This window comes from Amphiura filiformis, chromosome 20, assembly GCF_039555335.1.
Source record: "Amphiura filiformis chromosome 20, Afil_fr2py, whole genome shotgun sequence".
Classification (NCBI taxonomy): Eukaryota; Metazoa; Echinodermata; class Ophiuroidea; order Amphilepidida; family Amphiuridae; genus Amphiura; species Amphiura filiformis.
Window position 1 is genome coordinate 55,089,942 of NC_092647.1, and position 72,089 is coordinate 55,162,030.

Below are 72,089 nucleotides of genomic sequence, written 5' to 3' on the forward strand. Positions count from 1 at the left end.
ACCCATTATTACTGTACTATAGCAAATGCCATTCACGTCTCGAAAAGGAATAAAGCATTAGTATTTACCGTTTATATTGCAAACTTGTTTATGACCATTAAGGAAGAAAAATTACCTTTAAATTATTGGCTATAACAAAACCGAATTCCTTCGTATAACCCATAACTAGGGCATAGCATGGTGGATTAAATTCAATTCAAGAAAATATTAAAAATATGAAAATACAAACTATAGGACAATATACAATAGTAATAACATTATGGTGGTCCATACAAGCATGACAAGTAGGTCGGTTAATATTGTGACAGTGATCACATAATAATTAAGGGCCTGAATTCTCCGTCTCAGTTAGTTGTGCAACGTTTGTTTTAAGTACGGTTACGTAACCAGGCTCGTAGATAGGGATGGTCAGGGGGGTTCGTGCATCCCATATTAGGCATACCATTAAAAACAAGTATGTTTTTTCTGTAAAACCAGTGGAAATAAACCTTCTTTGAAGGAAAACTTCACAAAAGGTCTAAAAAGGTCTAAACGGCCAACTTGAAAGTTTTTGTTGTTTGGAAATTGAGCCCTTTTTTGAACACTGTGATTTTTTTTAAAAGGTCCACTTTTTATCCCCGCACTCCATGAAATAAATCCTGGCTAGCTACCGGCCTACAACCATCACACAATGCCATTATTTAGCATAAAAGATGCAACGAATCCCTTCAATCACAGATAGGTCCTCTGTGTTCCAATATCTGTGCTTTACTAATCCAGTCTGAGATAGTAACATGATATATAATGATGTTAAGGATTTGTGTTATTTAGATGATTCTGGTTCTGGAAGAAGTTCATTTGAATAGTGCAGTGCTCAATCAGTAACTCTTAAAAGATATAAACCATGATACTTATTTGATGATACATTTCTATATTCCATACTTCACTCGACCGTTTGGCGCGCGTACGCACAGCACACGTTCATTAAAAATAAATTGTTATCTATATATACACACACAAACCGCACAACGGCAATAATGTAGATGTATAAACATAATTATCATATTTTTATGCGCGAGAGTACACCCCACGTCCGGGTCCGGGCCCCACGTACACCTCACATAGTAGAGAGGTTGCGATTTCCAAACATACGTATCATACGCACGTACATATATCTACGGGCGAACTTACGTACGTTTGGAAATTCGTCGTAAAATGAAGATGTAACAGGATTTACTATCATAGCAATTGTTTCAAACAATTTTCACGTGATACCTCTAGATGTCAAAGAACATGGACCCGGATCGTAATTCTCGCTATTCGCAATAAGGGCGCCGCCAGCGGTTTGCGATGTAATCGTGATGTATCATGGGAAAATCGTGATGTATCATGGGAAAAGGTCGACATCAAGTCCGCGCAATACGAATATTACCATGCTATTACATAGGAACACGTGACAATATTTTTAGTTTGTCAATATAACGGTATTACACGCAAATTGATAGAGAAAAAATTAATTGTGCACATTTCAAATCACATTATTAAGTATTATTGAGTATCGATTCGCGTGTAGCACCTTTATTTTGACAAACTAAAAAAATATTGTCACGTGTTCATATGTAATAGCATGGTAATATTCGTATTGCGCGGACTTGGATGTCGACCTTTTCCCATGATACATCACGATTACATCGCAAACCGCTGGCGGCGCCCTTATTGCGAATAGCGAGAATTCTATAAACATTCATATCGTGCTGATCACTCGCACCTGTAAGATTAGTAATCTTTGAAAATAGTGGTATTGTATTCAATCTATGATTGCAGACATACACAGGTGATGAGTGCAACCTGCTTGTAGTGCAGGACGATACATTCAAATATTGTTTGAACCAATTGCTATGGTAGTTAATCATGTTACATCATCACTTCTACGGCGAATTACAACCTTTCCCTTACAAACACTTCTACAATCTATTCTTCTTGACTTACTATTTACATGTATGAGTTTCACATCCTATACTGGATGTGTCGTCAAGCCAACTGATCTTGTATAAAAATATGACACTTATAAACATGATAAATAATAATTATGTCTAGAAGAATAGATTGTATTTAAATATTATAGTTTTTACTCCCCGGATGAATTATGATAATCTATCTTAACAAATATAAAACAATCAGGTACTATTTTGGCAATGGCATACATTTTTAAAAGTAGAAAGCTTTGACAGGATAATACCAGTAATTTCCAAAATTTCCCCACATTTTTGACAGGTAACACAAGCAGCAAACAGTCTGCAATGAAGATGAGTAAGAGTTAATATTTCCCTAGAGAAGTCCTTTTCAAGGGGCTGAGCTTTCGGAACTCTAGCGAGTGCCATCTTCAGACCGACTATTGCGACTAATGATGGTTTTGCCGCACATGCTCAGCGACTGCTGATTTTTGTGTGTTGCCAGTATCAGCGTCTCGTTGGTGTTCACTACATGTAGTTCTCTTCTTTAAAAAAAAATGCGACATTGACTGGAACAATACCAAGATTTTGGACATGAACACCGAGCGGTCTAAAAGGAAGTTCGTGGAAGCTTTGCACATCCATTCTACTCCAGAAAATTTCAATAGGGACAAAGGAGTGAACAATCCTCCTGAATGGAATAGATTATTCAAAAGGACCTCTGACCAAGTTGATTAATTCCTGTTGTTCTCTACACACAGCGGAAAGTTCCCTTATTAAGTCATTGACACTTCCCGTCAATCATATTGACATCCCCGCTCTAAATATGGCACTCGCTAGAGTTCCGAAAGCTCAGCCCTCTGAAAAGGACTTCTCTATGGAAAGATTAAATCTTACTCATGTTTACCGACCTAGAGTACCAAGTAATTTCAAATAGTCTGCAATGAAGTTGAATGCGGTGACTTCTTATTAAAAAAAGTTCCAGTGATCCTATGGTTTGCCTGACATCACTGCTGGTACCGAATACATAGAGTCACGAAGTAAGATGCACAGATTTGTATATTATTTAATAGGTACTTTTAGTCTTTGCTCGTACATCTTATTGTAATAGTCTTGTACTTCACCCACACATTCTTGGACTCCTTGAGGCAGTTCGTTCTCGGGTACCTGTGTCTGATCAGTGTCCGATGCAAAACCTGTGCTTTCAAGCGCTCTACCGTATGTCTTCATCGCATTGTTCAACATGGCAAAACTTGGTGAACAATGCCATTTTGGATTAACCACGTCATATTGTTTCCATGACAACATTGACTTGTTGAACTTTACACCAATCGCCTTGCAGTATTTACGAAGCGCCGCCTCTGGATTTCGGCACAAATCATCAGCGTCGATAATGATAGGCTTCTTTCCAGTCGTTTTACGTAAGTGCTCGTATAAATCGTACAACTCTTTGTATGCGTAACCTTTTGAAAGCCCATACTTGACCGACACTTCTTCTGTATGATGGGGGTAACTGTTGACAACTTTGTGGTAGCTCATCAAAGCTTTGGCTGGCTGACGGATAATAAAAGTATGTTGGTATCCTTCTGGTATAGCATCATATCGCCCATCGATTGCAAATCCCATGTCCTTACAGAATATTAGATCTTTTCCTTGAAATTCCCCTTCCAGTTGTTTCTTTACCCAGCCATATTTATATTCTGGATCTTCCGGGGTTTGTAGTCCTTCCACTGTGGGGCAACGTTTTTCTGGACCGAAGAAATACGCAGATGAAAACGGCTCTAGAAATATCTCGGCGCTTTCCATTGTGTCAACACATTTCACGAATGCTGTCGACAGACTACGGGGTACGCCCCAAAGCATGACTCGTGTAGGGCCGTTGCCATTGGAGGTCTTCGAGGCTGTCTGTCCCATGATATCTGGTATTATTGCAAGTTTGTTCCGCCGAAATCTGTAAGACGGGCACTGGAAAAACAAAATACAAAACGTTAGGTTAGATATCAATCAAAATAAGCATGATAAGGGGAGCAGAGCAGTGAACTGGTTAAGGTCTTTGCTTTTGGTGCGAGCGATCCCTGATTCAAAATATTCACTCCTACATTTGGTAAACATTTGGAATTTGCAACTTTTTGCAACAAAGTTGCTTTTACAACGTGGCCCAGCGGCCAGAAGGAATGTTTGAATATTTGTCCCTTGCAAATTTCGGAAGGGACGGCTTCAAAACTTAACCACCGATCGACCGCCGGCACCTTGTGTCTGGTTACGTTGTTAAACCACCGGTTCTGTCAGAGCGGTGGCGGTTGATCTGCGGTTGTTGAAGCTATTCCATACGCAATAGGGCATATCTTATATTATTTTCATGTTTTTAAATCTCACAAAGTGATTTATTTGCCCTTGTCTAATGACATTTTTATCAATGACATATGAGATATTTGGCATGGCGATGGACACAAAGTACGTGTCTCATTTTAAAGAAGTAATGACATGGAATGTGGGCGTTAATAAAGAATAATGAAAAGCGTATCACAAAAAGGACAATAGGGAATTGTTGCAATATGATAATAATCCATCAATGACAACTAAGGGAAATTATACAATCATCAGTAAGCTGTGAAAATTGTAATTATTGGTTTTTAAAACGACTGTTCCATCAACATGTTCAAAATGCAAATTTGCATTTTATCGCCCACATGTTGTTCTGTAACTTCTGATCACGGTTACCCGGTACAGATCTTTCATAATATTATGTCAGTATAATCAGGATATTATACACCGTAAACAGAAATTTTCTTTTTCTTCTTAAAACAAGTCTAGGATCAGAGCAAGTCAACGAGGACTTTTACTTCTTTGTACAGCATTTGCGCAAGTTAAGAATTCAACTCAATGAAGCTTTTACTAAGTAAAACTGATCAAAGTTTCACGATTGAGATTTCGTTATGGAGTTTGGTAATAGGTCTTAAAAGGGCATTTCGTGATCCACAGCCTCATCCCCCCACTTTTCTCAAAAAAAGTTGACATTTTTATATCACTGGAAACCTCTGGCTATACATAATGTTTATGTACAAAATATTTCTTGCAGATTAATTCGTTTAGCAAAGATATCGTGAATTTGAATTTCGTTCTGGTGCACCAGAACGAAATTACAACGCATTGTCTATGGAGCAGTGTAATACACATAATCAGATAATCATGCATAACTCGCGAACGCAAAATCGGAATCAACTGAAATTTTGGGAATAGGTTTTTTCGTGGATATCTAATGAAAAATGACATAAATAGAGGATGCTAGGATCACGAAATACCCCTTTAAAACTATTCCGCTCGCTCTAGTCAAAGCTTGAATTTTACATTGAAATATTTCATTTTCTCAAACCTTAAATGTAGCACAGAGTGATTTTCTAGATATTTCATTCTGACTGCATTGATCAATCTAAATGTAGAATGAAAGTGGCCATTTTAACTCATTCTAGAGTGCGCTGTTGGATTGATACTAGTTAGAAAAAGGCAAATTTGACGCTTAATTGGCTCTTTATTTGAGTACAATATTAGACAATAGATTTTACTTCTGCATCCATGATTATTCTTTTTTTACGGACATTCCCTGGGGAATAAACGTCTTCGGGTACTAACTTACCACAATGCCCACTTAGAAGCATATTATATTATAAATAGAATACTTCGCCTGGACTACTTAATTATTACAAAATTAAATTAAAATAGGTTATCTCCTGACTATTGATAACAAAAGCACTTCGTCTCAATGGACATAACAGTACTTTTTAGAGGAGCCGACGTACAGGTTGATGAAATGAAAGTTGTCATTTTTGGTCTAAATCCAATGTAAGATAATAAACCGATACGAATGGCTTCTCTTGACGCTTCTGCTCAAAAGTTGATGCGACTAACGACTATTATACGCAAATGATCAATTTAACAACCATAATTACACAGTAAAATGAATCTAAACTTTCAGGTTAAATAGTTTCTTCTGACCAGACTGATGCACTCTTTATTATTTTCAAGTTGTAAATGACTTTAGTAATATCTATGGCGAGGTTAGGATGGTACGGGTTAATGAATAGTTTAACAGATAAGGCTATATATCATGTCACGCCACGGTGGCTTCATTCATACATAGTGCGACAAACTTGCTACCTCAATTGACTTACGGGTTAACTTGAACCGTTCTAAAATATACCATGCTTGCCTACATTTGTGTACAGTACATCAGGTGTACAGTGGTCTTGTGGATTATGCGTGTTACCTTTAATACAGCAATTTGCTGTAGAAGTCGTTATGTAACAGGATTAATTACCATAGCAATGGGTTTACACTATTTTTGTATTGCCCTGCACTATATAATCAATATATGAATACAATACCGCTCTTTTCAAAGATTACTAATCTTACAGGTGTGAGTGATTAGCATTTCTTTGACATCTATGTTTCAATGCATAGGTGCAGGGTAATCTATTCAAAAATAATATTGTATTCATCTATTGCTATGGTAATTAATCCTGTTGCATCATCACTTCGACGGTGAATAGTATTTCATGATAAATGACATGGAATGCTGGTTATTCCGTACTCTGGAATCCAAATTATTTATTTCCTTTAGAATGTATGGACACATACTCTGTGCATGTAAATACTCCATATATGTTGGCTAGCACAGTCAATGTTATTTTAACGTTTGCGTCAATTATTTTGCTTACTACAATATAATTTACCAGTGTTTCCTTTATTTCCTTAGCGTCTATGAATCAATAATTTTGGAAGGTGAACTGCAACGTTTTTTAATGTGGCTATTCCCATTATTTTCATATTTGTAACTGAGCTGAGAAATAGGTGACTTGTGTGGCATACTGGCTTAGTAAAATAATAATTTTACCACCAGTTGACAAAGATTGTAAACTCTATTTCTTCTTTGTTAAATTTCTTGACTCGATATAGCAGTTTAATAAAGCACAGTAATTTAAATATTCTACTATCATGACTATGAATTTACACAGTTGTTTTGTGCACAATGCCCACCCATGAAAGTTTATTGTTGCTTTACAGAAAAGGTATAAGGTATGTATTGTTGATACGAAAATTACAACAATTATGTCCTGCTAAGACAAACAATGCAACATCCTCAATTGTCTTTAAAACAACAACATTGGTTTTTATTCAGACGAAGTTTTCGCGGATGTTTAAATGGTCAACTACTGAACTGAAAATGGCGCGCGTGTGTGTTCAAAATTCTTGTCAAAATTTTATTCAAAAAGAAATTTACGTTCACACATGCACAGTCACCAGGAACAGCGTTGCAGGTGCAGGTACTAGCATTACGATTGGCGGTATTCTTTGAAGTGTGTCTTCTACAATACATTATTAATGCTTAAAGTAATTGTAATTGATTCAACAATTGCATTATGTTACATTGAATTATTTTCACAGCTTGATCAAAGCATATTTCCATTAATACATTAAAAACAAAATGGATGATAAATTCTTTCGGAACCTTCTTAGGAGTCCCTGCTGGTATAGCACTACACATCCATGACCCTATATAAAGATTATAGTGTCCAATAATAATTGTCAAATTATATTGTCACTGACATTTAAATGTGATCCAAGAGATGCTAAGACTCAAACAAAAAGAGTTTTTGGTTGCTCCCTAAAATCCGAAGATGATGTGCATTAACAGTGGTGTAATGATATCTAAGTTATGAAATGTCTGCTTAGTTAGTTGTGTAATGATGTCTAAGTTATGAAATGTCTAGTCTGCTTAGTTAACACGACAGGAATATCAATGGTAACAATATCACTGGTGATGGCAAAAAGATATCGACCTGCTGCCGGCTTCGTCTATTCAGCTATTACAGCCTGACACGCAGCCTTCCTTAATATAATGACCATGATGACGTCTACCATGTTGTCTACCTTGGAAAAATTGAATTCCTTAATAAATACTTCACAAATGTGACTTTTCTATAATTAGCAGATTGGATCGCAATTTTCCTGGTATATGCCTCAGACGTAAACACACCGTCACCATGTTTAATACGTACAGCCATTTAATTTATTCCAGAGGGAAACTCTGGTCACCTGACTAGTTTATTCTTTTGATTTGATTATATAATTGTGTATTTTGTAACTTGAAAGAAAACAACAACGTAGAGAAATAGTGCCTTAAGATAATTTCAGATTAACACTCTAAAAACATGTGTTTCCTTTATAACGATCGGTGCATTACAGAGCTGTAACGTCCTATCGGCGATTGAACCTTTTACTACTAGCCCGACAGAGTAAAACTTTCCTTACTGTCCTGCATTCACGGACATACTAATCATGGGCTTTTCCATTTAAAATCCACACTACCCCTGTGGAAGATTTAGCTTAAGTCCCCCACAGAGGGAGTATGAGTTTCAAACAGAATAGAAATTTGGGTAACTTCCATTTGAAATACTCACTCCAGGTGTGGAAGATATAGGTAAAGTCATAATACAGGGGGAGTGTGAGTTCCAAAATGATTAACCCTGACCAATTACATTTGAAAAATATTCCCCTTGTGGAAGATATTTCCAAAATCTTCCACAGGGGTAGTGTGGATTTAAACTGGAATAGCCCAATGTCTATCCTTGATAACTAATTTACACTTTCCAATACTTTTCAATATTATGTAAGTAAGTGATATTCTAATTAACCAAGTTATATATTATATAACTTGGTTAATTAGAATATCACATAGATATACATATAGATATATATACATACACTACCGGTACATTATATCTACGTGTAATTGCCATTATATTGCATTAGCGAAAAATGTAAAATTGCAAAATATTATCCATCAAATAACATTATATTATTTAATACCGATTCATAATTTATAATCTGATAAATTTGTATCATTTAAGCTGATCATTAAAGCTGATGTCAACGATCATCAACCAACCTGAACATCCTTTGTAAAGTATCATATTGATACTAATATAAATTAAAATAAATTAAGAAAAGAACAAAAGAGAACAATAATATATATCTGCTTACCGTATATCCGAGAAAGCAATAATATTATATCCTGGAGTATTTAATTTTCATGTAATACAAAGTTATTGGCAGGCAATGCTAACTAACACGTTATGACCTCAGTAGACTCCGTAGTCCGACCGTTCGAGATTCAAGCTATGTGACTACTAAATAATACAACCAAAAGGTTTCTATATTTCTTACCCTTCAGGTAGCACGATTTTTATGCTTCGATTCATTTGACACAAAAGGTACCAGAAAGACAAAAATATTTGGTGCCTGCGCATTTTCAGTATTTACTATCCTAATGGAATGCATAACAGTATTTTGATTTTATTAATATCTGTTGGTATAATTGATCACCTACTACACAATCGGTGTCAACAACACACTCATTCATTTTGTTAAAGCACGTCTTTCAACTTCAAACGCAATAATTAATATAATATTAGAAAGTCAATTAGACTCTTGTGCAGCATATAAAAGGCTATGAGTTCACCATTGCTATCTATTATCATTATTATATGCTTTATTTAAGGAACGTGCAAGTCTACCACATATGAATTGTGATTGAGATCAATCTCACTAATCAATGTGAAATCATCTGATCAAGTTTTACCTGAATGTTCCTTTCATACGGCCTCTTTTTTGTGCCTTGACAAACATACGAGTGGGTGTATATGAATAAGTCAAATCAACCCACGACTGTTAATTATCTACGAATACGTCAATATGACTTACTTTAATTAGCTTTGAAATGTAGCCAAATATTACGTTATTCTGTGAAAATTGCATGGTTTCACGTTACCTGTGAACATTGCTATAAATATCGAACAATTTTTACCAAAGTGTTAATCATGGACTAAAGCAAACAAAAGACACATTTTGTTAACCTATCAACAATTTAGATTTTGTATCAAACAGTTAATCTTTTTAAGATAGATCCAATATGTAAAAGTTATCAATGTCATTTGTAACAATTTAACAGCAACGAAACCATACAAATTTTCGTGATTGTCAACATTGTATACTCTCCATTTAGATGCTATTTTCAATTCAATTCAACTTTATTACCAAATGCATTACTACAAAGAAAGATTAAACTAAATGATCATTTTCTAATACCTTTCACTAATATATCACCTTCTACATACTTCTAAAGGTCCAGGATATGAAAATTAGCTAAGTAATACCATGAATACCACAAAGTGCGAAATAGTTTCAAATGATGAAGGTTTCCATTAATTTTTACAAATCACAAGGTGTTTTGACATATTGTTGCAGTAGTCTTTTTGTTTGACAAATTGTTGCAGATTATGAATAGTAGACAATAGATATGTTGACAAGGTTGGCCTTTTCAGAGGATTTATCTGGTCAATGTATTATTACCAAGTGTTGATAATCCAATGCTGGATAAAGGTATTTAGTCGTTTGACGCCAACTTATATAATTACATAGCTAGTATCGTTGCTAAGTCAGTTCATTGGTAAACAAAATTCTGCTTGCATAAATTGTATTTTCAAAAAGGCCATCATTAACAATCAGAAAATTGTGAAAATGATAAATATTTTGAAATATTTTTGCTTTGTGTTGCCTATATTTCACAACAGACAGATATGGCTGTTATGGCGGTCAAATACCTTCTACCATTGTCTACTAGGTGAGCGACTTTTAAATAATTTTTTGACCTAATTGTCCGGAGTGCATTCAAATAAATTCATATTGATAGTACTTATCATCTCAAATGACAGATTGTCCAATACCAAAATACCAGAGGAAAGTTCAGTGCAACCGTAAATACAATGAAGGTATTGTGGAAATCTTTAGATTTATATAACTTCAATGTCATAATCTGGGGACAATTTTAATCGATACTTGACACATTCCAATCATTATTTCTTCTGATGTTGATAGCTTTGATCATGATTTCACTTTTTGTTTTAGTCTTAAATACACGTGTAAATGTTTTTGATGCGTACCCACACTTAAGTTTGTTAATATTTAAGCGCTAATCAGCTTTAGACCAATTCGTAATACCGAAGTTATTTGTTGATGTGTATTTTGTTGTCAAAATAATTGGATTAGATAACCATATACATCATCTGCATGCAAACAAGATAAAAGAGGATTCTAAGCATGCTAAGTGAAACGTCGTTTACGTAACAATATGAATAATGGGACAAGAATCGAACCTTGGGGAACACCAGGACAAGATAGCTGAGATATTATAGTGATGTAAACAGGAATTATGAATTTGAAAGGAATGTAACTGTTTTGAATTTATACACACCCTGCAACGGAGTAAATCATTATTTCAGCACTCTACAATTCCTACATCTCAAACCAAGGAAACTTGAGATGAAAGTTTGAAATGAGCCCCGCGTTCAAAGGTATAATTATAATTTGTCAAATTTGGATAAAAAGCTTCAATCCATTTTGATCAACTTGCAACTCGCCAATTTAATAATTGATATATACATGTACAAAAGACGGGCACTTGTTTGTATGATTGGCTTGTGTAGTAGCACTAGTTTCACATCATGATGTGACATCAAAACCTTCATAAGAATTGCTCATTGTGCATGGATGCATTAATTGTTGTATTGTTTGTTGTTTGTTACATGTATAACATGACTTTAGAGATACATTTTTGCAGTTGAATGGTTTTAGAGGATAATAAAACGGAAATGCTAATAATTCAGGGATTTATTATTCTTTGATCCGTTTTATACTTTTGTAATTCATAGTGAATAATAATAAACATCTCAAAAAAAGTAGCTAACCCCCATAAATAATGGCCATTATTCAAAAAGGCGCTATTGTATTACAAATCTGTAAAATGCGTTGGAAGTAGAATTTATTTCTGCGCATTTTGACACCTCATTTGATACGATAGCCCAGAAAACAATAAAACACCGGTCAATTTAATGTAGTGAGGTCCAGATTTGAAAGTTGCACTACAAATTTTTACAATACAAAAACACTCAGATATCATTACACAGATTTCCTTCCATTACCAACTGAATACAAAATCAATACAATTTACTTTCAAATCTTGGGGTACATTGATTTAAATGTACGCCGTGACGTCAATATTTAGTCAATTGCTGCAAATGAGAAGTCAAAATGTGCAGAAATAAATTCTGCTTCCAACGCATTTTACAGAGTTGTAATAGAATCACCCGTTTTTGAATAATGGTCATTATTTAAGGGGTTAGTTACTTTTTTTGAGATGTTTATATTGCTTTAATGCAATTCGGATGATTTAATGAACAATGTTCGTAATCCGTCACTCATAGACATTATTATGAATGGGATTTTTAAAATACATTTGATTTGATGTTGATTGGTTTGTAATATGTAGTAAATTGCAGTAACTTTAATGCACACTGTAAAAAAAGTAAATAATATCATATTTAATTGCAATGTAGATAATTGTCATTGTCGTTATTTCCAGTATTATAATTATGTTTTGCAGTGTGTGTCGTAGAGATGTTTGAGATTCGTTTACGTTTGAACAAAATATATTTCGTATTTTGATCTAACCCGTATTGACGGGCTCTGAATGACGGTCAAAGTAAATAAGAGCACGACATAATACGACAAAAAAATCAGCTTATTCGCCAACTTTCCGTAACTTGTTCTGGTGACAAATACAAAATTAAGATTATACATGTAGTAACTAATAATCGTGAAAATAATAATTGTAATATTCATTTTGATATCGCAGATTTACGCCACAAATTACAACTTGATGAGAAACCACGTTACATTATGATTGTACTGGTTCACTGACTCACTTTGCTATAGGCTGTAAGTCATTTATATTCGCCTTCTAGGGGTTTCGACAAAAGACACTCAGAAGTTAATATTATCATTTCCAGGTATCTGATAGCTTCTGATTGTATTCTTCGTAGTCTTTTCACGTCACAGGACTTTGAGTCTTTATTTTGTTGGCGACGTTATTGGGACACGTTTAAGACACAGGCTATTTACCCATTAGCACTAGACACAGCAGGTCAATGTACGAACTCGTAATAGTGAACTCAAAGCTCAAATAATAATGATATTGTTCAATGTGTATGTAGGTATATTACATTGATTAGCTCCGTAAATTGTAGTAACCTATGGCATGTATAAAGTTCTTGTAAAAGAGCCGCCAGGTGCATTCGCATGTGATAATCTACGACCCATTATTCAAAATCGCGCACTGTGATATGTTAAAACGCGTCACGTGACAGATCTTACAGTGGCAATGAACAACCTCGCCGCGCGATGCAATGTAAGCGACGTATCACGTAACGTATTAACACATTCTACGCTAAGCATAACGTTAGTGGAATATTTCCGCTAATACCGCTGACACTTACGCTTTGCAAACGCGTACGCGCTCCACCTTGAAATAAACATTTGGGCATAAAAGTTTCCTATTTAAATCGCAATATTTTGTGGTAGAATAGAAAAGGGTGTGGTATTGCGACTCACCCATTATTTACTTGTTTACTGCCAAGGACACATTACTTGCATGCATTACCCTTTCATTCTTTAATTCTTAATTCTTCGACTTGACGATACTAGATGGCAATGTCCTTTGCATGATGGGATGGAAGGTGTAACGCGTGTAATTTCCAGTGCTTGGCAGAAAGAATGCGATGAAGATGAACAAAAATGGCCAGATGCGTTTACAATGCTCGGAGAATGGTTTAATTGGTTTCTGCAAAAAACGTAAATTTCTATGAGCCTTAACTTTGGTGATCGACATCCCGCGACCATGATTTATAGCCAGCTGTTTCGGGTAAATGGATGCAATGTTTACAACCAAGATCCTATAGATAGTACCATCATGATTACAGAATAATAAGGCGTTTGGTACTGACGACATTTGATGCAGCAATATAATAATTATTGTCAGTTACAATACAGATAATGCATGTTTTTATGTTTAAAATTTCCAGTGCGACCAAAATTAATAATGATCTCAATTGAGCAATCACCGTCTACAACAAAATTGAAACAATTTCAAGCAACAGATTTACCAGTTCCACCTGTGTTTTAGAAAATAGCAATGCTTCGATTGACAACGGTATTTTAGTAAATGTTAAATATAACATTAAATTAGCACATCTGACAAGTCTGATTGTGATCAGTTAATAACCTGTAATAAATAACATTGTTGTTGCACCTATTTGCAAAGACCTTTGTAGTCGGGTTTTGATTGGCTAATTGAATCACGTTATCATCACATCAACACCTCATTCGCCGAACAATCGGCGTAGCATAGCGTGCGTGACACAGACGTGACCTAGTTCTTTTTACACGATCGGTCGACCAGTGCGAAAGGTCTTTCAAATAACATGGGTGCTCCTCACGGTTGTTTGATGTATATAGAATTGGCTTCATTATTAAGAAAATGCAAACTATAGATGGCGCTATTTATCCTAAATCATATTTCATAATTTGGAAGGGGTAGGTAATCAATACTGCCAATAAAACAGATGGAATAGGTGAAATAAGTAACAAAGACATTTTATAAACATATTTCATCAACAAAGAACAGGAATTACTTGTAATAAAAGCTTGAAAGGGTAATTTCCAGTAACTAAATAGCGCCACCAATCTTGTCATAAATAGATACATTTTATATCCGAAAAAGCTTTAAAAAATGATTTGAACGTAACAAATGTTGTAAATATGTGGAAATTAAAGTTGAAAATGACTCAAAAGCATGTGTATACATTAGCATAATACCGCTTTTAGCTGTTTAAGTCTAAAATTAGGTAGTACATGACGTTTTGTTTGAAAAACTAATAAATGATCACATCAAATAACCGTGTCGATCCTGAGGATCACAAATAAGCCTTTTTGAAATGCTTCTAAGCTGACAAAAGATTACTCACTTCAAAGTACGCCCTCCTTTTGTGCCCGCCATATTTCAAAAAGGCTTATTATATTGATTGCAATCAATTATGGGTTTAAACCGTTGCATACAATTGAAAATAATCGTCAGAATCGTTTTGAATAATTGAAAATGCAGATTCTTAAGGTCGATGTACCATCAACATGATCAAATGCCTTAGATATCCCTCTCCTTTCCAGCTGCTCCATAAAACATCACATTTGACATGTTTGCCGGTCAGTTTGAAACAATAGGAATTTTTGTAGTTTCAAATAATGTCAAGTTACACAAGTAAATCAAGTATACACACTGCCGACCGAAGTTGATGCAAATGCAAATTATTGTAGTAGTAACATCCTCTTTTATTGTCTTGTTTCACAAATTATTCATAGAATCGATTGCTTCGTCAAATAAACATGACAAATAGTATGAAAAGATTACTTGTCATCCAGTGCACCAAGATTTTTGTCAATTCATTATGTTAAATAGAAAAAGTCCAATCATGGATCGTCAAAAAAACAAACCCGATATATCATTATATCATGGTCCAATTTACTATGAGGTTTGAACCATGATACAGTATGTCATTTTTTAATGATAAGAAAACATTTTGGCATACTAGGTGGCTAGATGTGTAGCTATAAGTGCTTACACATAAAATACCACATGTGTGAAACATGAAGTGTCTTTGACACCGGTTACTCATGTATATACTTTAACTTTGTGTATAATGTTTGCTCCTTCGCAGCCATATAGGTATAATTGTTCCAACCCCGGGGTTCCAACAAGCATATTTTATTTATTTATTTATTTATAACATTCGGCTGAAGCCAGGCTAATCCCAATAGTGCTCAGAGGCTACTAAATTTAAGGGACGCCATCCGGATATGATGGGACAGGGATATGGGAAGAGGTCCGATTTTAGATGCAGGAGGAAAACCGGAGCACCCGGAGAAAAACCTGTGAGGACGAGCATGGATCGGCAACCAAACTCACATGTGGCGCCGCGGGGAATTGAACCCGGGCCACAGTGGTGAGAAGCGAGTGAGAAGACCACTACACTAACCCGCCCTCCCTTTAGCAGAGCCTGCTTGAAAAGTACCGATTTTGAAGGTTTTGGACAAGGACACAAGTGTATCAATAATTATCATAATTATTTAAGTTCATATCATGCGAAACTCAGATTAATTATTTATGTTCAATGACAAGTTATCTTTGATTATTACGGAATTAAAGAAGACAGAAGAGCGGTCAGACATTGACACTGAAAAGTCTTGAACTTTTCACTTGCAATGTGTTAAGACAAAAATACCGGATGTGTGTACCATCAATTGCCTTCGGGACCATTGATTTTCTCGTTACTTAGTGGATGATAGCAACTTCACGTATCAGCTGTAACAAAGTTTAATCGAGTGACATTTCGGTACTATATATGAGTATCGTAGATTCCTATGAAATTGAAGTTAACCGTGTTCTACGTAGCGCTCTTTTTCTGATATACCCTACAGCACTTAAATTGATTGATTTGCATAATAAGCTTAAGGGAACTGAACCTTTGACCACCCCTGCAGCAGAAATCAAGTTGATCAAGGCAAACGAACGACAAATTGGGCGAAAAACACCGCCGAATAGTTGCGTAGTGTGTATCCTACTGGCAGTTAGCCGCAGGCTTCACCACAGTTGTTGGCCGAGGTAGCGAGGCGATAGGCCAGGGACCTCCACTACAGCTACCGTATATTCATTCAGTCACCACAGGATTTATTATTAGAGAACAAAATGTTACAATATTAAGGCCCTTGTGAGTTGAACAACATGAGTAGCCTCTAGTAGTTGTACAGTGTGTACTTGACATTGAATCAAAATATTGAGATGGAATCCGGGATTGAGTGAACGTTTTCTGGTTTTGCTCTATTCTTTACTTTCATATTTTAAAAATAACATAAATGACAATAGAATACATGGCATTATCGGCTCCATTTCAAGTGGTTCTATATTGTATTTGACCATTGTATGTAATCTGTTCATTGCAGGTAAACAGAAATGAATGAAATACAATGAAATCACTGTTGTATTATGTACATTGTGGAATTCAAAATCGTAAAGTATTAAAATCTGATTAATTTTGAACTTCTCATATTTCATCTGTGATATTATCAATTATCACTGACATACTATCAATTCATGAAGTGTCTCTTTCATGAACTTTGCTGTCTTTGTTATATGCAACCGTAATAAGTCAATGATAGAGTGCCCAATACTACCGCCAATCGTTTAAAATCAAAGAATACCATAGTTAGGTAACCGCTATTCTGTTCTTATATTGTGGACAAATGTTGATGGCCGTGTAATGGGGTTGCATGTGTTTTGTTCCTATGATAAAGTGATGCCCCATCATAATCAAGCCATAAATGGTTGATATTCATTATTCTGCACTGATTAAAAATCAAGTCTTTTTCATTCTACAGCCTGTGCTCAAATTGAAGAATATCAATCGAGGAATACCAAAAACAACAAAACAAAAGCAAAAGCAGAATAAACCCGTGTTTCCACAATTCTGCATTTATCATGATCATTCCGATGTATTGTTAGTATTCACATTTGAAAGGAATTGTCATTTGTGTCTTTCATACTCAACGTGTCAGTAAGGGTTAAGATGCAAAACACACAAAGTTATTCCCGGCCGGGAGTTAAATGAATTTGTTCATTGAGCAGATCGGCAAATGCCTTCACACAATTAGCTATTGAAATTAATCACACACATTGGCCGACTCATTAAACTCTATTTGGCACACATTTGAACGTGTCTAAGTTGTTATTGGTCCACATATTTCATGTTGAAGTTTCCTATTCAAGAATTGTGGGTTCATTATAGGACATTGTGTATAAGGCACGTAATATTTGGTACCCTCCTACTTGGCATGCCTGCAACCTCCTACTCTTAGTGTAAAGTAAACTTGTGCTATGGATAAGCACATTTAATGCTCTGCGTGCTATAGCAACATAAAAAGTTTGCAGATATTTTCTCAAAATATCAAGAGCTATCTTAAGAACCACTGAACCAATATTAGGTAATAATGTAATCATTATTTTTAATGCATTTTTCATGCTATTTCCAAATATGGCGATGAAAAATTACAATTCTGAATTTTCTGAACTTGTATTAAATGAAAATGAGAGTTCATGAGTGCCTCAAAGATTTATGGATAGAAGAACGAGGATGCCTTGTCGATGTTTTCAAACAATACGGTAATACATTTTTGACAACTTTTACGTCATGTATATCGTGTTGTGTTCTAGGAACTCAAAATTTAATATTGCCCCCAAATGCTAAATATGACCTGTGTAAGAGAGAGATATATACCGGGGTTAAAAACGTGAAAAACTTTAATTTTCTGGATTTTTGGCTTTGAATCAAATATCAAGTGACCCAGAAAGATATAAATATAAATCCGTACATAAACTTCTGTAATTGATCTGCTAGACAGTTGAAATTATTACCTGTGCAAACGTCAACCCCAAACGCCTTTAGGTGATAGAATCTGAGCAACGTCAATACAGAATCACCTTTTGTTGGGGAAAACCCCCTTTCAGGATTTTTGATTTGGACTTTTCACTCGCAAGGTCTAAATTGACACACCATGCCATCATTATTACAGAAGTATACGAAATGAAATTAGTGCATGAGCGGCCAAGTGTAAATTACTTTATTTGGTGTAAGTTTAATCTTGTACTTGTATTGTTATATAATGATATATCTATACTATGGAATTCTATTTCAACAGGAATTCTTTAAATGTTTGAGGTTTAGCAGAAGTTGAAGTTTTGTCACTTTTTTTTTCTTGTTTTTTTAAAACTATTTCGGAAAACCTTACTTGAACCTGGGTCAACGTATACGTACACTTGTCATGCTTGTGATGCAAATCGGACATAATCACCCTAATTTAATCACCTTAATGCTAAGCTACACTCAGACAGTAAGTATGGATCCAATACATATATGGTGTAATTTTATTTAATTAATGCAATGTAATGAAATGTAATAGTTATAATTATATCCTGGATTGTTTGTGCATGGGTGCGTGCCTTTTGTTTGGTTACCGTCTGTTTTGTTATGTTTTGTGTCTTGTCCTTTTAGTTCTGTCCTTTGTATATATACATCATGGAAAACATATGAAGACAACAACAAAATGGTACACACGGGTTGACAGAGGAGTTTGACTGTGTAATACTTGGTACAAACGTAGTTCAACACCAAAGCTTTGTACACGCGCACTGAATATACCCACTGGCTAACAGGCTACCGGTACTTAGACACCTCTCAATAATTTATACAATCAATGTACCCAGTTTTATAGTATCTTTTGACAGAGGAGTGGACGTAGGCCCGGACGTAGGCTGTTTCGATCTGGCATACTGCAAACTTTTCACTTAGGCCTAATAGTAGTACTTCCAACTTCGCCTTTTTAAAAAAAGCGATGCCTTTCTGGGTACCCGGGGATGCAGATTGCAGAGTGCCTTCTGTATACATGCTTTAAACATAATGAAGTAAGAACCTGATTCAATACGTGCCTTGCTGTAAACAAGTGGGTCAATCAACTACTCAACTTCCTGAAGTCATGTTCTCACAATCAAAGATGACATAAAACCCCTAGCTAGTTGCCCGCCGAAAAATGATCTGATTTTTCACTTTTCATTAAATCTTGTCATTTCAGTCGTTTCAAGAGATGTCATTGGCCTATAAACTAACTACAATGACACTTTAATCGTTAAACATTATTTACGGTGTGCCTCTAGCCACGATAATCGCACATTAAACTGAGCTTCTTTCGACCTTTTCATATAAATTTCAAAATAAGGATATAAAATGTCTCTAGGAATGATTTTAATGAGTGTCTGATAGGGCACAACAACCCCATCAATGTGCCATCAAAGTTTTATTTACTTTACCTCAGTTGACCGTTTTAAATCTCACGATATATTGTACACTGAATCATGCATAATCTAAACTTTCTTCAACTTGGCTAATTCGTCTTTGAATAAAGAAACACATAATCATTATAATTAGGTTATGATACATGAACCTGCAAATTTTATATTAACCCCATGAGAACTACCTGCCGATTGGCCAAAAGGAAGTTTTCATTATCAATTGGACCAATCAGCAACATTGTTAGAATAATTTCACCACGCAAAAAAATTGGGGTGAATTATTTGCAAAGCTCCATTCTGATTGGTGATTAAAATGAAGATATCATGTAATTGACCAATCAGAGGCAATGTTAGATCGGCAGGTAGTTCTCATGGGGTTAATTTTTCACAATAAATCTTAAATGGAATGACAGAATACTTTTAATGGGTTTTGAGATCATGAAGACATTAGAATATCATTACCTTCTTAATGGTTTTACACTTGAAATGCGGTAATGCAGTAGGATTGCCCCCTCAAACTTCTATCTGAGTCATTAAAATAGTTAACTCCTTTTTGAGTAGTTTTACAATGTTGTAAAATCATATAGTTGCAAGCTATTTAGTCCATAATTACCATCATATATATAGGTGCCGGTATCTTTCGACGCGGAAACCACAAAAATATCAGAAAATCTGGACTATCCAACAGAATGAACGCTATAGGTTAATGTATCAAGGTGGTTTACTTTTAGTTATAAGGTTACTGTGGGAACCACCTATAATTTTGTCCGAAAGGGTTACAGACTTTTACAGTTAGCCTAGGGTTGTGGCATTTTAGGTTAGGGATAATGGTATTAAGGTTATGGTAGGGCCCCATATAATATCATTATAGGCTTAGGGCAATGTTAGTGATAGGGTGATTAGAGTCAGCGTGTTATGTTGTTAGGGTTATGGTTAGGTTTAGGGTTAGAATTGGGACTTGTATTGTCTGATTGTGGTGTAGGGTTAGGATAAAGTTCAGAGTTAGGGTTAGGGTAAGGATTATGGTTATTGGGTTTTGGGACTAATGATCCTTCGGACTACTATCGACCTGTAAACGTATCAAAGTGGTTTACTTTTCGTTAAAAGGTTAATGTACCTATCACGGTACTTTACTTTTCGTTTTTTCAATAGGACCCACAATCTCTTGGTGATTCGTAAAGTGCATAAATGAAGTTACAACGTACCATCACACAAACTGTTTACAGTAAACTAGTCCAATCAATAGAACGTTGCCATGGTTATCTAAATCTGAGTGATAAATAAAGACATATTAAAGCGTACCAGACTAGAGAACAATGATATAGTTTGACAATTACACAACAAAGAATAACACCAGTAACTTTTGGCGTGATTTTTGACAGACAAAACATCTATGGTAAACAGCCACTGTGCCCAAATCAACAATCATGACAATACGTGAACATGCATGCAAGTTCCCACAAGTGAAGAGAAATCCACAGTGTCAAATGCTTATTTGAATCCCAGATATTGTAGGGAAAAATGTCTTGAATATAAAAGTTGTGGTGGTTTGTATATCTAGAGTGAGCTTACTGATGGGGCTGATGGCTTCGTGTTTCTTTTTTTGCAGTCTATGGTGTGATATGGCATCATGTGCAGAAGGAATGGCTTTAGATAAGATTCCAAAGATTTGTCTGAAACTAAGATGAGAAAAGAACAAGAAGCTGTGTCATAAATGAATATGAAACGCGAAGAATAAGGAAATAATTTGTCAGTGCTTGAGAACATTTGAGTAGTTTTTAAGCTTGGACCAATGTACTAACAACATGAACAAATTTTATTAACATAAGTGAATAATTAAATGCCACTATTGTGCAATTATATTCTTTGCATTTTTCTCAAAGTATCTCTGGGCCAACTTTTCAAGATGCTTAGCCAATTTTTGGCCATATGCCCTTTCGAGGGAACATTGTCTGCATTGGACAGACTAAAAGACTAAATGTTTTAAGAGTACACTATACTCAGTCTACTCTGAAGTACAAAGTACAGACGCGGACGCACACATTGTGCCGACTTTGAAGGCACGCATACCTGCAGCAGAGACGCAGCGCTACGCACTGTTAGCGCGCTGTATACGTGCGCGTTGTCATTGTGTACTTCGGAGTGGACAAACTGTATATGTTTAAAGAGTACACTATACTTACTGATTGTTAGCTCTCTCAATTTATTATATGCCAGTTTGCCTGAGTTTCATAAAGTCTATCTTGAAATAAAAGTGAATAGGGATAAAATGTTAGCACTTATGGTGACTTAACCACCAGTCCTGGGCCGGGGCCCTGGGCTAATATTTTATCAACGAACTTGACTCACAAACCATATGCGCATATATTCCCATTCTTCATGCATCATCGAAGTAATAGAGAGTAATAGTAATTTCATACAAAACCGAAAAGAAAGAAATTGTTCCGCCACTGTAGCGTATCCTTCCGCCACTCTCCGTTTACAACAATGCATTGTCCACTTGTAATTGAAAGAATAACTTTGACCCTCCTTTTTCCCACTCTTCACGCCTTTTTACAAAATCACAAAGCCAATGCCACAATCAGAGGGATACGATATTATTGCATATTGGCATAGGTTACAGATCATTTCATTTTATTCTCTAATATTTTTTTCTCTTAATTATACGTCAAAAGATTTTTTTTAGAAAGTTATAGGAAGCAGTCTTAACAATACAGGTCTCGCAACTGCTGAGTTTCTTTTCAGGCTTTTGTTTTTCTTCCGTTTCCACATGCTGTGAATAATATTTGATAAATGCCATATTAGGTGAAACATAAAGAGGATAAGTACGTGGCAACTCTTTCATTTGGTCAGTCACTGCTGGAATAATATGCATGCAAAAATAAACTGGTTCATTAATAATGATGATATAGCATCCAATGTATCACTAATTTTGGGATATTCTTCTAACCACTGTACACGGCATATTACTTATTCTGTCTGCTGAGTACAACATCCCATGTTTACATTGGGGTATTCTAGTTGAAATCCACACACCCCCTATGAAAGACCTGAATCTTCCACACTCGAAATAAATGGTGCCGGTGGTGAAGTTGGGGTTTTCGCCATTTGTGTGTATAACTTTACTTTCAGTACTACACGTAAGAAAACATCTTACGATCAAATATGAGACCAACTCGGTGTCCCGAACATGTTGTTTTTTTATTCTATCAAACCTTTGATTCCGGAGTGCACGAGTGACTGCATATTTTTTGTTTCTTTTGCAATTTTAATATTATTGAACTCTATTCATTCTTGAAAGCGTTGATACATGCAATATTTTTTTGTCACAGCCGAACGATAATATAGCATTTAAAGTTCTTTAAATTAGGTCAAAAATATGTTAATGAACTTGTCAAGCAAGTAATTGAAATTGATGTATAAAAAGCCAAAAGGAGTGCAGTTGATTCTTATCGTTAAAGTTACACAAAAAGTATTTACAAACGGTGTTCAACCCTATAGGAAAACCTTTATCTCGAGCCTGCCTCCTATCAATTCCACGTAAACAAAATGTCCAAGTCATAGGTTAACAAAATTTGCTTCTTGTATTTAAAAGAAACAAATACTAATTGCATAATTTTATTGGATTTAATATCATAACTTTCTTCAGTACCCATTTGCCCTCCGGGCAATCTACAATGACCCTAGGAAATTGATTGAGTCGTGCGCACGGCTGTAATAACTGGGTAGCATTACCTGACCATCAAAGATCAACTTAAGATCGACTCCTTCCAACCCCTAAACACTTAACGTTGATATACATTCCATTGGTTAACTCTAGGGTCCCTGCTATCTTGCTAAAGTTGAATGGCCTAGGGGACAAACCCTTGTTTTTAGCATGCTGCATGTCAGCCTCTCTGCGACCGTATCATAGATACCCTGTATTTGACAATCTAATTAGAGCTTCCGTAACACTAAGTATCTCTCATCGGTTAGACTTTGTGCAACTTCTTATGCATCAATAAGCAAATGATATTGTATGATACCAAGGTCTTCTTTTACTTAAAGTAAAGACTGAGATGAAGACTAAGTACCCCTGACTCAGATTTGAAGACTGATCTCAGAGGAAGGCATCAACAGCTACGCTATACGACGAGTTAGCGTTAAAGCGTAGCGAGACTACTAACCGTTGCATCCTCTTGATTGAGGAATGCCTACCAAATGCAAAATGCTGAATTACAAAAACTCTATATGGAAAATAATTGACTATTTACACAAGATGTTAATAGAGTGCTTAAGTAAAGCCATACCACGTTCAATCGGGCGTCAAATATGACAAGTATATTGAAACTCTCTTCTTCATGTGAGAAACAGTTTGCAAATTAAGTAAGGTGAAAAGATTTTTGCACAAATTTGTTGTTTTGCCCCTTCACGCCCGTCAAATCTTCTGGGCCAATTTCTCATCATACTTGCTGCGCCATTTGTTGACAATTCAGTGATAATCTTAGACTTTTGCCCTAAATTTGCGAACACCCATTATACAAACTGGCTACTTCATGTGTGCAAGTTGTCTTATTGTATGTTATGTTATTTGTAGCTTTCTATTTAATAGAGGAGGCATTTGGAAGGTAATGGTCAGACCAGACATTAAAACTTGGTGACCCAAATCTGTGAACACCGCTAGTATACATGTATAGACACTGGCATGTACCATCGGTGTACAAGTGACATTACTGTGCTCTGTTATTGTGGCAGACGAAGCATTTGACAATATTGACCTCATATCGGAAATGACACATTAATGAACTTTGACCCCAACTCTGTGAGCACCCAAAAGACGCTGGCTAATGGACATTTGACCCAATGAGGATTGTTATGTGGCGTGTGTGGACATGGTCAGTTATTGTTGTGACCAATGGTCAAAATCGATCAAAGTATGCTAAAGTTAGATCGAGTATAGTGATTGAAAAATGTGTTTTTGACATTTGTAACCCTTCAGTGACCTTTGACCCAACGATGGGCATGTGGCACATGTGTTGTCATGGTCAGTCATTGTTGCCGCACTGATTGAAGTAAATCCGAATTAAGTACCGTATAGTGATAGGCAAAGGCAAAATTAGCAAGATCCAAAACACAGCGTTGTGTAAGTGTTAGTTAGCTGTGTAACTATTAGAGTGGAGAGTGGGTTAACTTGCTCCATTGAAATGACAAATACTGCTTCCCAGGTATATCGGTTATTAAACTGTGCATAAAGTGTATGGAGTATTTTTGTGTTATTTTACAGTTATCAATGGAATTATTTAAGGACTACGGCCTCTAGAAGCTTTAACAATTTATTATAAATACAAAACAAAATAATTTGCAAACTGAATCAATTCAACAAACAAATAAAATATTCGCAAAGTACTTGTCGCATATTGTGATTACAATGTTCAGGTAACAAATGGATGCCAAAAATTGCTTTTACTATAGGCATACGTATAGAGCAAACTTGTATGTTAGATTTAGATTTTTTCTAGTCAATCGTCCTTCATTACCGGTTCATCAATACATGATTATACAGAAGTAAATGCAGATGAAGTTCACACGACCCTGAGCCATCCAATTCGAGACTCGTCAAATGCGTCAACAGAACGCCCACCATCAATGAATGAGAATACTCTCCAACCATGCGTGTTTGCCTTAAACTACAGGGTGAACAAATTGAACAAAAGCCCACTCGCTCGATCACACAGCCCCGCTAGCAACTACCCGTTTTTCCTTCACCTAGCATTGTCATTGTTAAGTTCGTTGCTATTTTTGATTTCGACAATTGAATAGATGAATTTTTGTAAAGTGAAAAGTCAAAGCTCCCGGCTACAGGAATGACCCTACTTGAACACCAATTTACACGGCATTGACAGATATTGCTACGTTCACGGTGGTAAGAGGGTAGGCAGGCTGGTTGACCATACGGATCATGACCATAAGGGTCAGGCTTTAGAGGGGATTTGAGGGAATAAACAGTCTTAAGCAAAGAAATGTGATTGAAGGAATTATTGTAAGAATAAGTAATATAATATTGGAAGTAGGGTTCATTACTCGACGAGTTTCTTTGATTGAGATGTAAACAACGTGGTGTTATGTACTTCTAGTCGTGGGATCAGAATCACTTGCACGCTAGGTGAACCCATGAGTCTAGTAAATGTGGTTTTGTTGAAGAAAGTTGACTTGGAGTATGAAACCTGTTTTTACGCAAGTTGTATTTAATGATTGCGACACCCACTACCTCCCTCGGACTGCACTGGGGAACATTAATGTGCCACTGTCGCCTGAACAACCTTCCTTAACCATTGTTAACCCCTTAGCTGTGCTAGTTAGCTCAGATGTCCATAGTTGAGCAGTTTCATGGCATCTATGAGATCCCAGATACCTCCTGGATGAGATATGCGAAGATGAGCAACTGGATGAGATATGCGAAGATGAGCAACGCATCAACGAGGAGTAAGGGCGTTAAAACTATCCCTTGCACTCCATTTGTTTTTCAATTTTACTAAATAAGACTTTCGTCTGTAGGTAGGCATGGTAGAATACTTTGCATAAGAGTTGACATCCGTTTTCACACCACTTGTCTATGAAATCCTTTTTGAGCGCCCTTAATAAGAGATACCATCTTGATCAATGGAATTGCGGAGATATCAGATGTCATTCTAGCATATTCAAATGTGACAGGATTGTACCTGCACTTTCAGTATGTTAACTGTGTCTAATTCTGGGATGGACTTCATGTTTGTATGGAAGGGCCTTTGATTGTCCTCAATTGGTGTTTCTTCAATGGTCATTAAGGTTGACTCTTAGAACCCGTTTATTGTAATTTTCTTTTTTGAATATCTTAACTTGGTGTTTAAAGTGAATATGTTAACGTATTTCGCAGGTGAATATCTTTGTGATACACTGAAGTTCTTTTCACAAAGTCATGAAACTGAATGGAACATGTTCTTCGAGGTTGCTCATTTCATCATTGAGTCTTTGATCATATCACAGATCTGTGATCATATTCAGTTTTATGTCTGAGTTTATCGCCCGTTGTTTGTTAACAACTTGGTTAATGTAAATGTTCGGATGCGTATAACATGTATAAGGTATTCCCGATTTAATCCAACCTGTCCAATGTTGCTTGATGGCTGCATTGATGGCTACCTAGTCCAGACTACATTCAATCTTGCCATTTTATACTGATCACTGCTGATGTCTTATACTCTCCAGGTTTAAGTGAGTTCTTTTCATTGCACTTCAAATAAGTTCAAGTAGTTTGCTATAACGTTAAGGGATCTAAAATGAGCATTTATTGCGTTTCGACAGTATTTTTTGTGGGACATGAGAGCACCTCAGACCTATCGAATTGCATTCTGAATACGAAGCATGTCTTTCTGATATCAAATAATTTTCATTTTTGAAAATCACAATATAATACAAATTTTATGACAAATTATAAAAATTTGATATTTTTCAAATTTTGATATATAACAGTCCTCGAAGTAAATTATATAAATCTAATGACATATTCTTAAAGTGTATGTAGCAGGGAGGAAAAGCCGACGGTCAATTGAAAATTTTGACCTTTCATATTGAAGATATGGATTTTTTTTCCCAAAAAGACCTAATTTTTTTTGGTGTTTTGGGAAAAAAAATCCATATCTTCAATACGAAAGGTCAAAATTTTCAATTGATCGTCGGCTTTTCATCCCACCTACATACACTTTAAGTATAAATCATCAGATATATAAAGTTTACTTCAAGTACTGTTAAATATCAAAAATATCAATTTTTAATGATTTGCCATAAAATGTATTAAATTGCGAATTTCAAAAATCTAAATTATTTGATATCAGAAGGACATTCTTCGTATTCAGAATGCAATTCGATATGTCTGATGTGCTCTAATGTCCCACAATAAATACTGTCCAAAGGTTCATACCCCAGCCCTTAACCTAACGATAATTGAATTGATTTCTTACAAAAGCTTATTAGATCATTATCATGAATATAAGATGATATTTCGATACGTTCAAGTACATGTATAGATTGTAATAGTAATAGGTAGCTACATAATGTCTAGGTCTTGGGACTTCCTGGAAAGAAGTTGAAGGAACCATTAGCATGATTAGGTAATTGAGGATACTCAATCACCTTCATGTCAGCGGGATTTATTTTATTGACAACCTTAAAAACACTGATTTAGCATTTGTGTGCCGTACTTTACCCAGTACCTGGCAACTTCGAACATGTCAAAGGTAAACAAAACATTCATCAACATGAATGGTCCAATGCTCGTCAGGTTTGTGACTTGCTACCTTGTCCACTCGCGGTAAAATGGCATCGACCACTTAAACATGACTAGAACATGAAATGCCCTTGGCACGTTAATTATTGAAAAAGTACATAGTGACCAAAACATTCTGGTCGATGTCATGATCTGAAAATGGCAAGGCAAACTATAACAATAGCTATACCGCCATTTTGTTATGTTGGTGACTGTTGTCATGGCAAAGTATTTGGTAGCTTTGTTTACTAAATGGGATACGCCCGGATAAGTGTAATAATAGAGAGATGTCAAGAAGACAAATTAGCAGAGTATCAATAACGGCATTTAACAATGACACTGGTATTCATAAAATTCGGTGCGTGTCTTTGTCAACCTGCCATTATGGAGGCCATTGCCCCAGCAGCAGAGTCACATATCTCTAGGAGTCATTCATTATCACCACTCACTAGGAGCCACAACATGCTCATCTATCAAGGCACAGTTCTTTAACCCCAATACATTTGCACATTCATTGAATGACCTTTGAAAATTTGGGTACAAAAACTCATACTTTGAAACTTGAGGTCAAATTTTGCACTATGATTGTTTAATTGAGGTTATTGATCTATGTCATTGGGATGAGGCTATTGTGGTCCATAGTGACATTACCTAGTGACCTGATTTAAATGGTGTTACAAGAGGAGGGGTAAGGAAGCATCATTCAGTATCCTTCTCCGCAATGAGCTGGCATTGATGTCCATCACCAGCCTCAGGAAAAGTATTATTTACAGCACGTGGACTTCAGTTACGCAGTGGATGTGTTCAAAGTATTCTACTTCTAGAAGTGATACGCACCTAGAAAATGTTTCTTCAACAAGGCGTTTTCAATCTGAATGAATGGCATGATGCTAAAAGCCTTATTGCGTAAAATCGCACACAGATATTGCGTTGAAATGCAATAACTTGTCGTATAAATTATATATCTGGGAAGGTAATTGTATTTATTATATTAAAGACACGCTCTTGTCATGATGGGACCAGCAATCATATTCCTAGATTTAAACCCTATTATCATGCTTGGCCAACAAAAAGACATAGAAAGTGCAGAAATGGAAGATTAAGATCAAAGAACGGAGGAACACTCCCGCCAGGCATATCAGGTGAATAATCTTGGCCTTTGAGTCGAAAGGAAGATTAATCCAGTCTTAATATCCACAGAGCTGAACTACTTGTTTTAGTGCATTGCACCAGGGCATTGCACTAGTCGGCACCACACCAAGTTGTCTGCACATCAACTGTAATAATTGCATTATTATTATTGCAATATATTGCATTGCTTTATATAACATATTTGCTTTACATAATTTGTAATATAGCTACTTCGCAGTTCACATTTCATCAGGTTAATTTATACCTCAAAATATTGAAATACAGCGTTGCAACAATAATTTTTGTAAGGCAGATTGTGTTACCTGCAATGTAGGCTACGGAGTCGAAACCATGCATCAATTTATGATGTTATGCAAGTGCATTGCCGAAATGGAATGCAACATATTGCAATGGAATCTAATGCAATGCAATGCAATGCAATGCAATGCAACATTGAATTGCATTACGTGCAGTATTACATTGTATTGCATTGCTTCATTGCATTGCATTGCATTGCATGGCATTGCACTGCTATGCATTACATTGCTATGCATTGCATTGCATTGCATTGCATTGCATTGCATTGCATTGCATTGCATTGCATTGCATTGCATTGCATTGCATTGCATTCCATTGCAATATGTTGCACTCCATTTCGGCAATGCACTTGCATAACATCATAAATTGATGCACGATTTCGACTCCTTACATTGCAGGTACCACAATAATTTGCCGCAACCTTTATGACCTTACAATTGTTGCAACCTAAACAGCTGAATAGGAAGTTGTCCATACTCACTTATGCACAACGAGGACTCATCCATTGGCATGATTGCATGACACAGTAATGTCATGTCAACGTCTACCCATCAAACAGGCCTATACTCTGTAACTTCTCATCTTACTAATTGATATGGACAGATTTTATGCATCATACCATGACTAGATAGAAAGCATCAAATTCAAGTTCATTTCAGGACAAACTTTTTAGGCCAATGAACCGTATGGATTAGTCCCTATCATTAACGATTAAGGCAAGCTGCGATACAACAGGTGTAGGGTGCAGGTTCCATATTTAAAGGAAGTTTCTAATCGCAACTTCTCAGGATAAGAAAGTGTCCTGTAAAGTTGAAATTATGCTAAACATTTTTTCTTCACATGTTTTGGAATTTGTGGTTATCGTAATAACTTAAAAATAAAATGATTCGACACACAGAACAAGTGATTCAGCCAATCAACGTACGATCTGGTACCTGGGATATTCCGTTATTCTATTATATATGAATGCTTATTTTAAAGTGGTAACATTTTACATAACGTAGCCACATCTTGACAACCCCCTTGTTTTCATCATGTTCATTATAAGCTATTATAATACTTCCATATATTCTAATAGGAATCAACAGAATCAGGGCATTTGATACTTAAAATAACTTTTACGTGTGAACAAATTCATCAAATCGAGCCAAGTAAGTGTTAGTAATAGAAGCTAACACGTCCCAGAGTTGACAACAGGGGATATGAAGGAAGGAATGGTAAATTTGCTTAATTCGCATTTATTTGCGTAGAAATAGAACATTGAACAGTCAGAGTGGACTGGTTTGAGTAGATATATGTGCAAGCTTCAAAATAAGCAGGCACCCAGGAGCCATTTACCCAATGGTCATAACATTTTGGCTCCTCGTCCACACCAAAATCATATGAACCAGGCTCTACATTCTTTTAAATAGAACATGATAGTTAAAGCAGGTTTTGTATTTAATGTTTACAATTGAAATTTAAATGACTCTTAGCTCTTTAAAATGGCTCTTGGTTATATAATCTCAGGACCAGGAGCTGCTTTTTCCATGATGTGCGGATGTGTGGCTGCTGGTCCAGATCTGCTTATTTGGAGGCTTGTATATATTATGTACAGATTTTATTAAAAAGAATGGTAAAGGCGAGGAATCCACTGATACGAATGATATTTATAGAATTTCTGCCTTTTATTACTTTTTGCATAATTGTACATAGACGTATCAAACATTTGATCAGTTAGTGTCGCATCTTTTGTTTTATTGTTTCAAAATGTTTATATCAACAGTCTTCATACTCTGTGAAATCTCGGAACCTACAAATCACAAATTTGCAATTGTACTATACACGACTTGAATCAGGTGTTTTGAACAAAAATCTCAACTCTCTCAGTATTTCTTTTCTCAAATAATCTTCCCTTTACTTTTCCCTTCAAAAGTTACCCAAAATATCTTAGCTTGCAAAACCAAAAAGGCAAGATATATTGCATTATTGACAACCTAAGATCCCTTTTGGCCATTGACCCTAGTTGCCTTTGAAATCGAATGAAAGAACGCAAACCAGGACATATTGCGTGTCTGTAATACAATTATATCGGTTGAGACATTCACTTGAATTTCTAGCCGCAGGTATTTGAGTGAAAGAGCCACGTACATTACATAAGATCATTGGACATGATCTAGACATTTTTGCGGTGGTTTTAAACCCTTTAATAGCAAGGGACGCAACACTAGACGCTGAAAGAGTCAGTATCCTAATCAAACTAAATTGGCGTTAACTATTAAAATCAATCCAATCAATGTTTGTTATCTCTAACCTACACTGAAGCGTAATGTGCAGCACACATATGAGTTATCCCGCTACACTGAGACACATTATTTCGCTTCACAAAGGCACAACAACAGTGCAGCTAATCATCCTCTAACAGCTCCCCGTTGCACCTGGGTGGGCGATGCAAGCGAGGTGAATCGTCTTACCCAAGTGCAAGACGTTGGCGCTGCAGGGATTCGAACCCACGACCTCAAGTTGAGCTCCCTCGCGATTATGAGGCTTAAACCTTTACTGATATAGATTTCACATTGCAATTTGTACCAATCCGGACAAATCTGTACCTTAAATAATATGAAACATTCCATCAAAGTCATATATTTCTCTGAATGCAGCAACCATGAACGTCACAATAATGTATGGTGACGCAAATATAAAGAGAAAGTAATCTTGGCTTCAATGGTCATATCTCTTGCTATCTCCCGGAACTTCCAAAAAGTTTGCTCCAATTTCATCAAATAATCGGAAATACCTACAAACAAGCATATCCCTTACAGAAAGAATTTGTTTGTTTGTGGTTGAATTTATTTTTCCAGTGACTGCATTGCAATTACAGGTTTTTTGTAAGACGGTTAAAAAATTAAACATAACATCGCGTGTCGAAAAGAATTTTTGAAAATATCCGATATTATTTGTATATTTTTATGAAGAATATGTTTGTTGTTGTTGTTTATTTATTTATTTATTTTGCTGTTTTAATTTAGCTGTTTTAATATAGTTCTGTAAGGGGATGATCAATGCTGGTCTTATTGGCCTTATTCATTCAATGAAGAGAAATATCTATTATCTACAGCACCGGAAGCTGCATTCAAATCAGCATTCTTAATCAATCATAAACGTTGATTTCTATCAAGTAAAATAAAAATAAATATTTTGCAAACAAATGTTTAATTACGTCGTACACAATTTTGTCTTTTTTTTATTTAAAAATATCTTTGTCGAGTGTAAAAAATAAAAATTGCAGATTTTTAGTTTGACTGAAGTAAATGAATAAAAGTTGCTTGTTACACCAGCATTTGAGTTACCACTGAAATTTTCCAGATCTAGAGGTATTTTTTCCAGATTTAAAGGTATTTCACGAAAAAAGCTTATTTCCAAAATTTCATCGGACATCCAATTTGCGAGTTACACCTATTGAAATGTATTAAAGCGGCCCATAGGCCACTGTGTTATAATTTCAGGCTGTCGAACGACAGCCCAAAATTACAAAGATGGACAATATCTTTGTCAAACGACCAAATCTGCAAGAAACCTTATGCACTCAAACATTGTGTAGTGCTAGGTTTAAATATAATAAAAATATCTCAACGTTTTTGGACTAAGTTCAGGAGATGAGGCTGTGGATCACAAAACGCCCCTTAATGTGAATTATTTCCAGTTTAGTTTACCAAAATTATATTTTGCAAATATTGACAAGCAGGTGTGCACAATTTGTTCTTAAACACAAAATGTGTTTGAGAAGAGTGTAAATGGTAAAGGACCATTGGTGTTCTATATATCGTTAGATATAAACGTAACCCACAATGCCATACAGTACAAAATTCTTAATAAATGAAGTTTACGTAAGTTACCTACAAAAACTTCAATTTTGCACAACTGAAATAACGTGAATATTGTTTTCTTGTAAATTAAATGCAAAATATTTCGCAAATTGTTTTGGCAAAATATTTATCTTGTAACCAAAGTTGTCATGATATACTTTTACATCATATTCAATGATATTGCTGCCATTAATTATCACATAAATGCAAGGCTTAGTTTTTAGGGGTGCTTAGTTTAAGGTACGGTTTGAGGTGTATTAATGAAGTTTTACTAAATTATGCCAGTTTTTCAGATGAAATAATTCTTTATGCTCTGTGTGCACCTTGCACTGCTTCATTTATCTTGTTATTTATCTAATATTACAATCAAAAAAGTCGTGTAAATTAGACATAATTAGACATATCAACGAAGGTCGTATTGAATTTATGGTTAATCCAATTGAACCATGCATAAGAAATAATTTCATATATATCGATGCTTTTCATCAAATTTCTTCAAATTCAAACCGATGCGGGAAATTCAATAACGCGGTATCCGATTTCTCCACAATTTAAGACGCTTAGGAAATTAATCTAAACACTATAGCACATGATTTCAACTTGAACATGAATTTGTATTAATAGCCAAGAATTTAAGGTATTTACTGGTGAATGCATGGCTTTCGCTCACGCAAATTACACCTTTCAAAGATATCATTTAAAAAAAGGTCAATTATGTTAATCCTTATACGTACCCAGGGCAACCCTGCAAAACAGCCAGTACTGCTGCTGCACACTAACTTCTTCTTGGTAAACATCGCGTTGATGTTGTCGATGCTGCAGTCGAATTCAAACTTCAAAAGTATCCAATCCTGGTGAAACGAAGAAATTCCTTAATCTGCTTGTAGATACTTTATTCAATATTTGTCCAAAAATTTGGTTCATGGATGATGAATTCACTGTGCTTGAAAAAGTTTCCAACAAGATGCATTTGGCTGAATCATTAAAGAAGAAAGTTAACCAAAGGCAACACCTTAGCTATTATACACTAAGGACAATTTGACCAGCCAATTGTGGTGGTCTGGGTTGACGAGAGAGTTCTGCCCGTCCGTCAGTCGTCACTGTGCTCACTAGCTCCTGTCAAAATCATACCGCGTTCTGCCCAGGACTTTGAGGTCACTTCCCGGTACTGTGGAGAATAAGAGCAAAAAAAAGAGCATCCACTGATCACCGCCACTTAAGTGTAAATCCTAACAGCTATTCAAATGCAGACCATGGTTTATATTCAAATATAATCCTTAAATATAACCGCTTGAGGGTCGGTCATTGCTGAGTTTAACACGAATATACATAATGAGTAAACAAAAGGAACCATGGCAACAAAAGGTTCATTTTCAATATATCTCACCCGGTGATTTTTAACGCTGGTCCAGGGTTTTTTGCACCGCCAATGGAGTTACAAGACTGAGAAGGTTCAATGCCCGCTAAACGTCAGTGAGCTCGAGCAGATATTTCACGAACTGTGCTTACTACACTGAGATTACCCACACGCCTTAACATGCGCCAAATCATTACGACTTTTCCTCTCTTTTTTGTTTTAATAATTTGACCTTAAGGTCGTGACCAAAAAACTGTCGAGTTGATTTTTGATGAGTTTTTAAAGAGCTGCGGAATACACGCAATGCAATATGGCATGACAAATCATTTGGAGGTGTTAAACAGTGATAATTTAATTTCTTCTGTCAAATTTCTGGAACTTTTCCAATATGCCTTCATATTGGACTAGTTTATATGGGTGGAGTGAGCGGGAAGGTATAACCAAGGCACGTATTTATGGAAGTCTAACGAATACCTATGGGAAGTAATTACTCATTAATAGATCTCATCATTGCAAACCTTTTTTTTTCTCCGGTAAATCAGCCAGTATAAAATTATTTTATACTGGTTGATTTACCGGAGAAAATTGGTTAAAGTACCGGTAATATAAAAAGTTAAACACTAGGGTAACACCCTTATACTTTGACCATTAATTAGTACGAAATCATCACTCCACAAGATATGTGGGTAATTAATTAGTGCTAAATTAAAAACCTGTCACCATAATTGCAAGGGCAGACAGAAAGAAAGACAAAGAAAGCGGAAATAAAAACAATTGATAAGCGCCACATCCCGATGGAAACCAATTGGCAAATTTTCATGATTTTTTAGCAATCAAAATTGTGACATTTAAGGTTAATTATGACCTGTAAAACCTGTATGCATTATACAACTGCTAGTATTCAAAAGTAGGGAATTGGAAGTTTAAAATCCGACTCGGACCCCAAATTCGCGATAATATTCGCATAAACATGGTAAATCGAAAAGTGCAAACCTGGTGTAGTCGCCGGCCGGGAGAACATACACCTGCTCCGACGATTTGACGATAATTTTCCCACATTCTTATTGAGTAAACCTCATTAAGATGTCATATAAACTAGTCAAAATTTCATTCAAAAGCTATAAAAGGAACACAACAATTCAACCACAAGTCAATCACATTTTTAAAAATGTCTGAAATCATGCATATGAAAACTAACATGGGCTCAAGGTTAGGGTCTCGCAACACGCCCATGGTTGAACTTGAATGGACACCTTAATAAAGGGGATCCTTGTTGCCATAGCCATCACACGGGATAGGGGTCATTGACCATATTCTAAACATTTTCAATCATTATATACCTTATAAGGTACATACTGTATTTCTGGAATGTGGGGTCTTTGAACATGGTCAATGTCGTAGTTGTATGGGTATGGGTGCGCAGGTTCGATCCCCAAAGTTAGGCCCTATGTCACTTGATCGATAACGCAAAGCATCCTTAAAAAAAGCAAGTTATTTTAGAATATCTCCTGAAATTCAGTGTTGCCTTAGAATATCTACTGACAGGGCCTATATTCCGTTATTTTAGAGAATGTTGTGAATTTTTGTGTTTTTTTTATACAATATTCTTGTGTTTTCTTAGGTTTTATTAAAATGTTCCAATAGACATGATGATCAATCACGGTGATCAATCCAATAGACATGATGGAGCGAAATGGGAGGAGTGAAAATGGAGACGATTAGAGTGAAAAGAGAGTTTCCACTCTCAAAGGACTCATTTCATTCTCCTGGACCAACCATTAAAGCCCATTACACAGGGGCAGATCACAGCTCCTAGCAGATCCAGGTTTTTGAAGGAGCAGTCCCAATTTTGCGGAAAAATACTATTGCAATTTGGGGGAGCCCGAGGGAGCCCTCCCGTTCGAATAAAAAAAATGGCAAAAATTGTGGTCAAACGGGACAAAAAATTGCTTACGGAAATGTTCGAGTAACTAAAGCTGGCCGTCCTAGTTAAGTTGTCGTCGGGAGAGGGGGTCAATTTCCCTCACCCAACACATCCCCAACTACTCTACAGAGATTTGAAAAAGTAAATTAAAAAATAAAATCAAACATTTCGAATTTTATCCACTGTATTTAATATGGTATACGGTACTTATTCATTGATAGCTTCATTTGTTTCGTGTGACAATTACATTATTGACAATCGACGAAAACCTTAGCTCATTATAGGACCTAATGTTATTTCTACCTTCAACGTTTATATTAGTTCACCTTGACACTGAAACATTGTACAAAAGTGCGTGGTTTTTGCCGCAAGGTATATAGTCGTGTTAATGAACCACCTTCTCAGTAAGTTCAGACAAATGGGATTTTTTTTAATCTTTGACGTAAATTTACTTTATACCCGCAACTTTATACCTAACATTAATCATGTTAAAACGAATTATATGTGAGCTTAAAAATGTGCACCAAAGGATATTTACCCTTTACCATTTTAACCGTAACGCCAGTTTGCATTGTCATTGATATGCTACTTCATTCTTGGAAAACAAGTGGAACCTAAAATGGTTCTTGAGCTGTATGTCCTCCTTTTGGAACCTTAGATGGTTCTGAAGAACACAAAAAGGTTCTGAAAAGGCCAGAAAGAACTATCTTAGGTTTTATCAATTTTCAAGAACCCTTTTCTCTTGAAGGGTCTATAGGACGACCCAGAAGCCTCCTTTTATAAGAGCGTTGCCCACCGGATTATGAAAATGAGGAAGAAGAGAGAAGAGGAAAAAAAGTAAAAAAAGGGAAAAGAGGATAAAATAGAAGGAAAAATTGGGGAGAGATGAAAGGGGAAATATACCTGATCAAATCCCGAGTCTGGCTACGCCCTTAGACGAATGTGCACCAAAGGATATTTACCTTTTACCATTTTAACCGTAACGCCAGTTTGCATTGTCATTGATGTGCTACTTCATTCTTAGAAAACAAGTGGAACTTTAATGATTCTTGAGCTGTATGTCCACTTTTTGGAACCTTAGATGATTCTGAAGAACACAAAAAAGTTCTGGAAAGGCCAGAAAGATCTTAGGTTTTATCAATTTTCAAGAACCCTTTTCACTTGAAGGGTCTATATACATATTATAGGACGACCCAGAAGCCTTCTTTTATAGCGTTGCCCACCGAATCAAGAAAATGAGGAAAAGGAGAGAAGAGGAAAATAAGTAAAAAAAGGGAAAAGAGGACAAAATAGAAGGAAAAATTGGGGAGAAATGAAAGGGGAAATATACCTGATCAAATCCCGAGTCTGGCTACGCCCCACACCGACATCGCCCGGTTAATAATTACATTATACAGCAGAGACACTGAATGAATACCCGGGATCGATACACGTGCACGATTTGATATTCAGACGATAAATATTTGGATACCAAGGTAGTAAATGATGAATATCTCCCGTAATTTATTTAGTCTAAAGAAGCCAGATTTTGTTCCTTGCACTTGAATATATGTGTTGAACGGATATGATAGTCGTTAGCTTGCGTCTTGAGAAAGAAGCTTGCGTCTTGAACTCAAAAACTTACAAAAATTCTGATTTTATATGTGCCGAACTATAGCGCAGCGTAGGCTAGCTCCACTCACTCGTATCGTAGAGGCAGTCTAAAAGCGGATGACCATTGACCTCATCATGGCGTATACATGCTCATGCTCACTCACACACAGAGAGGTCAATTACCAACCCAGCAAATACAAAACGTTTTCGGCATCATTCGCAAACGGTTATAAAAGGTTGTCAGAAAACGTTTAAATGTCGGGTTATATAAAGGGTATATTAAGAGTATAAAACGTTTTCATAACCTTAAAAACATTTTTGATAATCTACTGCTCAGCAAACAAAAATGTTTTACAGAAAACGTTTAAATGTCGGGTTATATAAAGGGTATAAAAACGTTTTAATAACATTCCAAAAACATTCTTGAAAACTTGATACAAAACATTCTAAACAGAATGTTATTTTGGGGTTGAAAAACTTTTTACGAAAAATGTTTGCCCAAAATATTTTCAATAACGTTTTAAAAACGTTTTCATGACCTTTATATAACCCGACATTTGAATGTTTTTAAAAGGTTTTGAAAAAAAACATTTTAAGAACATTTCTGTGTTTGCTGGGTTCAAATATTTTAACATAATGTTATTTAAGTATTGACACAATATTTGGCAAAAATGTTTGCAAAAATAGTTTACAATAACATTTTTTGAAAACATTTAAAAATATTGTTGTAGTGTGTTTTCATACAAAACGTTTTAAAACGTTATCATGACCTTTATATAACCCGACATTTTAATGTTATTAAAACGTTTTTACCTAAGCCAAAAGCCAAAATATAACTTATTTAAAACGTTTTAAAAACGTTTTTGTGTTTGCTGGGAAGCTATTGTCAGTAGCCTTAGTCGGATGTCCCTCGGCTCATTATGCGTCTAGAAGGTCGGAACAAAATGACCATGCGTGGCTGTGGATTCAACCTATACCATGGCGATTTCTGCCATGAAGATATCGGGGCGATGACACTGTGCGCCCTTAGCTATATGTTCAGATGTTCCCCCCTTTACGTTTGCGTTACGTTACCATGATGATTTCAAACAAAAATTAGAGAAATATTTACGTGATTTTAACGCTAGTGGTTCATAATAATGAAAACATACACCGACGAAAAAAATCAAGGAAAAAACTAGTAATTTGAGTGTCAGCTGTGTTATAATCGGGTTAAGTGTTATCCGTTACGAAAATAGAAGGTGTAAGAAGGCGAATAAGGGACTCGAAGAAGATATATCAGATAACATCAGTTTTGTGACTCTGGAACCTATCAATTAGGGCCACATAGGATACAAGGAAGGAACCACGGGCTTATGATGAAACCTTTTGAATACATTTTGTTTGTGTAATAGTATGTCCAAATGTGGCCTGGGAAATACCAGAAACCTTGTTAGATATATAACTATATCACCCCTCTAGAAAAAAGGTTCCGAATTGATTCTTATTTTGTCCTCTCAGGAGATGGTTCATGGTTCTTACAAAGATTAACCATAAAAGGATCTTTTGTCACTTTGAAGGACTTTCTTTTTCTCTGTTCACTTTGAATAACTTGTTGGTTCTCTAAAGAAGCTGTAGAACCTCTAATGGTTCTCTAGAGGATTCTTGTATTTTAGGAACCTTTTTGGTGGTTCAAGTGTGAGGATTCTCACAAAAGGAGTGGAACTTGTTCAAAGAGCTTTTGGAACCTATTTTTCTAAATAATACGGTATATAGTGCGTTTTATGTTTTGTATGCATATCGTTGTGCAGTCTGTAACATATATTATCAATTTTATCCCAACAAACATTTCGAAGGGTCAGTGGCACAAAGACGTAACTCCATTTTGGCCATTCTGAGAAAAAATGAGTTTAAAGATAATGACCCGCAGGCCGCATTGACTTATGTAGTTAAGTCAATGTTTCACTAGCTATTGATTTCAATGGGGGTGTAAAATGGAGTTACTTCTATATACATGTTTATTGGAAAGTGCACGTTTCTAAAAATTTTGATATCAAAGTCTCATTTTGGCACAAAATGGAGTTACGTCTTTGTGTCACTGACCTTCATTTGTTTGTGACAAGATAAAAATGACAGGAAATAGATTGAATAACGAATACTTGCATTTTTGACGTCGAATAAAAGAATGAGTCGGGCCTTGCCATCGTTACAGGATAAGTCCGGTTCTTTGCATATAGGCGGCGGAAGCGGGGGCAGGGGGGGGGTCAGGATGTCCTGAAATTTTTAGGTAGGGTCCGACCAAAATAGGGTTTCATACCTTCTTAGGATTTCAAGATATGAAAGGACCCAAAATAGGAATATTGACGCGGGGGGGGGTCCAGGACGTAAATTTTTAGGTGGGGTCCGATATATATTCTTTTTTTTTCTCTCTCTCTCTTTCATTTGACACCACTCGGGGTTCATACCTTCTTGGGATTTCGAGATATGAAAGGACCCAAAATAGGAATATTGACCCGGGAAATACTTTTATTATATTCTTTACTTTTTTCTCTTTCATTTGACAGAACTCGGGGATCATACCTTCGTGAATCGTGGCATTTCGAGATATGTCCATGACTATAAGTAAGTAAGCAAGTAAATAGGCTGGTACCATTTCATGGTTCAGCACCGGAGTTCAGCAAAAAAATAAGGGGACTTACCTCTGGAGTATAGACAAGGTCTGAACAATTTTGAAATTTGACCCCTGTATAACCTTAACTCTATTCTGAGCAAGGTGCCTTTTTGCCACCAAAGTTTTTCCTATTCATTGAGGCAAGGGCGTATCCGGTCCATCGAGCCTGATAGACTATAAGCCATGCATCTCTACGGCCCTTGGTTTCCCATGCACCTTCGTAGTCCCCTACGAACTAAGAGGGGAACTAATAAGAGAGGAACTCTCAAATGAGTTGTTTTGCTACCTCAACCCTTTTAAACCCCAGTGAAACCCTTTAACCCCTCCCCCAAAAGAAACAATACCCCCAAGGATTTTTACAAAGCACTTATAACTGGCTTCTTGATGGGTACCGAATAAAATAAAATGAAATTAAGTTGATACCGGCTGGCATCACTTTAATATTGGCATGATCGGAGTACCTTGATGTTCACGGACAAGATCGATTTATGCATCCGATTATACAAATTCGCCAGGCGGATTAAAATTAAAATTGATGTTTGTGACAAGTTTATAAAAAGAGTTGACTATATTATTACACTGTAAATATGTAGGCCTGCAGGCTATCGCATTTAAAATTTACCGTGGTCTTCTAGATTTATAAGACCTTCAGCATATTCAATTAGATAAAAACGTGATAAAAAGTGTTCTGCTTTTTACTATCATTTACTATTATTCGTCTCGAAATTTACAATGGCAGAAAAAGGGAACGAGTTAATGGTTGGAGGCAAACCAATTTCATCTTTAAGGGTAGTGGATCTCAAAATAGAACTGAAAAATAGAGGATTAACAGTATACGGACTCAAAAAAGTCCTCGTCAAGCGACTAAAAGCACAATTATATCTTGAAGAGCAAAACCAAGTAGCAGAAGGAGTGGGCAACAAACATGACAAAACTATCGTTGATGATGAAGCTGTAGGTTCCAATCGATACTGGGGGTATATGTGGTCCGATAGTGTCATACAGCAGTATTTACAGCAACAGAATAAATCACTAAAACATAGAGATGATTCATCACAAAATGATTCTCAGAAGGAAGATCAGGACAGTCAGGAACATCGTATCCCAGCACCCATACCACATGGAAGTCAGTCTCTGTGGAGAACCAGATCAGAGGAGGGAGATAGAGAGTCATCAATCCCCTCTATACAAGACAACGATGAAGAGGATAACCAAGGAGAAACTTTACAGGAAGCACCACTTGCGATTACCGAGCTCCCAGCACCCATGCCACGTGGAATTCAGTCTCTGTTGAGAACCAGATCGGAGGAGAAAGATAGAGAGTCATCTGTTCCGTCTCTACTAAAATACGATGAAGAGGATAACCAAGGAGAAACTTTACAGGACGTACCACTTGCGATTAGCGATCTCCCATCACCCCAGTCTCGCTGGGGAACCATCTTGGGGAAGGAGGATGGGGAGTCATTTGTTTCGTTTCTACAAGACAATGATGAAGAGGATATCCAAGGAGAAACTTTAGAGGAAGCACCACTTGTGATTAGCGATCTGGAAGGTAAGCCTACCGATATTATGTACTTGTTTCAGAGGCTGACTCTGGTAAGACCCATCATATACTCACGTGTATTTTGATTGTGTCTATTGACCTAATGTGAAGAAATAATCGACGCAGTTCCTCATTATTATACAAGACTGTTTAGCGCTTAGATGTTTTAAACTGAACCTATGCACTTGAAGAGAGAGGTGCTCCTACGAGCAATTTTCAAAGAAAAGAACAAACAAACACATGACAATATACTCAGTGGCGTACCGTGGCCGCTCCTACCCGGGGGGGCTGAAGAAAGTTAAATGTTGCCACCTCTCCATCAACAGTCCAAAAAGGTTGACCCAAGATTTTTTTCGGTGGTTTGAAAAAGTGAAGAGCAAAAAAAAAAAAAAAGAAAAAAAAAAAAGAAACAGGGAATTATAGGCGCTAGCGCACTGAAAAGCAACACATTTTCACATTTTGATGTGCAGGCCCTATTACCATTTTTTTCACAATTTTTAAAAATCTCAACCTTCCACATATACCCCGTCGCTCTCGCTTGTTCATAAACACCATCAAACACGAAAATGTCATTCAAGCGTTTTGGTTTTGGTCAAAACGTTAATAACATTATGTCGGATTACGTAAAGGTCATGAAAAGATTTGTAAACGTTTTATATGAAGTAACACTGCACAAACACAAAATGTAATTGTCAAAATATTATTGCAAAATATTTGTTGGCAAACATTTTTGCAAAATATGTTGTCAACACTTAATAGCATTATTAACACGTTAGAATGTTTTGAATCACGTTTTCAAAATGTTTTCTTAATGTTATTATCCTTTACATAACTCGACATTTAAGCGTTTTCTGTAAAACGTTTTGTGTTTGCTGGGATCCCACCCCATACATCTTACCCCATACACCACATTACTCACACCCAAACACCCCCGCCCATGCCTCCTGCAGACACACCCCCTCACATTTGAAAGTATTAAAAACAATCGGACATACAGGGAGAGAACAATTTGAGTGACGTACCCCTTTAATTTGTCGATTTAAACCACAGATATTGGAACACATATCTGTGTTTAAACCCGCCACGAAGATTTCTCGTGCGTGGTATTTCCGGTGCTGGAAAATCAACTTTGTTATCAACATTGTCAACGTAATGCACAGAGTATATGCCCTATTCACGTACTATCTCAGAAGGATCATGAAATTCAAATGCACGTTAATCTTGCTGCGTTAAGTCCAAATAGTGTCTAAATGGTGTTTATTATTTTGTTTATTTATATTTCGGCACATAATCTCAAGAAGCATGAGATCTTGTTAAAGCTCAGGGCTTCTGCAAGGCCCGAATCATACTTTGTATTCGATATCGAATTTTCGGGGCAACAATCATTTCCTCCGGCATCGCCTCTCTGTTTCCAGTCATTTTATCGTAATATCTATAACATTTCAACAGAGATATTCGACACGACGTCAAATATAATTGATTTTCGCCAACAACATTCGTTAGAAGATCAAAATAAATTGAAACGGAATGACATATTATTTGTACCGAATAAAAAGCAGGCCTAGGAACCAAATATACCTGTTGGCATCACCTTAAAACTCACCCAGAATCGATTGATGCATTCGATTATGCAAATTCGCTTGGGGGATCGGCAACCCGCGAGATAAACAAGACTTTTTAGTTAAACGGATGTTTGTGGCAAGTTTATGAAAAAGATTACCGTATTGAACTATTATTGCTGTCAACTGTAAAACTTGCACTTGCTGACGTTGATAGCGCGAGGGCTGCTACTTCTTTTACAGTTCGCAGTGATTGTCTTTCACGTTTTTATTTACATCTCCTTTAATAATTGCAGGGAAAGTGATAAAAAGTAAGTGTTCTGCTTCAAAATTAACAATATTAGTCAAATTGATGGTATGGTAATCATGACAATAGATATATACCATTCAATAAAAGCATTTCCTGATATTGTGTCGATGTCAAACAACGCTAATATTCGTCTTCCGAGGCTTTTTCAACCTTTTCTATCCAAAAGTCACTGTGTTTGTCATTTGTCCATAAAACCGTCACAATTTTTAAAAACATGCACACGCACCCCATTATGTACACACGAAATAAAACAAACTTTGCACCAAGCACCCTGTGTTTGTTTGATGGGTGTGTGGGGCGCGAATGGGGTCAGTGGCGTGGGTCATCACATTGGTGGGCACCGACCATATGATTGTTCTTTTTTCCCTTCCACCAGAAGGTACAGGTGAATAAAAATGGAAAAACAAAACAAAACAAAATATGATTGGGGGGTTAGAAGACAAGGTTGCTATGTCGGCACGCACTGACTATGTAATAAAAGTGGTTTTCCAAGTAAAGTGTTGGATGCGAGCCGTTAGACCAATAGGCCTATAGGCCTATAAAATAAACGACGTGTCAGACAAAAAAGTCTTTTGCCATGTTTATTATGATTGGGGGGCACCGGGTCTGAGGGGGGGGGGGGCACAAGCCATTTCCCGGCCATTTTCCTATGGGATTAAAAAAAATTAAGTTCGATGGGGGGGGGCGTCCCCCCGTGCCCCTATGACGCTACGCCACTGTATGGGGGTGATTCTACGTTTAGGATAAAAAGTTTGTGACTATTTGTACATAAGGAAGTCAAAGCAAATTCATTCAAAAAGAAATGCACACAATCCATGCACCCTAACGCAAAATTTACATGAAACACACGCCTATAATATGCACACACCCCTCTATACATCTCTTTAAGGGGGGACTACACCCCTGGCTAATTTTGTGCCTATTTTTGCATTTTTCACAAAAATTATAGCGCATTGGTGACAAGTAAGATATGTATATTATAGGGGCAAGGACTACAAGTACTGCACTGAAAATTTAGCAACTCATGGCAAGCAGTTATTGATTTATTGATCAAATATTGGTTTCCCCTCATTTTTGACTGTAACTCCACAGCTGTTGTCTGTGTTGAAATAAAATTTCCAGTGCAGTATCGCTCTGGTGCAGTACATGTATAGTAGTTGTAGTCCTTGCCCCTATAATATACATATCTTACTTGTCACCAATGCGCTATAATTTTTGAGAAAAATGCAAAAATAGGCACTTATTTGGGCAGGGGTGTTTTATTGTACAAATGAATACCGACTCGCCACCTTGTATGATGGCTTTCTCAAAAGTGACTTGGTTCACTGCTTCTCCCGTGGAAACCGGCTGTAGCCTCATTCCCAGTGATCAGGAGAAAGGGACCACCATGAACCGGGACATATAGGCTCATACACTCTAGATCACATATGACTCACTGCTTTCACCATCACACCCTGGGAATGAGGCTACAACAAGCTATTAAGGCGTGGGTAGTTTACTGGATTTGTTTACCTAATTAAACCTTTGATGAATGAAGTGGTATACAGTAGAGAAATATCACAATTCACAACAATTTATTAAGCTAATTAAAGGCATACAGTCATGTTTTGGCTATGACCTTTAAAAAAATATTTATAAAAAAAAATCCCGACCGACCCACCGACCCAATTCTGAAAAAGTTGTGGAGGACAAGCAAACAATCTTTTTTTTTTTTTTGCCTTAGGTACATGTACACAATAATAATTCCACCACATAGACATGTTATATAGATTTCTCATTTATGGTATTTCCGGTACAGGTAAATCAACATTGCTGTCAGCATTGCATTGCTTATGTACAGTATAAAGACGAGAGGCATTTTCTGAAAACTATCTTATTGTTTTTATCAATAATCAATGTAGTTAATGAGCTAATATGACTAAAAAAGCTCATGAATGTGCAATGTTTGCCTATATTTGCTAAAAAATCAATGCAAAAATGTTCAGGGTACTTTTATTTTGCAGAATTTTGCCTTGAAACTTGGTTACAGTGTTTCTATATAATGTTACAGTGTATAACAATTGTATAGCCACCATCTAATTTGCATAATATAATAAGCAAATGATAAGGGAGTGTTCAAAAATACTTTGGTGGGGGTTGGAAAAGTTGGAACCTCGAACATACAATACAAATTTTATGACAAATTATTAAAATTTGATATTTTTCACATTTTTGATATATAACAGTCCTCGAAGTAAATTTTATAAATCTAATGATATATTCTTAAAGTGTATGTAGCTGGGAGGAAAAGCCGACGATCAATTGAAAATTTTGACATTTCATATTGAAGATATGGATTTTTTCCCCAAAGACCTAATTTTTCTGGTGTTTTGGGAAAAATCCATATCTTCAATACGAAAAGTCAAAATTTCCAATTGATCGTCGGCTTTTCATCCCAACTACATAGGCCTACATTTTAAGTATAAATCATCAGATTTATAAAATTTACTTCGGGTACTGTTAAATATCAAAAATATTAATTTTTAATCATTTGCCATAAAATGTGTATTACATTGCGAATTTCAAAAATCAAAATTATTTGATATCAGAAGGACATTCTTCGTATTCAGAATGCAATTCGATATGTCTGATGTGCTCAAATGTCCCACAATAAATACTGTCCAAACGTTCATACTCCATCCCTTAAATCAACGCCAAATTGCAGTCACAAAATATATAATATTCGTAAATCACTAAAGCGAATGGTAACGTAGGTATGTGGAAAAGAGTGTAATAGCAATAACAAAGTATGTGCCCAAAGAGTTGTCTTTGGCATGTCGCTTTATTGAAATATCACTAAAAATATCAAATTTGGGAAAAACGCCCCAAAATTTAAAACAAACACGAACCTTCCAAAATAAATACATATTCGCACTCGGCGGCCCAGTCACTACCTGTCGCTGTGATTTGGGGTAACTCGTTGCTTCCCATACCCCACGCCTTAACTCATTATTTTAAAATTATTTTATTGAGTTATTACTCATTGGAGTCATAGTGTTACACCCAAATTGTAAAGTGTGCTAATTTGGTTGATTTGAAACTTGAGAGTACCCAATTGAATATTTAACAAAAAAAAATTGAAATATGCATGCCTTCGTACATTTACCTCGGACTGTTACCCTCAATTTTTTATCCGCTATTAAGGACTGAATTTTGTTTGATTTGATACCCCTTTATAGGCCCCAATTTTTTGTTGACCCCGATATTTTCCAACCCCTCCACCAAAAAGTATTTATGAACACTCACGGCAGCTAGCTAATTAATGCCTAAATTATCTGGAAGTCATAAGGAACACTTTGATCAACTTTGAAACCAATATTCTGTTAATGTTAAGGGGGTGCTACACCCATTGCATTTTTTTTTGCATTTTTTTGCATTTTGTGAAGAAATGAGAAAAAGAAATTGGACAAAGTGGTATGCAAAATGAAGGGGCAAATCTTCTTGTTCAATTGGTGGCATCGGTATCAATGAAGCGTTCATGCTTCTAATGGTATAAGCCAAAAGGTGGTACATCACTGATGTTTTAAATTCACTTCATTTTGGAAAGCTTACTATCAACGGATTTCGTTAAAATTTTGGATATGTATTGCTAACACATTAGGGAAATAATGTTGATATGTAAAATGGGAATAAGTGGTCCCTGATTTCTTTTATGACTTCATGAACTTGGTGCTCCACAACTATCAAAAACGAACCGGTTAAAATGCTTCTATTTTCAATGTTGAGCTATATTTTGTATTTTGAACTTGCATCATTATTTCACTGAAACTTAATTAAATCATAGGTAACAGGTTACCACAACCACACTACAGCAATGTTGAAAAAGATTGTATTTTTGTCACCTATACCACCATATTAGGTAGTTTTCCGTAAGCTTCATTTTTGTGATTTTGGTAACTATTTTATATTTATTTGCCCTCACCAGGCTGTGTTCGACCATTGTTGGACGTAGCCCTCTTCATGATTCTTCCACTGTTCTCTGTCTCTTGCATTTCTTGTCCATGTAGGTCCCATGTAGGCAGTAATGTCATCACGCCACCTCCTCTTCTGTCTTCCTCTTGATCTTTTCCCTGTTCTTGGTTGCCATTCTGTAAGCCGTTTAGTCCATCTGTTATCTTCCCTTCGTGCAAGGTGACCTACCCATCTCCATTTCGCTTCTTTGAGTTTCACCATAATGTCTTTGAGTTTGACGTCTTATTTCAGTGTTCTTAATTTGTGTGGGCTGTTTGTAATTTCTGTTCCAGGTACTTGGTTGTTGTCCATGTTTCTGCCCCATATGTCATTGTTGGCAATACACACTGGTTGAACATTCTACTTCTCAGATACATTGGTAACTTTTTATCACATAGAATGTCCTTGAATCTTCCAAAGCAACTCCAACCTGCCTTTATTCTGATCAAAGCTTCTTCCCTGGTGTTGTCCTCCATCTTCACTGTTTGGCCGAGATATTTGTAACCATCCACCTTTTCGATAACATCGCCTTCAACTTCAATGACATCCTCTGACTGGTAGTTTGTCATATATTTTGTTTTGCCCTTGTGTATGTTCATTTATTTGCCCAATCCATCTCAACTAGGCAATCTAAATTGTACTCACCATTTACATCCCAAGGTATTTTAGTATATCCACCTCACACATTTCCATTATATATCCAGTAACAGACAAAATATCAAAATTGATGCCTCATTATGACATGTATATCACAGACTATCACATGTATATGCCTGAATTTGACCTGAACCAATTGACCTATAACCTGACCTTTGATGACCTTATAGCCTTTTTAAATCTCTTTTCTTAACAACACATTATAGAAGATACATACATGGTGTGGTATTAAATTGTCTATGTGGAAGAGATTAAGCCTATTTAATTTATTCAGTGTTATAATCAGTGAGTACATTTCTATAGATAGTATAACAAAGGATTTAATGTATTCTATTCATGTATTCTACTTGGACATGTTGAATAGAATAAATTATGGTTTGTTATGAAACACACATTTGAGTTACTAGGATACAGTAAACAAAAATGGTTTAAAAGCACTTTGTTTGCAGAGATATTTTATAAGTTCAGGACATGAGGTGATGAACATATTTATATACTTCATAAATTTGCAACAAAAAAAAAAGAAGATGGGTACTGATGAAAATCAGGGTATTATACCCCCTTAAATAAAAATGTTATGCATTGATTTTAGCAAAATATTGGCAAAATTACATATTATATTAATGAGCACTTTCAAGTCATATTAGCTCATTTTCCTCATTCTTTATCCAGATTTTTATGACATATTTTAAGGACTTATCCGTCACTTTTAGGCAATTTATACACATTTTAATTTTGTGCACTTTCACTGGGATCACTGAATAAGACTTTAGTCTTAGTGTATTTTTGTCATTTTTTGCCAGACAAGTTCTCTAAGATGGACGATAGTGTGATGATCCTTGACGATACCATTAATATTGATAGCGATAGTGATCATGAGTGCGATCATGATGAGTCAGTGCAATATGAGAGCAAGATCTGCGATGACAGTGTCATAGGTAATATTTGCCGCCCCCTATCTTCTTACACTCTAAATTTCAAGGATTTAAAATAAATTCTAAAGGATTGTAATTAGGGACCAATGAAGTATTAGATTTAAAATTAAATCTTTAAAATTTAAAATTAAATCTTTAAAATTTAAAATTAAATCTTTAAAATTTAAAATTCAAATCTATAAGATTAATTTTAAATCTAAAATTGATTGGTCCTTAATTATAATCCTTAAGGATTTATTTTCAAATCCTTGTAATTTAGAGCCACGCGTCACGAAACTGACCCAGTGGAAACGCTTTGTCTTTCACGAAAGTTTAGGAAGATTTTCAATACTGGGGAGAAAATGAAAATTTGTTGACGACACATTCGGGGGGGTTCTGGGGGTCACCCCTCGAGTCAGAAAATTGTGTAAAAATACGTCCATGATATCAATTATCCATTTGTAAGCGCTCTTTTTTAAAAGTCATAGTTCATTGAATTTACAACCGTATGACAAAACAGGCGAAAACTTTTTGCACACGATTTGCAATTTAAAGAGAATTGACCACTGTGACAATGTGCGGGGTGGAGGAGGATCAGGAGGAGGAGGATCAGGAGGAGCAATATAAGTGTGCCTTTTTATTTAATGACATAAAATTTGAAAAATATTGTAAGGAAAGGAACACTTGAGGTTTTGACTTTTAAAACCTACATTTTGGTCAAGAATGTGCTTGGATAGGTAGTTTTCAACAGAGTTTCCACATTCGCCTTGCTATAACATTGAATTGTGTTATCTGTTGACACAGTGACTAAAAGTGTTTTTAGGGGGAAGTGTTAGCTTTGGTTTGATATAAAACAATTCTGATTGGATGAAGGGAACACTTGAGGTTTCGACAAACCAATCAAAGAGGCCCATTTTTTACCTAGAAGCTTCACAGCTCCTACATTGCTATGCACTCAACCGTGTAGTGTAATCAAAGACTGTGGTAGACTGTCCCACAGTATCGGTTCGGTCCGGCCTGGATAATGGACCGATACATAATTACATAATAGCCTATCAAAATATGCCATAGTCCTTCACTCCCCCCCCCCCCCCCACCCCGATTCTAAATACACAGCGACCAAAACAACTTCCCAGCGCCCAAAACCAATTCCTCTTTCTACCAAATTGATGCCACTCCACTAATCACACCTCCTACATTGAAAGCTAAAATTCTAAAATTCAGTGACCGCTATGTAATCTACATTACCAGTCGTTCTCCATGGACCCGAGGGAGGGTCTAAGACTGTGGTGGAGACATTCGCTGCTTGTTGTTCTCTGCTTGGAAGCTCTTGGGACGAAAATGTGTGCTCAGGTGTATCGAGTTGGAAACTGTGCGCGTGATGGTTTATAAGAAGTTATTATAAGAGAATCGTTTTTGTATGGAAACCTTTCCAATATGCACCCATTTTTCCTGGTTTATGATGACATTTTCACGTCACCTAGAGTTAGGGGGGAGGGGCTAAAGGGTATTATTTTATTACATGCAGTAAGGTGCTACCCTATATCAATACATTGAACTTATTTGTATTTCATTATGCCACCACCAGAACTCACACCAGTCAAGCCACCAAAGGAAAAACAAATCGATTGCAGCTACCAAGGTACACAACATATTTTATTTTAAGCCATAATTATGCCTTAAACTGAAAATGCAACTAAAGATTATGAGACAAACATCCGATCCGACATCCGGTCCCGAGGGAATTCTTCGAAAAATTGTGTACGGGGATGTGCAGATTTTCTCTACTAACTTTTTGCTGTTTGCAACCCATCAGTAAAGCAATTTCTCATAAAAAAGCTCCAACTTTTAGGGCACATTTGCTCTAAATCGCCCAATTGGGCGCATTGGTCTCCACATAAAACCCACCCAAAATCGTTAAGGTACCACCAAACCGCGGCACATCCCATCAACCAGTGAGAACCCACCGGGCATCCGGTATGGATTGTCATTCAGCATTTATTATCGATGTCAAATTTGTTGAGTAAGAAAAAGAAGCAGATTATGAAGATGACAAAAAAGAAGACAAAGAATGAGAAGAAAAAAGTCGACGGTGATGTTACTGTTGCTGCATGCGATGTTGATGATGATAATGATGATGACGACGACGATATTAAGATGATGACGATGGTGATGATGATAATGATGATGACGATATTAAGATGTGTAAAAAAGGCTCAAATCTTGTTGACCGATATACCAAATTATTCGTCTGATCACATTTTGAAAATGTATAATTTGTGCTATCTATGACCTATCATTACAGAGTTATTTTACAAAAGCCTAATTTTTGGGTAAAAACGGCACATTTTGGTTGTAAGGGGTAAAAAATTATTATCTGAACTTGCTCCGATTTTGACACAAATGGTGGCAAATTGTTCGTTTAGTTGACAGGAATCTTAAAAACTTTACCGAATAAAAAGATTAATTTTACCTATCTACTGTGTTAACCTACTGAGATAGAGGTTAAAATGTCAGACGCCATTGGCTGGCCATATAAGGCCATAGGGCCCTGTTGATCGTTGACTTCCATTTCAAATAACAAGAGTACATTTTAGATGCAGGCCTACGTCCTATACTATTTCTTGATTCTTATGTCAAGGTAAACAATGTGCCACCAATTTTGCCAAAATCGAAGCAAGTTGACCTTTTTACCTGTACAACAAACAATGTGCTGTTTTGACCATAGATAGCACAAACTATACATTTTTGTAATTCTTGTGATTATGCAAATAATTTGGTGTATCTGTCGACAAGATTGGAGTATTTTCAAATTGTCACCCATTTGTGACCTTTCGTGACCCCATGAGGTGTTAGGGGTGAAATCCAAAATGCTTCCACATCCGCTTTTTTTTACTTCATGTGAGGAAACTCTCTTTTATCACTAAATACATCATTGTACCAAATTTGGGAGCTTAGCAGCTAAACTAATGAAATAGTACAAAATGTGAAGAGCAACAACTTTGATTTTGTTGCAGATGAAAACGATGATGCTGAGCTTGAGCTCCTTTCGTACGAAAATCTAGCAACACCCAGGTGTCCAGTGTCGTTCCAAAGATTCGACAAACCAGTAAGGAACGCAAAATGTGGTCACAAGTACGAGTGTTGGGCAATAATGGTTCTTCTAAACCGACCCAATAAAACTAAACTGAGGTAAGGCGAGATTTTTCGGCGTTATTTCCAATCGCGTGTGGCAGAGCCGGATTTACCTTGGGCCAGAGGCCCCCAAATTGCTCTGTGAATCTTCCTTTTTAGTCTATGTTTTGGGTCAAAATAGGGTAAAATAGCACAATTGTACTGCCCATTACAGTAGCAGAATTCACCTTCATTTGAGCTAAATTTTCAATTTTTCTCGCGCTTCTCGCGCAACTGTCCTAGTAAAATCGGAACAAAATATGCCTGTTCACCTCTACATTTTAATGCTTTTGCCGCCATGCACTCAGTGTCGATCTTATACGTAAACCAAAACTTAGCCACTTGAGTGCAAATGCTCTCTCATAGTGAGTTTGGGGGCCTCCAACTTTTTGCCTGGCCCAGGGCCCCAAAAAAGGTAAATCCGGCCCTGGCGTTTGGTATGGAGAGGGGCCTGGGAGGATTTTAGAGCAATGGGGATGCAGATGCTTCTAAGGGGTGTCAAAGGAATAAGAAACACCCTGTGTTAAAGGGTGGTAAAATATCACTGATGCTATAACAATTTCAAATGGAACTCAATAATATTTATTAAAATTTTACTCAAGTACAATTTAGGTCTTTCCTAGGTGGGATGGTTCTAGAGGTGAATTTACACCTGTTTATCCCAGCCTATTCGCTGGTCTTTTAACATGTTTTTTTTAAAAAAAAAGCTTTTATATTTATATTTGTCAAAATTTTGATGTGCAATAATTATATATGTACCAGTGATGAAGTCTAATAAATAAATAAATAAAATAAATAATCAACATTGAGTTCAATTCACTCATTTTGTTGCTCTGTGTCATTTTTACTCAACATTTGAGTAATAATTATTTGCAGTGCACTGACGACTGGTTGGATCAATTATTGATTTTTTTTCCCATGATGTGATGACCGTAGATCTCCTCTTATTTCCAGATGTCCAGTTGCAGGTTGTCCAAAAGATGTAACCTGGGAAGACCTAGATCATGAATACCTTGAGGACGTCGAACCAAAGAAGCTTCCATTGATTGATACTCAGATGAACCAAACGACCAACGTTGGAATTGATCAGCGATCCGTCATGTCTGTAGTCATTTCCAAATAGCCGGGCCAACTATAGTCCCACTTTTCCAAATTTGAACATTATTCTCTGTACTTTGGCGCCTCTTTTCAAGAGTTCGATGTCCTGCGTGGTTATCGGAGTAGAATACATTGACAGTATATCATAGTAACACTCCACAGTCAGATAATAGCCTAAACATCACATCAGCAATAATTATAGGTCTGTTGTCTTTGAGCAGAACCATACTATTTTCTTGCACGGTAATTGAACTTGACAGGAACAAGAACCTTCCGGGCATACCATGGTCAAGTTTGGCCCCAAGTTACCACGATGACTGCCATTTAATTGGCCATAGTTTATAGGGTGTTAAAGACTTGTTGACTGGTCCAAATTAACGTTTGGTAGCCAGGTAACCAATACATGGCATGGTAGCACTGCCACTTATGTGCCAGTACATTGGTAAGGGTTTTTTTCGTATGGAAATTATACAGCTGTATTATAGTAGTAAGTTAAGGTGGCTGTGTACTCTCAGACATGCATGTAGTAAAAGTGCAATAACTTTGTAATTATTCGCGCAAAACATATAAAAGTATACATTTTTATGAAGGCAAGACATCAATAAATCTTAATATAAATACAAATTTGGGGTAAAAACAACAATTTTGAAGAAAATCACAAAAAATGAGTTTTTGGCAATATTTGTTAGGTACATCATAACAAAAAACACTCTTTCCAAAATATTGTATTTTGTTTTTAGCTCAATCTTGAGGCTCCATTCCAAAAACGGTTTTTTTATTTTTTTGATATTGGCCTTATTTTTTGAGATATTGACCATATACGGCATCAAAATGAACTTTTTAAAATTCAAAAACGCCTATTTGCACAAAATGATGCCCAAAATCGGAAATAGACCAAAATATAAAAAATGAGAAAACCGTTTCTTGAGTCGATCATGCTTTTTACGATGATCATATTTGCTTACCTATAGATGCTGTATTTATTGAGTTATCGTGTACCTAAATCGTCATTTTACCGAGAAAATGAACATTGAAATAATGGCCGTTGAAGTTTAAAGTGGTCACATTTTGCACTTTCATCGAATCTCACAGGAGAATGCGACAGTTTTCGTTTTTGAAACTTATATTACGTGAACATCGGGTAAATCCACAGCCCCTTGAGAAGTTTGAGCGAAATCCATTGATAACTTGATATTTAAATCGGGGAAAGAACTTGAAAAAACCCACATTTTATCAGCTAAAACGGAGCCATTTGACCACTAGGTTTTTGTGAAATCAGTGCTTCCGTGGTGTTTCCATAAGATGCGCCGCGCATGCAGATAAGCGTCGCGTATGCGTCGCGTATTTGTGCGTTAACAAATTGCGCGATACGCAACGCGATGAGTTGTTGCGCGCGTGTACCTTGCTGGTACAACAAAGATTTTCTTTCCTTTTCAATTTCAAACACGAGTGGAATAGTGAAATAAAATCCTTAAAATATTGCAGTTGGAGTTTACAAATCTGGATTTTCATTCCTTGTATTTATAAAAACATAACAAACATATCATAAAAACTCAATTTTGAGAAAGAAACAATGGCTAGAGTACACAGCCGCGTTAAGTTCAAATTCTAAGAATTGTTGGTTCCAAATTATTTCTTCAGATGCAAGAAAGGTTTGTAAAAAATGTGATGTTAGAGTTAAACACTGTCATAAGTAAATGTCAGTGTCCGGCCTCTTTGGTACTACTATGTTGTGTTAGAAAAGACCATAGGATTGTTTGATCAAACATTGCTGCCACAACCTTACTAATAAGCAAGATATGACTTTTCGAAAAGGTCAAAATCAATCAGATATTTTGGCAGGTGTTTATTTTTTTGAGTCGAGGTTACAGATACACAAAATTATGTCGCAAGTAGGCCAAAGAATTTCTTATGATTATGCGCTTATGGATTGTAGGTCTATAAGTGTACTTAAGTTCATATGATGTAGTATGTCTGAAATCAGAGGTGTGTTGGGCATAATTTTGCTGAGAGACACATTTGAGGACATTATGACGTGTTTTAAAGCAATGCCAATTTGGTCAAAAGTAATTATTCTAAAAAACAATGTCTTTTGATTGGTAGGCCCCCTACCTTAAAGGCCCATTCAGTGAATGTGAATCCCAGCGATAGTGTGAACAAGTTAATAACGGATGTGCTTAAGGGATCTGGAATGAGCGTTTTGAGCGTTTCGACAGTATTTTTTGTGGGACATGAGAGAGCACATCAGACATATCGAATTTCATTCTGAATACGAAGAATGTCTTTCTGATATCAAATAATTTTCATTTTTTGAAATTCACGATATAATACAAATTTTTAAAATTTGATATTTTTCACATTTTTGATACATAACAGTCCTCGAAGTAAATTTTATAAATCTAATGACATATTCTTAAAGTGTATGTAGCTGGGATGAAAAGCCGACGATCAATTGAAAAATTTGACCTTTCATATTGAAGATATGGATTTTTTTCACAAAAAGACCTATTTTTTGTGTGTGTGTTTTGGGAAAAAAATCCATATCTTCAATACGAAAGGTCAACATTTGCAATTGATCGTCGGCTTTTCATCCCACCTACATACACTTTAAGTATAAATCATCAGATCTAGAAAGTTTACTTCGAGTACTGTTAAATGTCAAAAATATCAATTTTTAATCATTTGCCATAAAATGTGTATTACATTGCGAATTTCAAAAAATCTAAATTATTTGATATCAGAAGGACATTCTTTGTATTCAGAATGCAATTCGATATGTCTGATGTGCTCTAATGTCCCACAATAAATACTGTCCAAACGTTCATACCCCACCCCTTAAGTGAAGGATAAGTTATTAAATTTGTCATTGGGTATATTTTTAAATGAAACATATGGCCAAAAAACGAGAAAAAGTTGTCAAAGTTGACGTCCATTCAAATACATGTATAGATAATTTCGGATTCATGTAAAAATGTCTTATTTTGTCTTTAAGTTGAGAAATCCAGTCTATTTTCACACAAAAAATGAAGAAAAACATTTTCCGAGTATTTATTCTCGTATATTTTGTTTTACACGCAATATGAAATCCATGATAAATCTGGTATGAAAACCATCTATCGTAAAATGTATCATTTTCATATGTAACAAACTCTGCACTAATTTGACATTATATTTTTGTGCTATAAAGGCATCAATAGTGTTGCCATAAATGCTGATTCTAATAATAAAAACAAATAAAAACTGCATTTCGCATTTTGGTTTACCGCTCAAAAGAAACGCTCTTTTTGTAGTCTTATACGCGAATATATTATGCCAATTGGTTCATGTTCATCCCGCAATAAAGTATTGGCGAGGCTGTCAATGTGTTTGGCTTAAACTCAAAATTGAAAAGAGCGAGACTTGTTTGTTGCTTCTACGTCAAATCGACCCAAATTCTTGACCGTAACTTTTCAAATTTTGACAGATTTCGCACAAATTTATTTTTGCAAGGGAAAAAATGATTATTTAACATTGTTTCAAATTTCAGATTTTATGCTGTCTGTCCTGGTTTTAACCCTCGTCTGTGGTATGTTTTACTTTAGCAGACAACTATTTGCAAAAATAAACTTTGCGTGATCAGGCTAAAAGCACAAATAACTTTTACATTTTTAATTGTAGAAAAACAAAATACTTGAAATGATGGATGTCTATCATCGATTATAATCTCGAAGCGAAAATCCGTACAAACAAACAAACAAAAAAACAAACAAACAAACAAACAAACGGACAAACAAACAGACAAACTAACGAGATACTGTTGTGCAGTCAAAATAACATTTGAAAACAAAACATTAGGCTTCTATAATACATCATCATCATCCTCATTATCATCATCATCCTCATCACCATTATCTTTTGGCTGCGGAGCAGGCGACCACAAAATTTCTCCCGCACAGCGATAGTTGGGCAAGTGCGGCTATCTGTTCTGCTTGAATGCCCGGGCTTGAATGCCTTCATCATACCTTAGTACACATTGATTGAATGTTTAGAGGTGCGTGGACTTCCCGGCCTTCTTTTGACCACCCCCAGTAAATTTGGGACCCATCCCTTCCGAAGAAAATGCCATCCCCCTTAATACAGCTTTACACACAACTTGAACTTGTATTAGTTTTTGCGACACCCTGATCAAACACGCCACCCAGCTACTGTATATACACATTTCACCCTATGGCGCTAAATTTTATACATTGCGGCGTAAATGAGCCAAAAAACTAAAGGCGCATTCCTCTGGCGTGTTCCTACAACTTGTCACAAAACACGATATACCATAGCTACAAAAACTCCCTAAAGCTACAACTAACCCGCTTTTAAACCAAAACTGTGTTATGAATGATGACAGTAATCACGCAAATTCAACCAAACTTTTGATATTGGGATTTCCCCTTTATCTAATTAATTTTCTATTCTTACGCGTGATTGATGAAGCGGCATGTGCTGATAATTTTCTTGGACAAAATATTAATTTTTTATACAAATTTTGATAGCTAACGATAATTGGATTGAAAATCAATTTTTGGTAAGAAAAACGAGGTGAGAAATTAGTTTGGCATGTGCTATTTATTTTCTTGGTTTGTGTTTTATCTGATTGTTGTCATCTGAATTTATACCTGTTGGCGATATCACTGTGTTCGCGGCGGCATGAGTGAGAGATGAAAGACCGCAACACAGCGGTTAGTTTTTCACCTGAGCAGACGGTGGAAACCTTTAGGGAACTAAAACAAATATTTTGAGAAAAATACTCTCGCGAATATTGCTCTATTTGCTGTGTTTGTGATCAAAATTTAAAGCAATGGGCATCCAAGTTGAGCTTATTTTGCAAGAAAATGATAAATGAAACGGTAACATTTCTTCGGGGAAATAAAAATATGAAGATGAAATGCTTCATTCATCATGTTCATTGCAAGAACCTTCCAATTCCTATAATGATACCAGATCAACTAGAATTTTCAGTAGCCTTATTATCTTAGAAAAAAAAAGTTGAGATATTTTATCATAAATACCAATAACTCCTCACAAGATTTGATGACATTTATCCCATTTCATAATCCCCCACGCGATCAGGGGCGTAGCAAGCGGGTTGGGTGGACGAAGTCCATGGACCCCGATGGTTCAGGGGGCCCCGCGAGCAAAAGCGAAAATGTGTGCAGGATATAAGGACTGATAAATGTATTAAAAGGGCCTCAGTCCGGGGGCCTCAGTCGCACTGCTCTTTATACATGGGCCCCGAAGCTTTTGATACGCCCTGCCCACGATTAACTTCGGATTTACTATTTTACACCCTTGCGCACATTTTTTATAAAGCACTTTTTCGTTTGATCGGCCAGAGCATAATAAATGTTCTTTCCCTCCTCAGTTTTATTGTGGAGAGTACTTTTTAGGCTTAATTTGACCCTGCAATTAGTATCTCATTAATGTTAATTGGTCTCTGACTTCCTGCCTCGGTATGAACAGAGGCTAAGCCTGATTAACTTGAATTAGAGACCATTGACTAACTCAATTTTGAACAGAATGGCTGATTCTAAACATGCCCTAAACAAGTTTATATGAGAAATTCTGCATGGGATATTAAAAACGTTAGAATTAAATTCACCCCCTAAAGCGAAGGGAAAAGGCGCAAAAAACAGGAAAGAGTAATTTTGCCTTCAATGGCTTTTATTAGTTTAAAAAATTGGACGTCGAGTCCAAGTTTTAACACTGATAGCGAGACCAATAAATATAATAGCATAAAGCATCCAATTTTATCATTTATGTTTTGGATCCAATATTTTCACACATTTGGATTCATCAAAAAACAATGTAAAATATGTGTGCTGTAGAAATCTCTGGTAACAAAGTGGCACCAGGGTATACCTTCTTATTGATTTTCATCAACTAGATATGAAGATTTAGGAGCGCATTAAAAAAAATATGGAGAAAATCCCAAAGAATGATTTTTACCAAATTTTTTCAATAGGTGATTTTTTTTCTAAAAGTTGGTCAACAATTTTTTTTTAAATCAACAAGCAAAAAATTACTGAATATTAATGTTAATGTTGGCCACAAAATGAGCAAAAAATTACTGATTTGTCCAACTTTTACCATTCTAAGTAGCCTATATGTATAGTACACTTTTATGTATACTTAAGAACTACAACATAGGCCTATCATATTTTAGCCCAAACGTTTTCATAATGCCAAGGTTATATAGCTAGCTGTAAATCGTATTGCATACTGTAGTGTTGCAGACAAGGGGAATAGCTATACATTTAGCATAAGTTCTTAATTTTAATTATTCAGTACTTGGAAACTTAGTATTTGAACCCTCAAGAACCATTTGAAGAACTAATTAAGTATATACTATATTTTGGTTGGAAAACCTACTGCACGGGAGTAAGTCCTTTTTAAGGACTGATCTTGTTTAGAATCAAATGGTTCACAGGGCTGATGGTTCATACGGTTCATGGTTGAGGGCTTCATTTTGTAGAAAAGATAAAGAACATATTTTTGAAGCACAAACAAGGGATCTGCAACGAACGAGCAAACAACCTATAGAAATATTTTACTCTGTAAAACTAGAGTAAAAAGGTCACAACTCAACAAATGAGTAGAACATTACTCAAATTGAGTAAATAATACCCAACATTGAGCTCAGTGATAAATAATACCCTCAATGTTGAACACTATTTATCACTATGAGCTCAATGTTGAGTATTATTTCCTCAATTTGAGTACTTCTTTACTCAATTTGTTGAGTTTTTTTACTCAAGTTGAGTAAAATAAATTTAAGAGTGAAGTTGAGCAAACACACAAGGTAAAAAGCGGCACAGTTCTGGTTTAGCCTACGCACCCTGTGTTTTCAATACAATTCTGGTTTACCCTGTGCACCCTATTTTTGATAGGGTTAGGGTTAGGGTTATACTTGTGCGCAGGGTATACTAAAAACATGACCTCCCTATTTGACCAGCTGAAAAACACACACCCCTATGTTTCCCGACCCCTCCCCTTTAAATAATGAAAGGACCCTTAGGATTCTAGAACCATAAAAGTTCTCTTTGACTCGATATCGTGAGCATATTTTAAAATCTGATTTTCCTCAAAATTAATGTATTTTGTCGTTTCTTATCTCCAGTGAATTGCAAATCTGTCATGAAGTCAATAACGATATGATATTGTTACAATAAATATACACACTTCGTCCTTCTAGGGGAGTCCCCGTATTAGTTTTAGGTTCTTGACCGACAGGCCATCCACCTTTATACAGATAGTGGTTTTGTGAACCTGTTTGAGAGTTTGGTTTCTGCGGCGTAATAGGATGTACCCTTTTTCCTGGGACACGGTTTAATATTGCTTAGAGGTTTTAGACCTCATTGAGCTAGAATTGCGAAGTTCTTGTCGTGATAAATTACGCGGTGAAAATTTATTCCTGTGTTTACACCCACTGTGGTAACGAAGTGTGAAACACTGAAATTATGGCACCCAAGTTTGTACTACAAAAAAGTTCTTTACAAATCAGCAGATTTTCAAGAATGGCTTCATAAACACGAAAAAGTTGGATTTGTTTAGAGAGCTGCGATATAATGTCCCTTGCTGACCCCAATCCTAGGGACGTACCATATTAGACTTCAAGGGTGGGGGTAGGAAGTTTTTAAACTTCACCCACTACATGAGCAAAAAAGAAAAACTTTCCCCACCAACACAAAAAAACACCAACACCCTACAGCATAAAAACATTGCAATAAATAAAGTAGCATGATTACACAATGCTGACAAGGAACATCTATATAATTATGATAAAAATAAAACACAAACGCGCCATAAATAAACACAAAAATACATTTAGGAATAAGCTAAGGAAGCCAATAATCGCATAACTGAACTATTTCCATAGGACTTAGACTTTAGTGGTTGTTGAGGTAAGACCAATACTAATTATACACTCTCAGAAATAATGGTTCTATAAAAGGTCTTAAAGGAACTTTTTCTGTTCTTTAAAATGGTTCCTTAAAGGTTCTTCAAGTTTAAGGTTCTACAAGAACGATTTTCTTGGCTAAAGGAATTGACTTTTTTGGTTCTACAAAGAACCCCACGGAAAACCAATGAACCTTTAATTAAGGACCATTTAGAAAGAACCCTACAAAAAAAAAGGGTTCTTTAGTTCGAAGTACAGGAAATAAAAAAAATAAAAAAAAAAAGATTTTTTAGAACCAAAAAGGGTTATCACTCCTTTTCACTTTTCTTAACTCTGAATTAATGAATTAGAAAACTTCTAGGCTATATCTAAATCTTTATTGTAAAGCGCGATCTATAGTGTGCACTACGGAAGCATATTAGTGCCAAAAAAAAAAAAAAAAAAAATAGAAATATTATTGCGAATATTCGCAATAATTATTGCGAATATTCGCAATGTTATTGCGAATATTCGCAATAACATTGCGAATATTCGCAATATTATTGCGAATATTCGCAATAATTATTGCGAATATTCGCAATGTTATTGCGAATATTCGCATGTTATATTCGCAATGTTATTGCGAATATTCGCAATAATTATTGCGAATATTCGCAATAATTATTGCGAATATTCGCAATAATAATTGAGTATAAAACTATCGACAGTAGATAGCTGGTGCAAAGTGTGAACATAAGACTATCTAGAGTAGATAGTGTGTGAGTAAAAACCTTTCTAAAGTAGATAGCAAAGTGTGAATAAAACTATCAACAGTAGATATCAGGTTATGAGTATGACGGTAGGCCTATATATAGCAGATATCAGTGTGTGGGAATAAAAGTATCTTCAGTAGATAGTAGGTGTGATTATAAAACTATCTAGAGTAGATAGCAAAGTGTGAGTATAAAAGTATATTCAGAAGATAGCAGGGTATGAGTGTAAAACGAGCTAAAGTAGATGGCAGGGTGTGCGTATAAAAGAATCTTAAGTAGATGACAAGGTGTCCGTGTAAATATATCTACAGTAGACAGCAAATCATGAGTATAAAAATATGTAGAGTAGATAGCAGGGTGTGAGTACAAAACGTTCTAAAGTAGATTTCAAAGGGTGAATAAAACTCCCAACAAGTAAAAAATCGGGGTGTGAGTATTTATAGTAGATATTAGAGTTTGAGAATAAAAGTATCTTCAGTAGTAGGCTGTGAGTATAAAAGTATCTTCAGTAGATTAGAGGGCGTAATTATAAAACTATCTAGAGTAGATAGCAAAGTTTGAGTATAAATGTATCTTCAGTAGATAGCAGGGTATGAGTGTAAAACGAGCTAAAGTATAGATGACAGGGTATGCGTATTAAAGAATCTGATGTAGATGACATATCTAGAGTAGATATCAGGGTTTGAGAATAAAAGTATCTTCAGTAGATTGCAACATGCAAGTATAAAACTATCTTCAGTAGGTAATAAAGTGTGAGTATCAAACTATCTATAAAGTTATAGAACCGTGACGCCGAAGCATGAAACACCGATTGCATTAATAAGTAGGCCTACATAATCAAACTGGTGGTGTGATTATTGCGAATATTCGCAATAATTATTGCGAATATTCGCAATAATTATTGCGAATATTCGCAATGTTATTGCGAATATTCGCAATGTTATTGCGAATATTCGCAATGTTATTGCGAATATTCGCAATGTTATTGCGAATATTCGCAATAATTATTTCGAATATTCGCAATGTTATTGCGAATATTCGCAATGTTGTATTGCGAATATTCGCAATAATTATTGCGAATATTCGCAATGTTATTGCGAATATTCGCAATATTATTGCGAATATTCGCAATAATTATTGCGAATATTCGCAATGTTATTGCGAATATTCGCAATGTTATTGCGAATATTCGCAATAATTATTGCGAATATTCGCAATAATTATTGCGAATATTCGCAATAATTATTGCGAATATTCGCAATAATAATTGAGTATAAAACTATCGACAGTAGATAGCTGGTGCAAAGTGTGAACATAAGACTATCTAGAGTAGATAGTGTGTGAGGAAAAACCTTTCTAAAGTAGATAGCAAAGTGTGAATAAAACTATCAACAGTAGATAACAGGTTATGAGTATGACGGTAGGCCTATATATAGCAGATATCAGTGTGTGGGAATAAAAGTATCTTCAGTAGATAGTAGGTGTGATTATAAAACTATCTAGAGTAGATAGCAAAGTGTGAGTATAAAAGTATATTCAGAAGATAGCAGGGTATGAGTGTAAAACGAGCTAAAGTAGATGGCAGGGTGTGCGTATAAAAGAATCTTAAGTAGATGACAAGGTGTCCGTGTAAATATATCTACAGTAGACAGCAAATCATGAGTATAAAAATATGTAGAGTAGATAGCAGGGTGTGAGTACAAAACGTTCTAAAGTAGATTTCAAAGGGTGAATAAAACTCCCAACAAGAAAAAATCGGGGTGTGAGTATTTATAGTAGATATTAGAGTTTGAGAATAAAAGTATCTTCAGTAGTAGGCTGTGAGTATAAAAGTATCTTCAGTAGATTAGAGGGCGTAATTATAAAACTATCTAGAGTAGATAGCAAAGTTTGAGTATAAATGTATCTTCAGTAGATAGCAGGGTATGAGTGTAAAACGAGCTAAAGTATAGATGACAGGGTATGCGTATTAAAGAATCTGATGTAGATGACATATCTAGAGTAGATATCAGGGTTTGAGAATAAAAGTATCTTCAGTAGATTGCAACATGCAAGTATAAAACTATCTTCAGTAGGTAATAAAGTGTGAGTATCAAACTATCTATAAAGTTATAGAACCGTGACGCCGAAGCATGAAACACCGATTGCATTAATAAGTAGGCCTACATAATCAAACTGGTGGTGTGATTATTGCGAATATTCGCAATAATTATTGCGAATATTCGCAATAATTATTGCGAATATTCGCAATGTTATTGCGAATATTCGCAATGTTATTGCGAATATTCGCAATGTTATTGCGAATATTCGCAATAATATTGCGAATATTCGCCAATGTTATTTCGAATATTCGCAATGTTATTGCGAATATTCGCAATGTTATTGCGAATATTCGCAATAATTATTGCGAATATTCGCAATGTTATTGCGAATATTCGCAATATTATTGCGAATATTCGCAATAATTATTGCGAATATTCGCAATGTTATTGCGAATATTCGCAATGTTATTGCGAATATTCGCAATATTATTGCGAATATTCGCAATAATTATTGCGAATATTCGCAATAATTATTGCGAATATTCGCAATAATAATTGAGTATAAAACTATCGACAGTAGATAGCTGGTGCAAAGTGTGAACATAAGACTATCTAGAGTAGATAGTGTGTGAGTAAAAACCTTTCTAAAGTAGATAGCAAAGTGTGAATAAAACTATCAACAGTAGATATCAGGTTATGAGTATGACGGTAGGCCTATATATAGCAGATATCAGTGTGTGGGAATAAAAGTATCTTCAGTAGATAGTAGGTGTGATTATAAAACTATCTAGAGTAGATAGCAAAGTGTGAGTATAAAAGTATATTCAGAAGATAGCAGGGTATGAGTGTAAAACGAGCTAAAGTAGATGGCAGGGTGTGCGTATAAAAGAATCTTAAGTAGATGACAAGGTGTCCGTGTAAATATATCTACAGTAGACAGCAAATCATGAGTATAAAAATATGTAGAGTAGATAGCAGGGTGTGAGTACAAAACGTTCTAAAGTAGATTTCAAAGGGTGAATAAAACTCCCAACAAGTAAAAAATCGGGGTGTGAGTATTTATAGTAGATATTAGAGTTTGAGAATAAAAGTATCTTCAGTAGTAGGCTGTGAGTATAAAAGTATCTTCAGTAGATTAGAGGGCGTAATTATAAAACTATCTAGAGTAGATAGCAAAGTTTGAGTATAAATGTATCTTCAGTAGATAGCAGGGTATGAGTGTAAAACGAGCTAAAGTATAGATGACAGGGTATGCGTATTAAAGAATCTGATGTAGATGACATATCTAGAGTAGATATCAGGGTTTGAGAATAAAAGTATCTTCAGTAGATTGCAACATGCAAGTATAAAACTATCTTCAGTAGGTAATAAAGTGTGAGTATCAAACTATCTATAAAGTTATAGAACCGTGACGCCGAAGCATGAAACACCGATTGCATTAATAAGTAGGCCTACATAATCAAACTGGTGGTGTGATTATTGCGAATATTCGCAATAATTATTGCGAATATTCGCAATAATTATTGCGAATATTCGCAATGTTATTGCGAATATTCGCAATAATTATTGCGAATATTCGCAATGTTATTGCGAATATTCGCAATGTTATTGCGAATATTCGCAATGTTATTGCGAATATTCGCAATAATATTGCGAATATTCGCAATAATTATTGCGAATATTCGCAATGTTATTGCGAATATTCGCAATGTTATTGCGAATATTCGCAATAATTATTGCGAATATTCGCAATGTTATTGCGAATATTCGCAATATTATTGCGAATATTCGCAATAATTATTGCGAATATTCGCAATGTTATTGCGAATATTCGCAATGTTATTGCGAATATTCGCAATAATTATTGCGAATATTCGCAATAATAATTGAGTATAAAACTATCGACAGTAGATAGCTGGTGCAAAGTGTGAACATAAGACTATCTAGAGTAGATAGTGTGTGAGTAAAAACCTTTCTAAAGTAGATAGCAAAGTGTGAATAAAACTATCAACAGTAGATATCAGGTTATGAGTATGACGGTAGGCCTATATATAGCAGATATCAGTGTGTGGGAATAAAAGTATCTTCAGTAGATTGCAACATGCAAGTATAAAACTATCTTCAGTAGGTAATAATGTGTGAGTATCAAACTATCTATAAAGTTATAGAACCGTGACGCCGAAGCATGAAACACCGATTGCATTAATAAGTAGGCCTACATAATCAAACTGGTGGTGTGATATTCGCATTGCGAATATTCGCAATAATTATTGCGAATATTCGCAATATTATTGCGAATATTCGCAATGTTATTGCGAATATTCGCAATAATATTCGCAATTGTGCGAATATTCGCAATATTGCGAATATTCGCAATATTATTGCGAATATTCGCAATAATTATTGCGAATATTCGCAATGTTATTGCGATGATATTCGCAATATTATTGCGAATATTCGCAATAATTATTGCGAATATTCGCAATAATTATTGCGAATATTCGCAATAATAATTGAGTATAAAACTATCGACAGTAGATAGCTGGTGCAAAGTGTGAACATAAGACTATCTAGAGTAGATAGTGTGTGAGTAAAAACCTTTCTAAAGTAGATAGCAAAGTGTGAATAAAACTATCAACAGTAGATATCAGGTTATGAGTATGACGGTAGGCCTATATATAGCAGATATCAGTGTGTGGGAATAAAAGTATCTTCAGTAGATAGTAGGTGTGATTATAAAACTATCTAGAGTAGATAGCAAAGTGTGAGTATAAAAGTATATTCAGAAGATAGCAGGGTATGAGTGTAAAACGAGCTAAAGTAGATGGCAGGGTGTGCGTATAAAAGAATCTTAAGTAGATGACAAGGTGTCCGTGTAAATATATCTACAGTAGACAGCAAATCATGAGTATAAAAATATGTAGAGTAGATATCAGGGTGTGAGTACAAAACGTTCTAAAGTAGATTTCAAAGGGTGAATAAAACTCCCAACAAGTAAAAATCGGGGTGTGAGTATTTATAGTAGATATTAGAGTTTGAACATAAAAGTATCTTCAGTAGTAGGCTGTGAGTATAAAAGTATCTTCAGTAGATTAGAGGGCGTAATTATAAAACTATCTAGAGTAGATAGCAAAGTTTGAGTATAAATGTATCTTCAGTAGATAGCAGGGTATGAGTGTAAAACGAGCTAAAGTATAGATGACAGGGTATGCGTATTAAAGAATCTGATGTAGATGACATATCTAGAGTAGATATCAGGGTTTGAGAATAAAAGTATCTTCAGTAGATTGCAACATGCAAGTATAAAACTATCTTCAGTAGGTAATAAAGTGTGAGTATCAAACTATCTATAAAGTTATAGAACCGTGACGCCGAAGCATGAAACACCGATTGCATTAATAAGTAGGCCTACATAATCAAACTGGTGGTGTGATTATTGCGAATATTCGCAATAATTATTGCGAATATTCGCAATGTTATTGCGAATATTCGCAATATATGCGAATATTCGCAATAATTCGCAATAATTATTGCGAATATTCGCAATAATTCGCAATAATTATTGCGAATATTCGCAATGTTATTGCGAATATTCGCAATGTTATTGCGAATATTCGCAATAATTATTGCGAATATTCGCAATGTTATTGCGAATATTCGCAATATTATTGCGAATATTCGCAATAATAATTGAGTATAAAACTATCGACAGTAGATAGCTGGGGCAAAGTGTGAACATAAGACTATCTAGAGTAGATAGTGTGTGAGTAAAAACCTTTCTAAAGTAGATAGCAAAGTGTGAATAAAACTATCAACAGTAGATATCAGGTTATGAGTATGACGGTAGGCCTATATATAGCAGATATCAGTGTGTGGAATAAAAGTATCTTCAGTAGATTGCAACATGCAAGTATAAAACTATCTTCAGTAGGTAATAAAGTGTGAGTATCAAACTATCTATAAAGTTATAGAACCGTGACGCCGAAGCATGAAACACCGATTGCATTAATAAGTAGGCCTACATAATCAAACTGGTGGTGTGATTATTGCGAATATTCGCACTAATTATTGCGACTATTCGTTATAATTATTGCGAATATTCGCAATGTTATTGCCAATATTCGCAATAATTATTGCGAATATTCGCAATGTTATTGCGAATATTCGCAATATTATTGCGAATATTCGAATATTCAATATTATTGCGAATATTCGCAATATTATTGCGAATATTCGCAATGTTATTGCGAATATTCGCAATGTTATTGCGAATATTCGCAATAAATTGCGAATATTCGCAATAATAATTGAGTATAAAACTATCGACAGTAGATAGCTGGTGCAAAGTGTGAACATAAGACTATCTAGAGTAGATAGTGTGTGAGTAAAAACCTTTCTAAAGTAGATAGCAAAGTGTGAATAAAACTATCAACAGTAGATATCAGGTTATGAGTATGACGGTAGGCCTATATATAGCAGATATCAGTGTGTGGGAATAAAAGTATCTTCAGTAGATAGTAGGTGTGATTATAAAACTATCTAGAGTAGATAGCAAAGTGTGAGTATAAAAGTATATTCAGAAGATAGCAGGGTATGAGTGTAAAACGAGCTAAAGTAGATGGCAGGGTGTGCGTATAAAAGAATCTTAAGTAGATGACAAGGTGTCCGTGTAAATATATCTACAGTAGACAGCAAATCATGAGTATAAAAATATGTAGAGTAGATAGCAGGGTGTGAGTACAAAACGTTCTAAAGTAGATTTCAAAGGGTGAATAAAACTCCCAACAAGTAAAAATCGGGGTGTGAGTATTTATAGTAGATATTAGAGTTTGAGAATAAAAGTATCTTCAGTAGTAGGCTGTGAGTATAAAAGTATCTTCAGTAGATTAGAGGGCGTAATTATAAAACTATCTAGAGTAGATAGCAAAGTTTGAGTATAAATGTATCTTCAGTAGATAGCAGGGTATGAGTGTAAAACGAGCTAAAGTATAGATGACAGGGTATGCGTATTAAAGAATCTGATGTAGATGACATATCTAGAGTAGATATCAGGGTTTGAGAATAAAAGTATCTTCAGTAGATTGCAACATGCAAGTATAAAACTATCTTCAGTAGGTAATAAAGTGTGAGTATCAAACTATCTATAAAGTTATAGAACCGTGACGCCGAAGCATGAAACACCGATTACATTAATAAGTAGGCCTACATAATCAAACTGGTGGTGTAATTATGCGAATATTCGCAATAATTATTGCGAATATTCGCAATGTTATTGCGAATATTCGCAATATTATTGCGAATATTCGCAATAATTATTGCGAATATTCGCAATGTTATTGCGAATATTCGCAATGTTATTGCGAATATTCGCAATAATTATTGCGAATATTCGCAATATTATTGCGAATATTCGCAATATTATTGCGAATATTCGCAATATTATTGCGAATATTCGCAATGTTATTGCGAATATTCGCAATAATTATTGTTAATATTCGCAATGTTATTGCGAATATTCGCAATGTTATTGCGAATTTTCGCAATATTATTGCGAATATTCGCAATGTTATTGGGAATATTCGCAATAATTATTGAGTATAAAATTAACGACAGTAGATAGCTGGTGCAAAGTGTGAACATAAAACTATCCACAGTAGATAGTGTGTGAGTAAAAACCTTTCTAAAGTAGATAGCAAAGTGTGAATAAAACTATCAACAGTAGATATCAGGTTATGAGTATGACAGTAGGCCTATATATAGCAGATATCAGTGTGTGGGAATAAAAGTATCTTCAGTAGATAGGAGGGTGTGATTAAAAAACTATTTACAGTAGATAGCAAAGTGTGAGTATAAAAGTATATTCAGAAGATAGCAGGATATGAATGTAAAACGAGCTAAAGTAGATGGCATGGTGTGCGTATAAAAGAATCTTAAGTCAGTGTCAGTGTAAATATATCTACAGTAGACAGCAAAGCGTGGGTATAAAAATATGTAGAGTAGATAGCAGGGTGTGAGTACAAAACGTTTTAAAGTAGATTTCAAAGGGTGAATAAAAACTCCCAACAAGTAAAAATCGGGATGTGAGTAAGAAGTATTTCAAAGAGATATCAGAGTTTGAGAATAAAAGCATCTTCAGTAGATAGGGTGTGAGTTTAAAACGAGCTGAAGTAGATGACAGGGTGTGCATATAAAAGAATATTTAGTAAATGACATATCTAGAGTAGATATCAGGGTTTAAGTATCTTCAGTAGACAACAGGATAAAAGTATCTACAGTATATTGCAACATGCAAGTATAAAACTATCTTCAGTAGATAACAAAGTGTGAGTATAAAGCTATTTATGAAGTTATAGAAACATTTGCAAAGTATCAATGAAAAGCTCTGTCTTTCTGTTTTTTCAATATATCTCATGCTCATAGCACCTAAAATAAACAAGAAGAGTCTTTCAAAATGACACAGTTCACGGATCAGGTGTATAGTAATTTGTTCTAACTTTTCATTTTAATATCTAACCTACTCTGCACTGATCTTACAATAAATTAGTGATTTGACGCATAATGATACCTACATCCTGACTCTAGCTTATATAACTCTCCATCCAGCAAGAAACTCATAGGAATAGAAACTTTCAAATCACTTACACTATCATAGACCTATTGAAATTCAATCAATATACCTCAATAACCTTGGCCCAATAATTATTAGGGATCCAATTATGATAAGCAAACATTACTGGGTAGATAACAGGAACTAGATTTTGTCAGTTGGAAGGAATTGAGTAAATCGCCTGTACCAAAATAGTAGTGTATTTTTCATGCAGTAATATGCTCAGCCTTATCACAAAATAAACAATAGCATTAACCTTACCCACCAATCAGTAAAGCCTATTATAATCATGTGATGGCTCAATCCAATTGTGAACATGCTTTGAAAAAAAAAGCAAAAAAATAGTCCTGGCTGCCATTGTCTCAATACAAGACAAGATGTGCTAAAAAGTCCTTGTCATGTGGGACAGGATTAGATAAAGGGGTACAAACCTGGGTATGAGACATTAGGAAGTATTTCCTAGCCTCTTTACCACAGGGTTGTTTGGCTACAATAGCTATTTAACACACAGTGTATGTAAGGGATAAACTGTGCATATGAGATATGGGTTCAAGTGGGGGAAATGTTCACTCCGTGAACAAAAAGCGCTCAATAATTGGGCGCCAAAACCAAAGGTTGGTGACCACCATGTGAGATCCCTT

The 72,089-nt window shown here is 35.7% G+C and overlaps 2 protein-coding genes across 3 annotated transcripts; one reads left to right on the forward strand and one right to left on the reverse strand.

The window, feature by feature from the left end:
• Positions 1-1,632: 1,632 nt before the first annotated feature.
• LOC140142046 (uncharacterized) lies at positions 1,633-34,553 on the reverse strand. Of its 2 annotated transcripts, none has more exons than XM_072163969.1 (2): positions 34,086-34,553; positions 1,633-3,896 (listed from the first exon to the last, which is right to left on the reverse strand). In XM_072163969.1, exons 1-2 carry the CDS (start codon positions 34,146-34,148, stop codon positions 2,994-2,996), a joined length of 966 nt encoding a protein of 321 aa, XP_072020070.1. In that variant the 5' UTR covers positions 34,149-34,553; the 3' UTR covers positions 1,633-2,993. The 2 variants fall into 2 exon arrangements, with proteins under 2 accessions (XP_072020070.1, XP_072020071.1); XM_072163970.1 differs by lacking the exon at positions 34,086-34,553 and adding an exon at positions 8,973-9,130 and having other exon boundaries at positions 1,635-3,896.
• Positions 34,554-41,539: 6,986 nt separating this feature from the next.
• Positions 41,540-56,616, forward strand: LOC140142038 (uncharacterized). Its single transcript, XM_072163951.1, has 6 exons — positions 41,540-42,427; positions 49,738-49,872; positions 51,437-51,490; positions 52,866-53,040; positions 53,977-54,617; positions 55,721-56,616. Exons 1-5 carry the CDS (start codon positions 41,608-41,610, stop codon positions 54,143-54,145), a joined length of 1,353 nt encoding a protein of 450 aa, XP_072020052.1. The 5' UTR covers positions 41,540-41,607; the 3' UTR covers positions 54,146-54,617; positions 55,721-56,616.
• Positions 56,617-72,089: the final 15,473 nt, after the last annotated feature.

Coding starts and splice junctions, on each gene's coding strand:
- LOC140142038 (XM_072163951.1), top strand. CDS start 41,608: ATGGCAGAAAAAGGGAACGAGTTAATGGTTGGAGGCAAACCAATTTCA. Junction 42,428..49,737: donor TGTGATTAGCGATCTGGAAG/GTAAGCCTACCG, acceptor ATTTTTTGCCAG/ACAAGTTCTCTAAGATGGAC. Junction 51,491..52,865: donor AATCGATTGCAGCTACCAAG/GTACACAACATA, acceptor ATTTTGTTGCAG/ATGAAAACGATGATGCTGAG.
- LOC140142046 (XM_072163969.1), bottom strand. CDS start 34,148: ATGTTTACCAAGAAGAAGTTAGTGTGCAGCAGCAGTACTGGCTGTTTT. Junction 3,897..34,085: donor GTTTTGCAGGGTTGCCCTGG/GTACGTATAAGG, acceptor TTGTTTTTCCAG/TGCCCGTCTTACAGATTTCG.